Source organism: Convolutriloba macropyga, unplaced genomic scaffold (assembly GCF_964194025.1).
Source record: "Convolutriloba macropyga unplaced genomic scaffold, txConMacr16.3 SCAFFOLD_971, whole genome shotgun sequence".
NCBI lineage: Eukaryota > Metazoa > Xenacoelomorpha > Acoela > Convolutidae > Convolutriloba > Convolutriloba macropyga.
Genome location: NW_027453611.1, coordinates 61 through 72,149, shown reverse-complemented (window position 1 = coordinate 72,149; position 72,089 = coordinate 61). Strand labels below are relative to the sequence as shown.

At 34.9% G+C, this 72,089-nt stretch overlaps 1 protein-coding gene across 1 annotated transcript; it reads right to left on the bottom strand.

Annotated features, from left to right (window-relative positions):
* Nucleotides 1–41,728: 41,728 nt before the first annotated feature.
* LOC142358414 (uncharacterized) lies at nt 41,729–44,959 on the bottom strand (the record flags this gene model as incomplete). Its single annotated transcript, XM_075409815.1, has 2 exons — nt 44,748–44,959; nt 41,729–41,842 (listed from the first exon to the last, which is right to left on the bottom strand). Coding segments are annotated over exons 1-2 (319 nt in total), but the record flags the coding sequence as incomplete, so codon positions are not given.
* Between the last annotated feature and the right edge of the window lie 27,130 nt (nt 44,960–72,089).

Genomic DNA, 72,089 nt, shown 5'->3' with positions numbered 1-72,089 from the left:
TTTCGGTCAGCCACACAATCGGCTTTTCAAACTATTTAATTACCTATTGTTTAAGCCACGCTATCGGCTTCTCAAACAGCCACACAATCAGCTGTTCAAATTTTGTTTATATACTTGTTTAAGCCACACCGGTTTTTCAGTTAGCCACACAATCGGCTGTTCATACTATTGAATTACCTATTGTTTACGCCACGCTATCGTCTTTTCAACCAGCCACACAATCAGCTGTTCAAAATCCACCAGATACACAGAATACTCAAATGAGGAAAAATTCAAAAGTGTAATATAACAACTCAGTCAAAAATTATGTTCAGGGAGAGAGTTTTTAATTATTTTGAATCAGACGAAAATGGTAAAACAAAAGCAAGTGTCAAAAAATTCAAACTATAGCTAAAAACATTAAAATTACGTAACAATAAAGTCACAATACTATTTTCAAGGGCAAAAACAAAAGCACACGCAACAAATTTACAAATTTCAGGCGAACAAACTTGCAATTCAAATTCTCAGCGAGAAGCTTGATCTTCTTTATTAAATACTGGCTCAGAAAATCATAAGAGCTGAGGTGAACCCCATCAGAGAAATCGCGACCAATGGCTTCCGCTAATTCTATATGTTTCGTCTTGTATTTGTTCAGCAGCCTACTGTTCATTTTGCGGATTCCGCCAGGATTATTCAAGCGCGGAATAATATCTGCCGTCAAGACTACTGAATTGTTCTGCTGGCAGAACTGAACAATTCTCGGATTTCCGCAGTCAACTCTTTAAGGGACATATCAGCGGGGGTAAAGATGTCTCTGGGGCAAATATCATTTCCTCCAATCATTATGACTAATACATCGTAAACTCGCAGCTCATTTGTGTAACTCCGCCAATTGCAGGCTCTCTCTCCGCCTTTGCCCAGGGCAACAACATTTTCGGGTAAATGGAGCCTTTGAACGTGGCTGTCCCCAAATATTCCTATCTTTTTCTGTGTAAATGTGCTCATTTTTAGCTGAAACAAATTTGAACTTTTTTTCTGAATTTGTTTAAGCCCAATTTTTACATAATATCAACACCTAAGACAAGACAAGATTGAATATCATGGAGCTGTCGATACAAACAACCTTTCAGGCAACATTAGTTGAAAATTAAAAAGTTTGGGTGACCTGTAAAAATGGTCAATAAATTAGCCCTCTGAAAAAACGTAGCCCACTCGTACCCAGCTTTTATATATACATACACACATAATAACAACACCTAAGACAAGACAAGATTGAATATCATGGAGCTTTCGATACAAGCAACCTTTCAAACAACTTTAGTTGAAAATTAAAAAGTTTGGGTGACCTGTAAAAATGGTCAATAAATTAGCCGTCTTAAAAAACGTAGACCACTCGTACCCAGCTTTTATATATACATACACAAATAATATCAACAACTAAGACAAGACAAGATTGGATATCATGGAGCTTTCGATACAAACAACCTTTCAAACAACAGTTGAAAGTTAAAAAGTTTGGGTGACCTGTAAAAATGGTCAATAAATTAGCCCTCTTAAAAAACGTAGCCCACTCGTACCCAGCTTTTGCATATACATACACACATAATATCAACATCTAAGACAAGACAAGATTGAATATCATGGAGCTTTCGATACAAACAACCTTTCAAACAACATTAGTTGAAAATTAAAAAGTTTGGGTGACCTGTAAAAATGGTCAATAAATTAGCCCTCTTAAAAAACGTAGCCCACTCGTACCCAGCTTTAATATATACATACACACATAATATCAACACCTAAGACAAGACAAGATTGAATATCATGGAGCTTTCGATACAAACAACCTTTCAAACAACATTAGTTGAAAAATAAAAAGTTTGGGTGACCTGTAAAAATTATATTGGGTGACCTATAAAAAACGCATTAAATACTTTTTACTCAGACCAGCTAGATCAACAATTAGCCCTCTAACAGAACCTACTAGGACTGTGACACTCCTAAGTAGACCCTCAATTCAACTGAACAAGTCCTTGACTGCACTGAAATTCACTTTTTATGAAAACGCACAAAAATAAACTTTGAGCTCGAAATCTGACAACGTATTAAGTACTTCTTACACAGACCAGCTAGATCAGCAATTAGACCTCTATCAGAACCTACTAGGACTATGACACTCCTACGTAGACCCTCAATTCAATTCAACAAGTCCTTGACTGTACTGAAATTCACTTTTATGAAAACGCACAAAAAAAAAATTTGAGCTCGAAATCTGACAACGTATTAAGTACTTTTTACTAACACCAGCTAGATCAGCAATTAGCCCTCTATCAGAAACTACTAGGACTATGACACTTCTACGTAGACACTCAATTAAATTGAACAGGTCCTTGACTGCACTGAAATTCTCTTTTTATGAAAACGAACAACAATAATTATTGAGCTCGAAATCTGACAACGTATTAAGTACTTTTTACACAGACCAGCTAGATCAGCAATTAGACCTCTATCAGAACCTACTAGGACTATGCCACTCCTACGTAGACCCTCAATTCAATTCAACAAGTCCTTGACTGTACTGAAATTCACTTTTATGAAAACGCACAAAAAAAAAATTTGAGCTCGAAATCTGACAACGTATTAAGTACTTTTTACTAACACCAGCTAGATCAGCAATTAGCCCCCTATCAGAACCTACTAGTACTGTGACACTCCTAAGTAGACCCTCAATTCAATTGAACAAGTCCTTGACTGCACTGAAATTCACTTTTTATGAAAACGAACAAAAATAATTTTTGAGCTCGAAATCTGACAACCTATTAAGTACTTTTTACTCAGACAAGCCAGATCAACAATTAGCCCTCTATCAGAACCTACTAGAACTATGACACTCCTACTTAGACCCTCAGTTCAATTGAACAAGTCCTTGACTGCACTGAAATTCACTTTTTATGAAAACGTACAAAAATAATTTTTGAGCTCGAAATCTGACAACGTATTAAGTACTTTTTACTCAGACCAGCTAGATCAACAATCAGCCCTCTATCAGAACCTAGAAGGACTATGACACTCTTACGTAGAATCTCAATTCAATTGAACATATCCTTGACTGCACTGAAATTCACTTTATATGAAAACGCACAAAAATAAATTTTGAGCTCGAAATCTGACAACGTATTAAGTACTTTTTACTCAGACCAGCTAGATCAACAATTAGCCCTCTATCAGAACCTACTAGGACTATGACACTCCTACGTAGGCCCTCAATTCAATTGAACAAGTCCTTGACTGCACTGAAATTCTCTTTTTATGAAAACGCACAAAAATACTTTTTGAGCTCGAAATCTGAAAACGTATTCAGTACTTTTTACTCAGACCAGCTAGATCAACAATTAGCCCTCTATCAGAACCTACCAGGACTATGACACTCCTACGTAGACCCTCAATTCAATTGATTAAGTCCTTGACTGCACCGAAATTCACTTTTTATGAAAACGCACAAAAATAATTTTTGAGCTCGAAATCCGACAACGTATTAAGTACTTTTTACTCAGATAAGCTAGATCAACAATTAGCCCTCTAACAGAACCTACTAGGACTGTGACACTCCTAAGTAGACCCTCAATTCAATTGAACAATTCCTTGACTGCACTGAAATTCACTTTTTATGAAAACGCACAAAAATAATTTTTGAGCTCGAAATCTGACAACGTATTAAGTACTTTTTACTCAGACAAGCCAGATCAACAATTAGCCCTCTATCAGAACCTACTAGTACTGTGACACTCCTAAGTAGACCCTCAATTCAATTGAACAAGTCCTTGACTGCACTGAAATTCACTTTTTATGAAAACGAACAAAAATAATTTTTGAGCTCGAAATCTGACAACCTATTAAGTACTTTTTACTCAGACAAGCCAGATCAACAATTAGCCCTCTATCAGAACCTACTAGAACTATGACACTCCTACTTAGACCCTCAGTTCAATTGAACAAGTCCTTGACTGCACTGAAATTCACTTTTTATGAAAACGTACAAAAATAATTTTTGAGCTCGAAATCTGACAACGTATTAAGTACTTTTTACTCAGACCAGCTAGATCAACAATCAGCCCTCTATCAGAACCTAGAAGGACTATGACACTCTTACGTAGAATCTCAATTCAATTGAACATATCCTTGACTGCACTGAAATTCACTTTATATGAAAACGCACAAAAATAAATTTTGAGCTCGAAATCTGACAACGTATTAAGTACTTTTTACTCAGACCAGCTAGATCAACAATTAGCCCTCTATCAGAACCTACTAGGACTATGACACTCCTACGTAGGCCCTCAATTCAATTGAACAAGTCCTTGACTGCACTGAAATTCTCTTTTTATGAAAACGCACAAAAATACTTTTTGAGCTCGAAATCTGAAAACGTATTCAGTACTTTTTACTCAGACCAGCTAGATCAACAATTAGCCCTCTATCAGAACCTACCAGGACTATGACACTCCTACGTAGACCCTCAATTCAATTGATTAAGTCCTTGACTGCACCGAAATTCACTTTTTATGAAAACGCACAAAAATAATTTTTGAGCTCGAAATCCGACAACGTATTAAGTACTTTTTACTCAGATAAGCTAGATCAACAATTAGCCCTCTAACAGAACCTACTAGGACTGTGACACTCCTAAGTAGACCCTCAATTCAATTGAACAATTCCTTGACTGCACTGAAATTCACTTTTTATGAAAACGCACAAAAATAATTTTTGAGCTCGAAATCTGACAACGTATTAAGTACTTTTTACTCAGACAAGCCAGATCAACAATTAGCCCTCTATCAGAACCTACTAGAACAATGACACTCCTACTTAGACCCTCAGTTCAATTGAACAAGTCCTTGACTGCACTGAAATTCACTTTTTATGAAAACGTACAAAAATAATTTTTGAGCTCGAAATCTGACAACGTATTAAGTACTTTTTACTCAGACCAGCTAGATCAACAATCAGCCCTCTATCAGAACCTAGAAGGACTATGACACTCTTACGTAGAACCTCAATTCAATTGAACATATCCTTGACTGCACTGAAATTCACTTTATATGAAAACGCACAAAAATAAATTTTGAGCTCGTAATCTGACAACGTATTAAGTACTTTTTACTCAGACCAGCTAGATCAACAATTAGCCCTCTATCAGAACCTACTAGGACTATGACACTCCTACGTAGGCCCTCAATTCAATTGAACAAGTCCTTGACTGCACTGAAATTCACTTTTTATGAAAACGCACAAAAATACTTTTTGAGCTCGAAATCTGAAAACGTATTAAGTACTTTTTACTCAGACCAGCTAGATCAACAATTAGCCCTGTATCAGAACCTACCAGGACTATGACACTCCTACGTAGACCCTCAATTCAATTGATTAAGTCCTTGACTGCACCGAAATTCAATTTTATGAAAACGCACAAAAATAATTTTTGAGCTCGAAATCCGACAACGTATTAAGTACTTTTTACTCAGATAAGCTAGATCAACAATTAGCCCTCTAACAGAACCTACTAGGACTGTGACACTCCTAAGTAGACCCTCAATTCAATTGAACAATTCCTTGACTGCACTGAAATTCACTTTTTATGAAAACGCACAAAAATAATTTTTGAGCTCGAAATCTGACAACGTATTAAGTACTTTTTACTCAGACCAGCTAGATCAACAATTAGCCCTCTATCAGAACCTAGAAGGACTATGACACTCTTACGTAGAACCTCAATTCAATTGAACAAGTCCTTGACTGCACTGAAATTCACTTTATATGAAAACGCACAAAAATAAATTTTGAGCTCGAAATCTGACAACGTATTAAGTACTTTTTACTCAGACCAGCTAGATCGACAATTAGTCCCCTATCAGAACCTACCAGGACTATGATACTCCTACGTAGACCCTCAATTCAATTGAACATGTCCTTGACTGCACTGAAATTAACTTTTTATGAAAACGCACAAAAAAAATTTTTGAGCTCGAAATCCGACAACGTATTAAGTATTTTTTACTCAGATAAGCTAGATCAACAATTAGCCCTCTAACAGAACCTACTAGGACTGTGACACTCCTAAGTAGACCCTCAATTCAATTGAACAATTCCTTGACTGCACTGAAATTCACTTTTTATGAAAACGCACAAAAATAATTTTTGAGCTCGAAATCTGACAACGTATTAAGTACTTTTTACTCAGACCAGCTAGATCAACAATTAGCCCTCTATCAGAACCTAGAAGGACTATGACACTCTTACGTAGAACCTCAATTCAATTGAACAAGTCCTTGACTGCACTGAAATTCACTTTTTTAAGAAAACGCACAAAAATACTTTTTGAGCTCGAAATCTGACAACGTATTAAGTACTTTTTACTCAGACCAGCTAGATCGACAATTAGTCCTCTATCAGAACCTACCAGGACTATGACACTCCTACGTAGACCCTCAATTCAATTGATTAAGTCCTTGACTGCACCGAAATTCACTTTTTATGAAAACGCACAAAAATAATTTTTGAGCTCGAAATCCGACAACGTATTAAGTACTTTTTACTCAGATAAGCTAGATCAACAATTAGCCCTCTAACAGAACCTACTAGGACTGTGACACTCCTAAGTAGACCCTCAATTCAATTGAACAATTCCTTGACTGCACTGAAATTCACTTTTTATGAAAACGCACAAAAATAATTTTTGAGCTCGAAATCTGACAACGTATTAAGTACTTTTTACTCAGACCAGCTAGATCAACAATTAGCCCTCTATCAGAACCTAGAAGGACTATGACTCTCTTACGTAGAACCTCAATTCAATTGAACAAGTCCTTGACCCGCACTGAAATTAACTTTATATGAAAACGCAGAAAAATAAATTTTGAGCTCGAAATCTGACAACGTATTAAGTACTTTTTACTCAGACCAGCTAGATCAACAATTAGCCCTCTATCAGAACCTACTAGGACTATGACACTCCTACGTAGACCCTCAATTCAATTGAACAAGTCCTTGACTGCACTGAAATTCACTTTTTTAAGAAAACGCACAAAAATACTTTTTGAGCTCGAAATCTGACAACGTATTAAGTACTTTTTACTCAGACCAGCTAGATCGACAATTAGTCCTCTATCAGAACCTACCAGGACTATGATACTCCTACGTAGACCCTCAATTCAATTGAACAAGTCCTTGACTGCACTGAAATTAACTTTTTATGAAAACGCACAAAAATAATTTTTGAGCTCGAAATCCGACAACGTATTAAGTACTTTTTACTCAGATAAGCTAGATCAACAATTAGCCCTCTAACAGAACCTACTAGGACTGTGACACTCCTAAGTAGACCCTCAATTCAATTGAACAATTCCTTGACTGCACTGAAATTCACTTTTTATGAAAACGCACAAAAATAATTTTTGAGCTCGAAATCTGACAACGTATTAAGTACTTTTTACTCAGACCAGCTAGATCAACAATTAGCCCTCTATCAGAACCTAGAAGGACTATGACACTCTTACGTAGAACCTCAATTCAATTGAACAAGTCCTTGACTGCACTGAAATTCACTTTATATGAAAACGCACAAAAATACTTTTTGAGCTCGAAATCTGACAACGTATTAAGTACTTTTTACTCAGACCAGCTTGATCGACAATTAGTCCTCTATCAGAACCTACCAAGACTATGATACTCCTACGTAGACCCTCAATTCAATTGAACAAGTCCTTGACTGCACTGAAATTCACTTTTTATGAAAACGCACAAAAATAATTTTTGAGCTCGAAATCTGACAACGTATTAAGTACTTTTTACTCAGACCAGCTGGATCAACAATTAGCCCTCTAACAGAACCTACTAGGACTATGACACTCCTACGTAGACCCTCAATTCAATGAACAAGTCCTTGACTGCACTGAAATTCACTTTTTTAAGAAAACGCACAAAAATACTTTTTGAGCTCGAAATCTGACAACGTATTAAGTACTTTTTACTCAGACCAGCTAGATCGACAATTAGTCTTCTATCAGAACCTACCAGGACTATGACACTCCTACGTAGACCCTCAATTCAATTGAACATGTCCTTGACTGCACTGAAATTAACTTTTTATGAATACGAACAAAAAAAATTTTTGAGCTCGAAATCTGACAACGTATTAAGTACTTTTTACTCAGACCAGCTAGATCAACAATTAGCCCTCTAACAGAACCTACTAGGACTGTGACACTCCTAAGTAGACCCTCAATTCAATTGAACAAGTCCTTGACTGCACTGAAATTCACTTTTTATGAAAACGCACAAAAATATTTTTTGAGCTCGAAATCTGACAACGTATTAAGTACTTTTTACTCAGATAAGCTAGATCAACAATTAGCCCTCTATCAGAACCTACTAGGACTATGACACTCCTAAGTAGACCCTCAATTCAATTGAACAAGTCCTTGACTGCACTGAAATTCACTTTTTATGAAAACGCACAAAAATAATTTTTGAGCTCGAAATCTGACAACGTATTAAGTACTTTTTACTCAGACCAGCTAGATCAACATTTAGCCCTCTAACAGAACCTACTAGGACTGTGACACTCCTAAGTAGACCCTCAATTCAATTGAACAAGTCCTTGTCTGCACTGAAATTCACTTTTTATGAAAACGCACAAAAATAATTTTTGAGCTCGAAATCTGACAACGTATTGAGTACTTTTTACTCAGACCAGCTAGATCAACAATTAGCCCTCTATCAGAACCTAGAAGGACTATGACACTCTTACGTAGAACCTCAATTCAATTGAACAAGTCCTTGACTGCACTGAAATTCACTATATATGAAAACGCACAAAAATAAATTTTGAGCTCGAAATCTGACAACGTATTAAGTACTTTTTACTCAGACCAGCTAGATCAACAATTAGCCCTCTATCAGAACCTACTAGGACTATGACACTCCTACGTAGACCCTCAATTCAATTGAACAAGTCCTTGACTGCACTGAAATTCACTTTTTTATGAAAACGCACAAAAATACTTTTTGAGCTCGAAATCTGACAACGTATTAAGTACTTTTTACTCAGACCAGCTAGATCGACAATTAGTCCTCTATCAAAACCTACCAGGACTATGACACTCCTACGTAGACCCTCAATTCAATTGAACAAGTCCTTGACTGCACTGAATTTCACTTTTTTATGAAAACGCACAAAAATACTTTTTGAGCTCGAAATCTGACAACGTATTAAGTACTTTTTACTCAGACCAGCTAGATCAACAATTAGCACTCTATCAGAACCTACTAGGACTATGACACTCCTACGTAGACCCTCAATTCAATTGAACAAGTCCTTGACTGCACTGAAATTAACTTTTTATGAATACGAACAAAAAAAAAAATTTTGAGCTCGTTATCTGACATCGTATTGAGTACTTTTTACACAGGCCAGCTAGATCAACAATTAGCCCTCTATCAGAACCTACTAGGACTGTGACACTCCTACGTAGACCCTCAATTCAATTGAACAAGTCCTTGACTGCACTGAAATTCACTTTTTTATGAAAACGCACAAAAATACTTTTTGAGCTCGAAATCTGACAACGTATTAAGTACTTTTTACTCAGACCAGCTAGATCAACAATTAGCCCTCTATCAGAACCTACTAGGACTATGACACTCCTACGTAGACCCTCAATTCAATTGAACAAGTCCTTGACTGCACTGAAATTCACTTTATATGAAAACGCACAAAAATAAATTTTGAGCTCGAAATCTGACAACGTATTAAGTACTTTTTACTCAGACCAGCTAGATCAACAATTAGCCCTCTATCAGAACCTACTAGGACTATGACACTCCTACGTAGACCCTCAATTCAATTGAACAAGTCCTTGACTGCACTGAAATTCACTTTTTTATGAAAACGCACAAAAATACTTTTTGAGCTCGAAATCTGACAACGTATTAAGTACTTTTTACTCAGACCAGCTAGATCGACAATTAGTCCTCTATCAAAACCTACCAGGACTATGACACTCCTACGTAGACCCTCAATTCAATTGAACAAGTCCTTGACTGCAGTGAAATTAACTTTTTATGAATACGAAAAAAAAATTTTTGAGCTCGAAATCTGACAACGTATTGAGTACTTTTTACTCAGACCAGCTAGATCAACAATTAGCCCTCTAACAGAACCTACTAGGACTGTGACACTCCTAAGTAGACCCTCAATTCAATTGAACAAGTCCTTGACTGCACTGAAATTCGTTTTTTTGCAAACGCACAAAAATAATTATTGAGCTCGAAATCTGACAACGTATTAAGTATTTTTTACTCAGACCAGCTAGATCAACAATTAGCCCTCTATCAGAACCTACTAGGACTATGACACTCCTAAGTAGACCCTCAATTCAATTGAACAAGTCCTTGACTGCACTGAAATTAACTTTTTATGAAAACGAACAAAAAAAATTTTTTGAGCTCGAAATCTGACAACGTATTAAGTACTTTTGCTCAGACCAGCTAGATCAACAATTAGCCCTCTAACAGAACCTACTAGGACTGTGACACTCCTAAGTAGACCCTCAATTCAATTGAACAAGTCCTTGACTGCACTGAAATTCACTTTTTATGAAAACATACAAAAATAATTTTTGAGCTCGAAATCTGACAACGTATTAAGTTCTTTTTACTCAGATAAGCTAGATCAACAATTAGCCCTCTATCAGAACCTACCAGGACTATGACACTCCTACGTAGACCCTCAATTCAATTGAACAAGTCCTTGACTGCAGTGAAATTAACTTTTTATGAATACGAAAAAAAAAAATTTTTGAGCTCGAAATCTGACAACGTATTGAGTACTTTTTACTCAGACCAGCTAGATCAACAATTAGCCCTCTAACAGAACCTACTAGGACTGTGACACTCCTAAGTAGACCCTCAATTCAATTGAACAAGTCCTTGACTGCACTGAAATTCGTTTTTTTGCAAACGCACAAAAATAATTATTGAGCTCGAAATCTGACAACGTATTAAGTATTTTTTACTCAGACCAGCTAGATCAACAATTAGCCCTCTATCAGAACCTACTAGGACTATGACACTCCTAAGTAGACCCTCAATTCAATTGAACAAGTCCTTGACTGCACTGAAATTAACTTTTTATGAAAACGAACAAAAAAAAATTTTTGAGCTCGAAATCTGACAACGTATTAAGTACTTTTGCTCAGACCAGCTAGATCAACAATTAGCCCTCTAACAGAACCTACTAGGACTGTGACACTCCTAAGTAGACCCTCAATTCAATTGAACAAGTCCTTGACTGCACTGAAATTCACTTTTTATGAAAACATACAAAAATAATTTTTGAGCTCGAAATCTGACAACGTATTAAGTTCTTTTTACTCAGATAAGCTAGATCAACAATTAGCCCTCTATCAGAACCTACTAGGACTATGACACTCCTAAGTAGACCCTCAATTCAATTGAACAAGTCCTTGACTGCACTGAAATTCGTTTTTATGAAAACGCACAAAAATAATTTTTGAGCTCGAAATCTGACAACGTATTAAGTATTTTTTACTCAGACCAGCTAGATCAACAATTAGCCCTCTATCAGAACCTACTAGGACTATGACACTCCTAAGTAGACCCTCAATTCAATTGAACAAGTCCTTGACTGCACTGAAATTAACTTTTTATGAAAACGAACAAAAAAAAATTTTTGAGCTCGAAATCTGACAACGTATTAAGTACTTTTTACTCAGACCAGCTAGATCAACAATTAGCCCTCTAACAGAACCTACTAGGACTGTGACACTCCTAAGTAGACCCTCATTTCAATTGAACAAGTCCTTGACTGCACTGAAATTCACTTTTTATGAAAACGCACAAAAATAATTTTTGAGCTCGAAATCTGACAACGTATTAAGTACTTTTTACTCAGATAAGCTAGATCAACAATTAGCCCTCTATCAGAACCTAATAGGACTATGACACTCCTAAGTAGACCCTCAATTCAATTGAACAAGTCCTTGACTGCACTGAAATTCACTTTTTATGAAAACGCACAAAAATAATTTTTGAGCTCGAAATCTGACAACGTATTAAGTACTTTTTACTCAGACCAGCTAGATCAACAATTAGCCCTCTATCAGAACCTAGAAGGACTATGACACTCTTACGTAGAACCTCAATTCAATTGAACAAGTCCTTGACTGCACTGAAATTCACTTTATATGAAAACGCACAAAAATAAATTTTGAGCTCGAAATCTGACAACGTATTAAGTACTTTTTACTCAGACCAGCTAGATCAACAATTAGCCCTCTATCAGAACCTACTAGGACTATGACACTCCTACGTAGACCCTCAATTCAATTGAACAAGTCCTTGACTGCACTGAAATTCACTTTTTAATGAAAACGCACAACAATACTTTTTGAGCTCGAAATCTGACAACGTATTAAGTACTTTTTACTCAGACCAGCTAGATTGACAATTAGCCCTCTATCAGAACCTACTAGGACTATGACACTCCTACGTAGACCCTCAATTCAATTGAACAAGTCCTTGACTGCACTGAAATTCACTTTTTTATGAAAACGCACAAAAATACTTTTTGAGCTCGAAATCTGACAACGTATTAAGTACTTTTTACTCAGACCAGCTAGATCGACAATTAGCCCTCTATCAGAACCTACTAGGACTATGACACTCCTAAGTAGACCCTCAATTCAATTGAACAAGTCCTTGACTGCACTGAAATTCACTTTTTATGAAAACGCACAAAAATAATTTTTGAGCTCGAAATCTGACAACGTATTAAGTATTTTTTACTCAGACCAGCTAGATCAACAATTAGCCCTCTATCAGAACCTACTAGGACTATGACACTCCTAAGTAGACCCTCAATTCAATTGAACAAGTCCTTGACTGCACTGAAATTAAATTTTTATGAAAACGAACAAAAAAAAATTTTTGAGCTCGAAATCTGACAACGTATTAAGTACTTTTTACTCAGACCAGCTAGATCAACAATTAGCCCTCTAACAGAACCTACTAGGACTGTGACACTCATAAGTAGACCCTCAATTCAATTGAACAAGTCCTTGACTGCACTGAAATTCACTTTTTATGAAAACGCACAAAAATAATTTTTGAGCTCGAAATCTGACAACGTATTAAGTACTTTTTACTCAGACCAGCTAGATTGACAATTAGCCCTCTATCAGAACCTACTAGGACTATGACACTCCTACGTAGACCCTCAATTCAATTGAACAAGTCCTTGACTGCACTGAAATTCACTTTTTTATGAAAACGCACAAAAATACTTTTTGAGCTCGAAATCTGACAACGTATTAAGTACTTTTTACTCAGACCAGCTAGATCGACAATTAGCCCTCTATCAGAACCTACTAGGACTATGACACTCCTAAGTAGACCCTCAATTCAATTGAACAAGTCCTTGACTGCACTGAAATTCACTTTTTATGAAAACGCACAAAAATAATTTTTGAGCTCGAAATCTGACAACGTATTAAGTATTTTTTACTCAGACCAGCTAGATCAACAATTAGCCCTCTATCAGAACCTACTAGGACTATGACACTCCTAAGTAGACCCTCAATTCAATTGAACAAGTCCTTGACTGCACTGAAATTAAATTTTTATGAAAACGAACAAAAAAAAATTTTTGAGCTCGAAATCTGACAACGTATTAAGTACTTTTTACTCAGACCAGCTAGATCAACAATTAGCCCTCTAACAGAACCTACTAGGACTGTGACACTCATAAGTAGACCCTCAATTCAATTGAACAAGTCCTTGACTGCACTGAAATTCACTTTTTATGAAAACGCACAAAAATAATTTTTGAGCTCGAAATCTGACAACGTATTAAGTACTTTTTACTCAGATAAGCTAGATCAACAATTAGCCCTCTATCAGAACCTACTAGGACTATGACACTCCTAAGTAGACCCTCAATTCAATTGAACAAGTCCTTGACTGCACTGAAATTCACTTTTTATGAAAACGCACAAAAATAATTTTTGAGCTCGAAATCTGACAACGTATTAAGTACTTTTTACTCAGACCAGCTAGATCAACAATTAGCCCTCTAACAGAACCAACTAGGACTGTGACACTCCTAAGTAGATCCTCAATTCAATTGAACAAGTCCTTGACTGCACTGAAATTCACTTTTTATGAAAACGCACAAAAATAATTTTTGAGCTCGAAATCTGACAACGTATTAAGTACTTTTTACTCAGACCAGCTAGATCAACAATAAGCCCTCTATCAGAACCTAGAAGGACTATGACACTCTTACGTAGAACCTCAATTCAATTGAACAAGTCCTTGACTGCACTGAAATTCACTTTATATGAAAACGCACAAAAATAAATTTTGAGCTCGAAATCTGACAACGTATTAAGTACTTTTTACTCAGACCAGCTAGATCAACAATTAGCCCTCTATCAGAACCTACTAGGACTATGACACTCCTACGTAGACCCTCAATTCAATTGAACAAGTCCTTGACTGCACTGAAATTCACTTTTTTATGAAAACGCACAAAAATACTTTTTGAGCTCGAAATCTGACAACGTATTAAGTACTTTTTACTCAGACCAGCTAGATCAACAATTAGCCCTCTAACAGAACCTACTAGGACTGTGACACTCCTAAGTAGACCCTCAATTCAATTGAACAAGTCCTTGACTGCACTGAAATTCGTTTTTTTGCAAACGCACAAAAATAATTATTGAGCTCGAAATCTGACAACGTATTAAGTACTTTTTACTCAGATAAGCTAGATCAACAATTAGCCCTCTATCAGAACCTACTAGGACTATGACACTCCTATGTAGACCCTCAATTCAATTGAACAAGTCCTTGACTGCACTGAAATTCACTTTTTATGAAAACGCACAAAAATAATTTTTGAGCTCGAAATCTGACAACGTATTAAGTATTTTTTACTCAGACCAGCTAGATCAACAATTAGCCCTCTATCAGAACCTAGAAGGACAATGACACTCTTGCGTTTAACCTCAATTCAATTGAACAAGTCCTTGACTGCACTGAAATTCACTTTAAATGAAAACGCACAAAAATAATTTTTGAGCTCGAAATCTGACAACGTATTAAGTACTTTTTACTCAGACCACCTAGATCAGCAATTAGCTCTTTTTCCGAAACTACTAGGACTATAACACTCGTAGGTAGAATGTCAAATTTTTTGAATAAGTCCTTAGCTGTAAAAACCGAAATTGTGCGCTGCACAGCAAACCAGACCAAAAAAAGCGGAAGCAAACAAAAAAAGCGCAAAATTGAAAAACCAAGAAGAGCGCAAAGCTTCGGCGAACCTTCTTGCTTTGCAAGAACACATTCCCACGATGTGGGAACACGGACCAAAAAATCGGTCCGAAAACCGCAGCTCTGCGGTGCAGAGCAAACCAGACCGAAAGAAAGCGACATCTAGCCAAGCTAGCAAGCAAAGAAGCGGGAAGAACTCACCTAAGAAGAGACGACAGCAAACAGCAGAGAAACAAAGCAAAACTCTGAAAAAACACTTTGTTAGTACACAGAAAAGAACATCAAAGACAACACAAGACGCACGGCCATCCCCCACCCAGCGAGCGACCCCCCCCCCCGGCGCCAAAACGCCACCCACCACCCCCCCTCAAAGAACCCCCAAAACACCAACGCCAAATTTTGGAATCAGTTCTAGAACAAGGCCATGGAATACGCTGAGTCTACTCAGCTACCTAAACAACCCGAATAGCAAAATCAGCGGTCAGTAATCGGCTGCAGATGGCCATTCTCCTGTTTCAGATGGTCAAACTTGTGGTATCTTTAATAGTCAAAATTTCAAAACTGGCCGAACAAACCCAAACTAAACTAGGACCAAACAAGTTACTGCTTAAGACACGCTTTATGTCAAAAAATCAACCAAATCGGTTAATTCTACGAGGAGATATTGCATATTTAAGGTACCGTACCAATCTCGTCAGAAACGAGGAGAGGTGACCTACAGAGCTAAAATTGACCATCTGAACTACAGAAAACGCCCTACAAAATATATATGGGGAGACTCCCCACTAACCCAGAAAAGTGAAACACTAAAATTCGCCGTCTAACTCAAGACATAACAAGTTTAATATCGTACTCAAGATAGTGTTTCTCTCCTCAGGATGTCAAACTGGGGTAAAGTTCCCTGGCCAATTTCTCAAAAACGGTTGAACAAAAACAAACGTTCTTTGTACCAATTGTAGCACTGCTTGAGACACGCTTTCTATTAAAAAATGAGCCCAATCGGTGCATTCTTCAAGGAGTTATAGCAAAATAACGCTACCGTACCAAATGAGCTTAGAGGAGAGATACACCACCTTCAGAGCTAAAATTGAACATCTAAACATCACTAAACGCTATATAAAGTATACATATTCTCAATCCACGTTAGACGGGCTGTTCAAAACACTAATTTTTTAAAACACAGTTCAAAGCTGCAAGATTTCAACGGTGACAACGGGGTCACCCGCTGGTGTCAACCGCTTCTGAGGCTAAAATCGAGGTCAAGTTTACTGGCCAATTTCTCTGAAACGGCAAAACGAAAACAAACCCTCTTGGTACAGCTTGCAGCACTGCTTGCGATACGCATCATATTAAAAAATGAGCTCAATCGGTACATTCTTCGAGGAGTTACAGCAATTATAAGGTACGGTACCAAATGACCAAAAAAGCGAGGTGACCTGACTTCAGAGCTAAAATTGACCACCTCAACTACATAAAATATCATAGACAATATATATGGGGATGCTCCCCACTAACTGAGGATTCTAAAACACTAACATTTCTTGGGTAAATCAGCTGTTTTGTTGTAACGAAATTTGGGTCACCCAGAATGGCCCGAAAATTCAACATTTTTCAACTTTGAACATTAATAACTTTTCAATACGGCCGATTTGAGAAACCAACTAAACACTGCAAGCAAGGGGTTTAGGGCCAACAAAACGCGAAAATGACCGTACAATTTGGTACAGTAGTCTTGGAGAAATCGTCAGAGATATGAAGCGTACCAGGATTTTTGGGCTAATGGGAGACCCCAATTTCTGGCGAAATAACGCAAAGCGACTATAAACGGCGCAACGCAGACAAATCTGAAGGCAGTCCAAGTCCACTCAGTAGTTGCTGAACACCCAAGACCACTACTGCGAAGTGGGTTTTGACAAAAATACAACACCAACAAGAAAGTCATGATTTCACAAAAATTGAAAAATTGTTGAATTGCTAAAAGACATTGATTCAAATAGCTTCATGGAACCAACACTAGCGTAAATAACACAATTTGCAAGTAATAACAACCCTCATTACGATAAAAACTACATAAATTCATAATAACGCTTAAAATGATATTTTTTTTCAAGTTTACACTCAAATTGTTATTTGCACAGGCCGATATAAAAAGGACTGCAAAAGGCTAGCAGGAACAGATCAAAAGAAACAAAATGCCACCTCGTTTGTTAAATTTGACTCAGTACTTTAGGAGATATCGATGAAACAGTAAACTGTAACCTGACATTCGGTATCTGAAAAGAAAAAAAATATAAAGAGAAGCAATGCAAAATAGTCCTCAAAAACCTAAGAAAACCAGTTCTATTATTGAAATAGCTTCAAGAACCCACCAGGCCGTGAAGTAACAGAATTTTCAAATAATAACAATGCTGATTACGAGAACGACTACATCATTTCAAAAAAACGTTTTTTAAATTCTTTTTTTTTTTTCAAATTTACACCTTAATAACTTTTCGGTCAGTATGATTTAAAAAGTCAACAATGCGGGCAATAAAGAAGAGTTTATCAACAACAAATTGCTTTCTCTCAAACTAAAAGTGATAAAGTGATTCAGGAGATATCGATGAAAGCGTAAAATAAAATTTCGATTTCAGCCCTCAGGTCAGATATCAATTTCTTGTCTTTGGCCTTGAATAAATTTTTTACCAAAAAGGTTCAGGCTACAGCACAAGAGAAAGAAAAAGAGCAAGTCATTGTCAATCAAAAGCAACTAAAAATGATAATTTGGAAAAGTACTTTAGAAATACTCCTGAAATACTACATCAGTTCACAAAACGCTAAAAAATTTTATTTTTTCAAATTTGCACCTTAATATTTTCTCTGGTCAGGTTGAATGGAAAAATCAAATAGATGTGCAGGCAAGAAGGGTTTAGGATCAACAAAAAAAGCTCTCAAGCTCAGCTTGATATAGTAATTTAGGAGATATCATGAAAAACGTAAACTAAAACCTCGATTTCAGGCTCTGAGAGACAGATATCTATTTTTTCCATCTTTTGTCATTGAATAAGTTTTTTACCAGAACTTAACAGGCAACTGCACAGAAGTGAAAACAAGAGCTAATCAGTATCATGAAAATGTGACCAAACTCGATTCATTTGGTACGGTACTTTGAAAAATATGGTCCTATTGAGATATTCTTGAGATAGTGATTATTATCTCGTTTTTGGGCGCAAGCGCAGCCCATTTTCTCCAAAAATGAGTCAACGTAAATCAGCAGTTCTAGCTTGATTAACTATATATTTCGTCCGGGTTCTACAACGATTATTATATAAAGCAGCTTGTTCCGACATTTGTTTCTAAAAGAAAAATTAGTGACTTGTCGGGAATATGTCACTAAAATTTCAAAGAAGGCGCAACCTACTTAAACTGTCCAAAACTGCTAATTTTGATACCCTTGCCCATTTGTTTATAATAAATTTTTGTTATTATCAAAATGAATGATTCAAACGGGCAGTGAGCTATTCAAACGATCAACCAACTAATTTTCGACGGTAAAGATATCATGAAACTTTTGGATTAGAACCAAGAGAAAAGTCATTATGAAGCGAAGAAGTTTTGGATCCCAATCTTTTGTTTTACAGAAAGTGTAATATTGAATAGGAGGGCAGTTCAGCTATAGAATCAATCGAAATTGGATCGGAGGGTTGAGGAATATTACGGTTTACGATTTTCGGAAGGTACAAATTTCACCAAAGAAAACGTTATGTTATCACAAAACAAAACGTATGATTGACTATTTTGCAGGGACTACGTGCTTTGTCACTTTTAACAGACCTATGACAATTGTGTTTTGTGGTACTTGCTACCTAATAAATGTTCAAAATTAACCGCATAACAGAATATTTCACCGCTTCTCTGTACTAAAGTCTGACTAAAATTTCTAAAATAACGTTATATACCATAACGGTAAAAAAATGTAATGTTAAAATTCTAGCGCCTTTATCTATTCAACGGTTGTTTACAAACCCGAGTCACTTGGTGCTGTTTTATTAAGAGTGTTCCAAAGATGCTTTTTTTAAACAAGTTGTCAACACTAGATTTTTCACTTTCCACTGATCCTAGAGGAGATACAATAGAAGCCTCCATTGGTATAAGTTAATAAATATGGCTCAACAGTCCTTTATCAGCGCTTTACGACGAAAAAAATTTGAAGCAAATTGTTTTGAATATTCTTTCATTTCTCGTAATCAAATGATTAGTGACTTGTAGCTAATAGCTCATTAGAATTTCAATGAAAGCGTAACCTAACTAAACTGTTAAAAACTGCTAGTTTTTTATCTTTGCCCATTTTTCCGTTTTAAACTTTTGATTTCAGCAGAAAGAACTATTCAAACGATCATCGAACTATTCAAACGATCAATGAACTAGTTTACGACGGTAAAGTTTAAATGAAACTTTCCTTTTTGGTCCGAGAGAAAAATCTTTATGAAGAAAAAATGTTTTAGATCCCAAATTTCTTCTGTAAAGAATGTGCAAAGTTTAGTCGGTGTGCCGTCCTGTTATAGGATGAGTTTAAAACGGATTGGAAGGTTGAGAAATGTTACGGTTTCTGGTTTTAGAAAGGTACAAATTTTATCAATAAAGACGTTATGTTATCGTAACACAGAACGTATGATTGACTATTTTGCAGGGACTACGTGCTTTGTCAATTTTAACAGATTATGACAATTGTGTTTTGTGGTACTTGCTACTTAATAAATGTTCAAAATTAATCGCATAACAGAAAATTTCACCGCTTCTATGTACTAAAGTCTGACTAAAATTTCTAAAATAAAGTTTCATACCAAAACGGTAAAAAACTGTAATGTTATTGTTCTAGCGCCTCTATCTATTCAAAGGTTGTTTACAAACCCAAAGCTCCTGGTGCTTTTTGATTGGGAGTGTTCCAAAAATGCTTTTTAAAAAAAGTTGTCAACACTAGATTTTTCACTTTCCACTGATCCTAGAGGAGATACAATAGAAGCCTCCATTGGTATAAGTTAATAAATATGGCTCAACAGTCCTTTATCAGCGCTTTACGACGAAAAAAATTTGAAGCAAATTGTTTTGAATATTCTTTCATTTCTCGTAATCAAATGATTAGTGACTTGTAGCTAATAGCTCATTAGAATTTCAATGAAAGCGTAACCTAACTAAACTGTTAAAAACTGCTAGTTTTTTATCTTTGCCCATTTTTCCGTTTTAAACTTTTGATTTCAGCAGAAAGAACTATTCAAACGATCATCGAACTATTCAAACGATCAATGAACTAGTTTACGACGGTAAAGTTTAAATGAAACTTTCCTTTTTGGTCCGAGAGAAAAATCTTTATGAAGAAAAAATGTTTTAGATCCCAAATTTCTTCTGTAAAGAATGTGCAAAGTTTAGTCGGTGTGCCGTCCTGTTATAGGATGAGTTTAAAACGGATTGGAAGGTTGAGAAATGTTACGGTTTCTGGTTTTAGAAAGGTACAAATTTTATCAATAAAAACGTTATGTTATCGGAACACAAAACGTATGATTGACTATTTTGCAGGGACTACGTGCTTTGTCACTTTTAACAGACCTATGACAATTGTGTTTTGTGGTACTTGCTACTTAATAAATGTTCAAAATTAATCGCATAACAGAAAATTTCACCGCTTCTATGTACTAAAGTCTGACTGAAAAAAATTATAAACGAGCAGAAATTTTTAAACGCGGTAAATACGAGCCAAAAATTTTTAAAACGAGGTAAAAACGAGCAAAGAGTTTTAAAACTAGGTAAAAACGAGCTTAATTTCTAAAATCGAGCTAAAGTCTGTTCATGGCTGACTATGGTCTGGATGGGTCTGATCATGGCAACAATAAAAACGAGTCAAAAACGAGCACGTATGAAAAACGAGCTAAAGTCTGATCATGGCAGATTATCGTCTGGATGGGTCTGATCATGACCAATTTTAGTCTGGATGGGTCTTATCATTAACGCACACCTCGACCTGGGATAAGAACTGCAATTAACCAGAATCTGTTTAACCAAATTAGATGTTTTTTACAATAAAGTAATAACCGCCAATAGGCTGACTAACCGCATCTTCAACCTTCACAACCGCATCTTTAACCGCTCTATAACCGCATCCTCATCTTTCACAACTTACTGAAAAAGTAAAGGAACACACAAATCGATTTACATTTCAAACCATTCTGATCCCTTTTTTAAACATACTTTTTGTTGGTCTCACCGTGATCACAGAACAAAAAGTAAGGACTAGAAAGTGGCGAATTAAATTAAACTGTGAAAAATTCTAAGAAAGACTGGATAGGGATCAAAGAGTCGGGCAGATCAAGAGAATTAATCTCCAATAATTTTTTTGATATGGAAGAAATCAGACGGAGGAATCGACAGGATTTGCCCGCGAAGCTCAAAGCCACTGAAATTGAAGATTTGAGTAATCTTTTGGAGCGTACGTTTCCCAGTTTGAAAAACACCAATTTATTCGAATTACTATGAGAAGCACAAGAAACGTCAAAATTAGGGAAACTTCTTACGTAGTTACCAAAAGTAGCGGAAAGTTTTATATTGATCATCTAGAAGGTGGATTAATAGAGGTACTATCGTAGATAATTTGAGCAGAAAATCCTTCAAACAGCAGAAAACAATTGATTGAGCTGCAAAAATTATGAAATTAAATCAATTATGAATTTTTATGAACATAATTCAAGTGAGTTTCCTTTTCCAAAAATCTCAGTTTTGACACTTTCAGCAATAAAAGAAACCCATACTTCATTTAATAATGTTAGCAAGAAGATTCCGAAAAGACAAAAATTGTATTAAAAAAGGAGGGCTAAAAACTTTGTTGAAGATCGCAAAGAACGTTTTCTGGCTCTCAGCCAAACATGCTATTAACAAAAGCCCAAAAACCATTTAGCAAGTATTTGTTGAACCTCGAAGTACACCACCGGAGTTCTCGAAAGCAACCTGCGAAGTATCGGACTGAATTCTAATGCGAATGGGAATGCGATTGCGGAGCCCAGATACAGTAACAAAAAAAACATATTTCCAATACATGGTCAATGATACAGGGCCATGAGCTTTAAACTATTTCTGTTATCCTTAGAGAGATACGTAAACACCCAAATTGTCCGAGTTTGAACTGAAGACCTGGTAAATTTTAGAAGCCGATTTACTGCTCTTGATAGATTATTTACAAAAATTATCAGACTTTTAGACAATAGTACTTTCTCAAACTTTTGCTAACGTCACCAGTAAAAAATTAGAATCTGTATAAAGTCAAATTCAATCACACGGATGGAAATAGAAATCAGGAGAGCGTTTTTTTTTTACCTGACGTCAACAAAACCCAAAACAGCCAGAATTAGTTATGTGCTTCCCCATCGAATCCTTACGTGTCGGGTAGGATTGGAGAAGATGACTTTGATCCCCAGTGCCATATTCCGGTAGGCATAACTGTCTTTTTCCCTGACAAAAACGGAAGACTTTATCGCACCACAGTTATTGAGCTCAGAGGCTCCTAAACTAAAATTCATTGTTTGGGATGCAACTCAAAAGACGACAAAGTCTTCGATTCCAAGTCAATCTGGACTTATCATAGTTTTGGAGCAAAACTCTGAACACTACTCTCACAAAGTCAACAAATCTAATGAGTGCGGCTCAAGGGGATATTGACAAACTGGTCAGTGATTCCAATCAGCCTTCAAAAGATGACCTGACAAACAACACACTACCAGACCTAGAAATTGTTTCCAGAACATTTGTACCCACAATTAGACACGTTCTTGTTAAAGCTCGACTGCGATGGTCAAAGTTCATAACAGAGATTTGGAGAAAATGTTATACGAACCCCACAGATATCGAAAACTGGAGAAACATTTTTGCCTCTTCCAAATGTATATTGCGCGCAGCTTCACTTGGAGGTCGAAAACACAAGTTCCAAAACGAAAAACTTATCAATGAGCGCATTGCTCGATGGGAAAATGTTGACAGAGGGAATCTGTGGAACAAAGCTACTCTGTCCAAAGCAGCCAAAAACGCAAGAAAAACATCGAGTCAAAATGAAAATAAAATATTGGAAAGAGCACATCTCGAGTAATTACATACCGAAAATCTTTGTGTCAATTAAGCAAAGCGTTTTTTCACAATGCAAAGTTTTAAATTGTTAGAAAACAGATATAACAGCTATGGCTTAACTATTCTTGTTTCTAAAACATCTGTTATCTCAATTCAGCGCCCCAAAAAATTAAAAAATTCAAAACATGTGTGGGTTTTGTCCATCCAAGCTTTAACTTCGTTCCAAATATGACATCTAATTATAAACATACAAAATAATGGATCTAAGTATAGTTGGTCAGATGCCCATCAATTAATTTTTAATTCAATTAAAAGAAAAATCTCGAGACAACGGAAAGTGAGTCTGACTCAAACTTTTCTAAATTGTAATTTGATAGCAAGGGCGTCTGAATGCGTTTCCTGTACATCTATTGGGAAGAGCTCGAAAACTACAGACCCTAAATGCTAAATCAACACACTTCCTAGATACCTGGAACCAAATGATGAATTACATTTAATTTTTGTTTTGATGCATTATAAATGATTACGGACGTAATCGTTATACATTAAAAGCAGTAGATAGGTTTAGCATATATTCATGTTGAGACAATTGCTCTCGGTTCTGAAATAACCATATTAAATCTTTCTAGAAATTTGTTTTCGAAAAAACGACGTATCAATTAAGTAACATGCGCCTAGATAAAGCACAGTTCCAATAAGCCAGCAAGTAAAATGATTTTAAAATGGTCATAACATAAATGTCATTGAAGATTAAAATATAATCAATTTAATATTATTATAAATTGTAAATTATAAATAATAATAATAATATTATTATTATTATTATTATTATTATTATTAATATTTTTATTATTATTATTATTATTATTATTATTATTATTATTATTATTATTATTATTATTATTATTATTATTATTATTATTATTATTATTATTATTATTATTATAAATTATATCCGATCCCGGTTATAAATTATCTCGCCATTCGTTTAAATCGTCTCGCTATCAATTCATTCAAATGCATGAAGCAACTGATCAATGGTCTTCTTGTCTGATTCCAAGGACACAACGTAATAGGAAACAGAATAACGCATTTTGTGAAATCATCACCTGGACTCGGTTACACGATACAAGAAAAACGCGGTTCCCGGAAATCAGTTTGTCTCAATATCGAAAAAAAAACCCGAACGTCACTATGGTTGCATTGTCATAGCCAAAGTAGATCCCAAGAAACTCTCGAAGAATCACATAGACAGTCTCCTCGAATTTCCTGCTACCAGTATCAAGATCGACTCAATTGTGATCCCGGGTGGAGAAACAATTGCAAAAATTAGTTTTTTTTACCGCAAATTTTGTACATAATTTTGCGGTGAAAGGCGTTGAATGCGGTGAAATTATGTAAGTTCACCGCTAGAGTAAGCGCTGATCTTACAAAAATTTACCACAATTCACCGCTAAAATATGTAATTTCACCGCCATTACAAAGGTTCGAACCTCTCGCCTCCTGCATGTCCTCCACTTCTTCTGCCACTGCGCCATCTCTCACGAACAATAGTACTTTCTCAAACTTTTGTTAAAGTCACCAGTAAAATATTAGAATCTGTACAAAGTCAAATTCAATCACACGGATGGAAATAGAAATCAGGAGAACGTTTTTTTTACCTGACGTCAACAAAACCCAAAACAGCCAGAATTAGATATGTGCTTCTCCATCGAATCCTTACGTGTCAGGTAGGATGGGAGAAGATGACTTTGACCCCCCAGTGCCGTATTCCGGTAGGCATAACTGTCTTTTTCCCTGACAAAAACGGAAGACTTTATCGCACCACAGTTATTGAACTCAGAGGCTCCAAAACTAAAATTCATTATTTGGGATGCAACTCAAAAGACGACGGAGTCTTCGATTCTAAGTCAATCTGGACTTTTCATAGTTTTGGAGCAAAACTCTGAACACTACTCTCACAAAGTCTACAAATCTAATAAGTGCGGCTCAAGGGGAAATTGTCAAACTGGTCAGTGATTCCAATCAGCCTTCAAAAGATGACCTGACAAACAACACACTACAAGACCTAGAAATTGTTTCCAGAACATTTGTACCCACAATTAGACACGTTCCTGTTAAAGCTCGACTGCAATGGTCAAAGTTCATAACAGAGATTTGGAGAAAATGTTATACGAACCCCACAGATATCGAAAACTGGAGAAACATTTTTGCCTCTTCCAAATGTATATTGCGCGCAGCTTCACTTGGAGGTCGAAAACACAAGTTCCAAAACGAAAAACTTATCAATGAGCGCATTGCTCGATGGGAAAATGTTGACTGAGGGAATCTGTGGAACAAAGCTATTCTGTCCAAAGCAGCCAAAAAAGCAAGAAAAACATCGAGTCAAAATGGAAATAAAATATTGGAAAGAGCATATCTCGAGTAACTACATACCGAAAATCTTCGTGTCAATTAAGCAAAGCGTTTTTTCACAATGCAAAGTTTTAAATTGTTAGAAAACAGATATAACAGCTATGGCTTAACTACTCTTGTTTCTAAAACATCTGTTATCTCAATTCAGCGCCCCAAAAAATTAATTTTTAATTCAATTAAAAGAAAAATCTCGAGACAACGGAAAGTGAGTGTGACTCAAACTTTTCCAAATTGTAATTTGATAGCAAGGGCGTCGGAATGCATTTCCTGTACATCTATTGGCAAGAGCTCAAAAACTACAGACCTTAAATGCTAAACCAACACACTTCCTAGATACCTGGAATCAAATATTGAATTACATTTAATTTTTGTTGAGATGCATTATAAATGATTACGGACATAATCGTTATACATTAAAAGCAGTAGATAGGTTTAGCATATATTCATGTTGAGACAATTGCTCTCGGTTCTGAAATAACCATATTAAATCTTTCTAGAAATTTGTTTTCGAAAAAAACGACGTATCAATTAAGCAACATGCGCCTAGATAAAGCACAGTTCCAATAAGCCAGCAAGTAAAATGATTTTAAAATGTTCATAACATAAATGTCATTGAAGATTAAAATATAATCAATTTAATATTATTATAAATTGTAATTTATAAATAATAATAATAATAATAATAATAATAATATTATTATTATTATTATTATTATTATTATTATAAATTATATCCAGTCCCGGTTATAAATTATCTCGCTATTCGTTTAAATCGTCTCGCTATCAATTCATTCAAAAGCATGAAGCAACTGATCAATGTTCTTCTTGACTGATTCCAAGGACACAACGTAAAAGGAAACAGAATAACTCATTTTGTGAAATCATCACCTGGACTCGGTTACACGATACAAGAAAAACTCAGTTCCCGGAAAACAGTTTGTCTCAATATCGAAAAAAACAACCCGAACGTCACTATGGTTGCATTGTTATAGCCAAAGTAGATCCCACAAAACTCTCGAAGAATCATATAGACAGTCTCCTCGAATTTCCTGCTACCAGTATCAAGATCGACTCAACTGTGATCCCGGGTGGAGAAACAATTGCAAAAATTAGTTTTTTTTACCGCAAATTTTGTACATAATTTTGCGGTGAAAGGCGTTGAATGCGGTGAAATTATGTAAGTTCACCGCTAGAGTAAGCGCTGATCTTACAAAAATTCACCACAATTACCGCTAAAATATGTAAATTCACCGCCATTACAAAGGTTCGAACCTCTCGCCTCCTGCATGTCCCTCACTTCTTCTGCCACTGCGCCATCTCTCACGAACAATAGCACTTTCTCAAACTTTTGCTAAAGTCACCTGTAAAAAGTTAGAATCTGTACAAAGTCAAATTCAATCACACGGATGGAAACAGAAATCAGGAGAACGTTTTTTTTACCTGACGTCAACAAAACCCAAAACAGCCAGAATTAGTTATGTGCTTCTCCATCGAATCCTTACGTGTCAGGTAGGATTGGAGAAGATGACTTTGATCCCCAGTGCCATATTCCGGTAGGCATAACTGTCTTTTTCCCTGACAAAAACGGAAGACTTTATCGGACCACAGTTATTGAACTCAGAGGCTCCAAAACTAAAATTCATTATTTGGGATGCAACTCAAAAGACGCCGAAGCCTTCGGTTCTCAGTCAATCTGGACTTATCATAGTTTTGGAGCAAAACTCTGAACACTACTCTCACAAATTCAACAAATCTAATGAGTGCGGCTCAAGGGGAAATTGACAAACTGGTCAGTGATTCCAATCAGCCTTCAAAAGATTACCTGACAAACAACACACTACCAGACCTAGAAATTGTTTCCAGAACATTTGTACCCACAATTAAACACGTTCTTGTTAAAGCTCGACTGCGATGGTCAAAGTTCATAACAGAGATTTGGAGAAAATGTTATACGAACCCCACAGATATCGAAAACTGGAGAAACATTTTTGCCTCTTCCAAATGTATATTGCGCGCAGCTTCACTTGGAGGTCGAAAACACAAGTTCCAAAACGAAAACTTATCAATGAGCGCATTGCTCGATGGGAAAATGTTGACAGAGGGAATCTGTGGAACAAAGCTATTCTGTCCAAAGCAGCCAAAAAGCAAGAAAAACATCGAGTCAAAATGGAAATAAAATATTGGAAAGAGCATATCTCGAGTAACTACATACCGAAAATCTTCGTGTCAATTAAGCAAAGCGTTTTTTCACAATGCAAAGTTTTAAATTGTTAGAAAACAGATATAACAGCCATTGCTTAACTACTCTTGTTTCTAAAACATCTGTTATCTCAATTCAGCGCCGCAAAAAATTAAATTTTAATTCAATTAAAAGAAAAATCTCGAGAGAACGGAAAGTGAGTCTGACTGAAACTTTTCTAAATCGTAATTTGATAGCAAGGGCGTCTGAATGCATTTCCTGTACATCTATTGGCAAGAGCTCAAAAACTACAGACCCTAAATGCTAAACCAACACACTTCCTAGATACCTGGAATCAAATGTTGAATTACATTTAATTTTTGTTGAGATGCATTATAAATGATTACGGACATAATCGTTATACAATAAAAGCAGTAGATAGGTTTAGCATATATTCATGTTGAGACAATTGCTCTCGGTTCTGAAATAACCATATTAAATCTTTCTAGAAATTTGTTTTAGAAAAAAACGACGTATCAATTAAGCAACATGCGCCTAGATAAAGCACAGTTCCAATAAGCCAGCAAGTAAAATGATTTTAAAATGGTCATAACATAAATGTCATTGAATATCAAAATATAATCAATTTAATATTATTATAAATTGTAAATTATAAATAATAATAATAATAATATTATTATTATTATTATTATTATTATTATTACTATTATTATTATTATTATTATTATTATTATTATTATTATTATTATTATTATTATTATTATTATTATTATTATTATTATTATTATTATTATTATTATTATTATTATAAATTATATCCAGTCCCGGTTATAAATTATCTCGCTATTCGTTTAAATCGTCTCGCTATCAATTCATTCAAATGCATGAAGCAACTGATCAATGTTCTTCTTGACTGATTCCAAGGACACAACGTAATAGGAAACAGAATAACTCATTTTGTGAAATCATCACCTGGACTCGGTTACACGATACAAGAAAAACGCGGTTCCCGGAAAACAATTTGTCTCAGTATCGAAAAAAACAACCCGAACGTCACTATGGTTGCATTGTTATAGCCAAAGTAGATCCCAAGAAACTCTAGAAGAATCACATAGACAGTCTCTTCGAATTTCTTGCTACCAGTATCAAGATCGACTCAACTGTGATCCCGGGTGGAGAAACAATTGCAAAAACTAGTTTTTTTACCGCAAATTTTGTACATAATTTTGCGGTGAAATGCGTTGAATGCGGTGAATTTATGTAAGTTCACCGCTAGAGTAAGCGCTGATCTTACAAAAAATCACCACAATTCACCGCTAAAATATGTAAATTCACCGCCATTACAAAGGTCCGAACGTCTCGCCTCCTGCATGTCCTTCACTTCTTCTGCCACTGCACCATCTCTCACGAACAATAGTACTTTCTCAAACTTTTGCTAACGTCACCAGTAAGAAATTAGAACCTGTACAAAGTCAAATTCAATCACACGGATGGAAATAGAAATCAGGAGAACGTTTTTTTACCTGACGTCAACAAAACCCAAAACAGCCAGAATTAGTTATGTGCTTCTCCGTCGAATCCTTACGTGTCGGGTAGGATTGGAGAAGATAACTTTGACACCCAGTACCATATTCCGGTATGCATAACTGTCTTTTTCCCTGACAAAAACGGAAGACTTTATCGCACCACAGTTATTGAACTCAGAGGCTCCAAAACTAAAATTCATTATTTGAGATGCAACTCAAAAGACGCCGAAGTCTTCGGTTCTCAGTCAATCTGGACTTATCATAGTTTTGGAGCAAAACTCTGAACACTACTCTCACAAAGTCAACAAATCTAATGAGTGCGGCTCAAGGGGAAATTGACAAACTGGTCAGTGATTCCAATCAGCCTTCAAATGATGACCTGACAAACAACACACTACCAGACCTAGAAATTGTTTCCAGAACATTTGTACCCACAATTAGACACGTTCTTGTTAAAGCTCGACTGCGATGGTCAAAGTTCATAAAAGAGATTTGGAGAAAATGTTATACGTTCCCCACAGATATCGAAAACTGGAGAAACATTTTTGCCTCTTCCCACCGTATATTGCGCGCAGCTTCACTTGGAGGTCGAAAACACAAGTTCCAAAACGAAAAACTTATCAATGAGCGCATTGCTCGATGGGAAAATGTTGACAGAGGGAATCTGTGGAACAAAGCTACTCTGTCCAAAGCAGCCAAAAAAGCAAGAAAAACATCGAGTCAAAATGAAAATAAAATATTGGAAAGAGCATATCTCGAGTAACTACATACCGAAAATCTTCGTGTCAATTAAGCAAAGCGTTTTTTCACAATGCAAAGTTTTAAATTGTTAGAAAACAGATATAACAGCTATGGCTTAACTACTCTTGTTTCTAAAACATCTGTTATCTCAATTCAGCGCCCCAAAAAATTAAAAAATTCAAAACATGTGTGGGTTTTGTCCATCCAAGCTTTAAATTCGTTCCAAATATGACATCTAATTATAAACATACAAAATAATGGATCTAAGTATAGTTGGTCAGATGCCCATCAATTAATTTTTAATTCAATTAAAAGAAAAATCTCGAGACAACGGAAAGTGAGTCTGACTCAAACTTTTCTAAATTGTAATTTGATAGCAAGGGCGTCTGAATGCGTTTCCTGTACATCTATTGGCAAGAGCTCGAAAACTACAGACCCTAAATGCTAAATCAACACACTTCCTAGCTACCTACCTGGAACCAAATGATGAATTACATTTAATTTTTGTTGAGATGCATTATAAATGATTACGGACATAATCGTTATACATTAAAAGCAGTAGATAGGTTTCGCATATATTCATGTTGTGACAATTGCTCTCGTTTCTGAAATAACCATATTAAATCTTTCTAGAAATTTGTTTTCGAAAAAAACGATGTATCAAATAAGCAACATGCGCCTAGATAAAGCTCAGTTCCAATAAGCCAGCAAGTAAAATGATTTTAAAATGGTCATAACATAAATGTCATTGAATATTAAAGTATAATCAATTTAATATTATTATAAATTGTAAATTCTAAATAATAATAATAATAATAATAATAATAATAATAATAATAATAATAATATCATTATTATTATTATTATTATTATAAATTATATCCAATCCCGGCTATAAATTATCTCGCTATTCGTTTAAATCGTCTCGCTATCAATTCATTCAAATGCATGAAGCAACTGATCAATGGTCTTCTTGTCTGATTCCAAGGACACAACGTAATAGGAAACAGAATAACGCATTTTGTGAAATCATCACCTGGACTCCGTTACACGATACAAAAAAAACGCGGTTCCCGGAAATCAATTTGTCTCAATATCGAAAAAAACAACCCGAACGTCACTATGGTTGCATTGTTATAGCCAAAGTAGATCCCAAGAAACTCTCGAAGAATCACATAGACAGTCTCCTTGAATTTCCTGCTACCAGTATCAAGATCGACTCAACTGTGATCCCGGGTGGAGAAAAAATTGCAAAAATTAGTTTTTTTACCGCAAATTTTGTACATAATATTGCGGTGAAATGCGGTGAATGCGGTGAAATTATGTATGTTCACCGCTAGAGTAAGCGCTGATCTTACAAAAATTCACCACAATTCACCGCTAAAATATGTAAATTCACCGCTATTACAACGGTTCGAACCTCTCGCCTCCTGCATGTCCTTCACTTCTTCTGCCACTGCGCCATCTCTCACGAACAATAGTACTTTCTCAAACTTTTGCTAACGTCACCAGTAAAAAATTAGAATCTGTACAAAGTCAAATTCAATCACACAAATGAAAATAGAAATCAGGAGAACGTTTTTTTTTACCTGACGTCAACAAAACCCAAAACAGCCAGAATTAGTTATGTGCTTCCCTATTGAATCTTTACGTTTCGGGTAGGATTGGAGAAGATGACTTTGACCCCCAGTGCCATATTTCGGTAGGCATAATTGTCTTTTTCCCCGACAAAAAAGGAAGACTTTATCGCACCACAGTTATTGAATTCAGAGGCTCCAAAACTAAAATTCATTTTTTGGGATGCAACTCAAAAGACGACGAAGTCTTCGATTCCAAGTCAATCTGGACTTATCATAGTTTTGGAGCAAAACTATGAACACTAATCTCACTAAGTCAACAAATCTAATGAGTGCGGCTCAAGGGGAAATTGACAAACTGGTCAGTGATTCCAATCAGCCTTCAATTGATGACCTGACAAACAACACACTACCAGACCTAGAAATTGTTTCCAGAACATTTGTACCCACAATTAGACACGTTTTTGTTAAAGCTCGACTGCGATGGTCAAAGTTCATAACAGAGATTTGGAGAAAATGTTATACGAACCCCACAGATATCGAAAACTGGAGAAACATTTTTGCCTCTTCCAAATGTATATTGCGCGCAGCTTCACTTGGAGGTCGAAAACACAAGTTCCAAAACGAAAAACTTATCAATGAGCGCATTGCTCGATGGGAAAATGTTGACAGAGGGAATCTGTGGAACAAAGCTATTCTGTCCAAAGCAGCCAAAAAGCAAGAAAAACATCGAGTCAAAATGGAAATAAAATATTGGAAAGAGCATATCTCGAGTAACTACATACTGAAAATCTTCGTGTCAATTAAGCAAAGCGTTTTTTCACAATGCAAAGTTTTAAATTGTTAGAAAACAGATATAACAGCTATGGCTTAACTACTCTTGTTTCTAAAACATCTGTTATCTCAATTCAGCACCACAAAAAATTAATTTTTAATTCAATTAAAAGAAAAATCTCGAGACAACGGAAAGTGAGTCTGACTCAAACTTTTCTAAATTGTAATTTGATAGCAAGGGCGTCTGAACGCGTTTCCTGTACATCTATTGGCAAGAGCTCGAAAACCCTAAATGCTAAATCAACACACTTCCTGGATACCTGGAACCAAATAATGAATTACATTTAATTTTGGTTGAGATGCATTATAAATGATTACGGACATAATCGTTATACATTAAAAGCAGTAGATAGGTTTCGCATATATTCATGTTGTGACAATTGCTCTCGTTTCTGAAATAACCATAATAAATCTTTCTAGAAATTTGTTTTCGAAAAAAAACGACGTATCAATTAAGCAACATGCGCCTAGATAAAGCACAGTTCCAATAAGCCAGCAAATAAAATGATTTTAAAATGGTCATAACATAAATGTCATTGAATATTAAAATATAATCAATTTAATATTATTATAAATTGTAAATTATAAATAATAATAATAATAATATTTTTATTATTATTATTATTAATATCATTATTATTATTATTATTGTAAATTATATCCAATCCCGGTTATAAATTATCTCGCTATTTGTTTAAATCGTCTCGCTATCAATTCATTCAAATGCATGAAGCAACTGATCAATGGTCTTATTGTCTGATTCCAAGGACACAACGTAATAGGAAACAGAATAACGCATTTTGTGAAATCATCACCTGGACTCGGTTACACGATACAAGAAAAACGCTGTTCCCGGAAATCAATTTTTCTCAATATCGAAAAAAAACAACTCGAACGTCACTATGGTTGCATTGTTATAGCCAAAGTAGATCCCAAGAAACTCTCGAAGAATCACATAGACAGTCTCCTCGAATTTCCTGCTACCAGTATCAAGATCGACTCAACTGTGATCCCGGGTGGAGAAACAATTGCAAAAATTAGTTTTTTTACCGCAAATTTTGTACATAATTTTGAGGTGAAAGGCGTTGAATGCGGTGAAATTTTGCAAGTTCACCGCTAGAGTAAGCGCTGATCTTACAAAAAATCACCACAATTCACCGTTAAAATATGTAAAGTCACCGCCATTACAAAGGTTCGAACCTCTCGCCTCCTGCATGTCCTTCACTTCTTGTGCCACTGCGCCATCTCTCAGGAACAATAGTACTTTCTCAAACTTTTGCTAACGTCACCAGTAAAAAATTAGAATCTGTACAAATTCAAATTCAATCACACGGATGGAAATAGAAATCAGAAGAACGTTTTTTTTTTACCTGACGTCAACAAAACCCAAAACAGCCAGAATTAGTTATGTGCTTCTCCATCGAATCCTTACGTGTCAGGAGGATTGGAGAAGACGACTTTGACCCCCAGTGCCATGTTCCGGTAGGCATAACTGTCTTTTTCCCTGACAAAAACGGAAGACTTTATCGGACCACAGTTATTGAACTCAGAGGCTCCAAAACTAAAATTCATTATTTGAGATGCAACTCAAAAGACGCCGAAGTCTTCGGTTCTCAGTCAATCTGGACTTATCATAGTTTTGGAGCAAAACTCTGAACACTACTCTCACAAAGTCAACAAATCTAATGAGTGCGGCTCAAGGGGAAATCGACAAACTGGTCAGTGATTCCAATCAGCCTTCAAATGATGACCTGACAAACAACACACTACCAGACCTAGAAATTGTTTCCAGAACATTTGTACCCGCAATTAGACACGTTCTTGTTAAAGCTTGACTGCGATGGTCAAAGTTCATAACAGAGATTTGGAGAAAATGTTATACGAACCCCAAAGATATCGAAAACTGGAGAAACATTTTTGCCTCTTCCAAATGTATATTGCGCGCAGCTTCACTTGGAGGTCGAAAACACAAGTTCCAAAACGAAAAACTTATCAATGAGCGCATTGCTCGATGGGAAAATGTTGACAGAGGGAATCTGTGGAACAAAGCTATTCTGTCCAAAGCAGCCAAAAAAGCAAGAAAAACATCGAGTCAAAATGAAAATAAAATATTGGAAACAGCATATATCGAGTAACTACATACCGAAAATCTTCGTGTCAATTAAGCAAAGCGTTTTTCCACAATGCAAAGTTTTTAATTGTTAGAAAACAGATATAACAGCTATGGCTTAACTACTCTTGTTCCTAAAACATCTGTTATCTCAATTCAGCGTCCCAAAAAATTAAAAAATTCAAAACATGTGAGGGTTTTGTCCATCCAAGCTTTAAATTCGTTCCAAATATGACATTTAATTATAAACATACAAAATATTGGATCTAAGTATAGTTGGTCAGATGCCCATCAATTAATTTTTACTTCAATTAAAAGAAAAATCTCGAGACAACGGAAAGTGAGTCTGACTCAAACTTTTCTAAATTGTAATTTGACAGCAAGGGCGTCTGAATGCATTTCCTGTACATCTATTGGCAAGAGCTCAAAATCTACAGATCCTAAATGCTAAAACAACACACTTCCTAGATACCTCGAATCAAATGTTGAATTACATTTAATTTTTTTTGAGATGCATTATAAATGATTACGGACATAATCGTTATACATTAAAAGCAGAAGATAGGTTTAGCATATATTCATGTTGAGACAATTGCTCTCGGTTCTGAAATAACCATATTAAATCTTTCTAGAAATTTGTTTTCGAAAAAAACGACGTATCAATTAAGCAACATGCGCCTAGATAAAGCACAGTTCCAATAAGCCAGCAAGTAAAATGATTTTAAAATGGTCATAACATAAATGTCATTGAATATTAAAATATAATCAATTTAATATTATTATAAATTGTAAATTATAAATAATAATAATAATATTATTATTATTATTATTATTATTATTATTATTATTATTATTATTATTATTATTATTATTATTATTATTATTATTATTATTATTATTAATATTATTATTATTATTATTATTATTATTATTATTATTATTATTATTATTATTATTATTATTATTATTATTATTATTATTATAAATTATATCCAATCCCGGTTATAAATTATCTCGCTATTTGTTTAAATCGTCTCGCTATCATTTCATTCAAATGCATGAAGCAACTGATCAATGGTCTTCTTGTCTGATTCCAAGGACACAACGTAACAGGAAACAGAATAACGCATTTTGTGAAATCATCACCTGGACTCGGTTACACGAAACAAGATAAACACGGTTCCCGGAAATCAATTTGTCTCAATATCGAAAGAACACAACCCGAACGTCACTATGGTTGCATTGTTATAGCCAAAGTAGATCCCAAGAAACTCTCGAAGAATCACATAGACAGTCTCCTCGAATTTCCTGCTGCCAGTATCAAGATCGACTCAACTGTGATCCCTGGTGGAAAAAAAATTGCAAAAATTAGTTTTTTTGCCGCAAATTTTGTACATAATTTTGCGGTGAAAGGCGTTGAATGCGGTGAAATTATGTAAGTTCACAGCTAGAGTAAGCGCTGATCTTACAAAAATTCACCACAATTCACCGCTAAAATATGTAAATTCACCGCCATTACAAAGGTTCAAACCTCTCGCCTCCTGCATGTCCTTCACTTCTTCTGCCACTGCGCCATCTCTCATGAACAATAGTATTTTCTCAAACTTTTGCTAAAGTCACCAGTAAAAAATTAGAATCTGTACAAAGTCAAATTCAATCACACGGATGGAAATAAAAATCAGGAGAACGTTTTTTTACCTGACGTCAACAAAACCCAAAACAGCCAGAATTAGTTATGTGCTTCTCCATCGAATCCTTACGTGTCAGGTAGGATTGGAGAAGATGACTTTGACCCCCCAGTGCCATATTCCGGTAGGCATAACTGTCTTTTTCCCTGACAAAAACGGAAGACTTTATCGCACCACAGTTATTGAACTCAGAGGCTCCAAAACTAAAATTCATTATTTGGGATGCAACTCAAAAGACGACGGAGTCTTCGATTCTAAGTCAATCTGGACTTTTCATAGTTTTTGAGCAAAACTCTGAACACTACTCTCACAAAGTCTACAAATCTAATAAGTGCGGCTCAAGGGGAAATTGACAAACCGGTCAGTGATTCCAATCAGCCTTCAAAAGATTACCTGACAAACAACACACTACCAGACCTAGAAATTGTTTCCAGAACATTTGTACCCACAATTAGACACGTTCTTGTTAAAGCTCGACTGCGATGGTCAAAGTTCATAACAGAGATTTGGAGAAAATGTTATACGAACCCCACAGATATCGAAAACTGGAGAAACATTTTTGCCTCTTCCAAATGTATATTGCGCGCAGCTTCATTTGGAGGTCGAAAACACAAGTTCCAAAACGAAAAACTTATCAATGAGCGCATTGCTCGATGGGAAAATGTTGACAGAGGGAATCTGTGGAACAAAGCTTTTCTGTCCAAAGCAGCCAAAAAAGCAAGAAAAACATCGAGTCAAAATGAAAATTAATTATTGGAAAGAGCATATCTCGAGTAACTACATACCGAAAATCTTCGTGTCAATTAAGCAAAGCGTTTTTTCACAATGCAAAGTTTTAAATTGTTAGAAAACAGATATAACAGCTATGGCTTAACTACTCTTGTTTCTAAAACATCTGTTATCTCAATTCAGCGCCCCAAAAAATTAAAAAATTCAAAACATATGTGGGTTTTGTCCATCCAAGTTTTAAATTCGTTCCAAATATGACATCTAATGATAAAAATACAAAATAATAGATCTAAGTATAGTTGGTCAGATGCCGATCAATTAATTTTTAATTCAATTAAAAGAAAAATCTCGATACAACGGAAAGTGAGCCTGACTCAAACTTTTCTAAATCGTAATTTGATAGCAAGGGCGTCTGAATGCATTTCCTGTACATCTATTGGCAAGAGCTCAAAAACTACAGACCCTAAATGCTAAATCAACACACTTCCTAGATACCTGGAACCAAATGATGAATTACATTTAATTTTTGTTTTGATGCATTATAAATGATTACGGACATAATCGTTATACATTAAAAGCAGTAGATAGGTTTAGCATATATTCATGTTGAGACAATTGCTCTCGGTTCTGAAAAAAACATATTAAATCTTTCTAGAAATTTGTTTTCGAAAAAAATGACGTATCAATTAAGCAACATGCGCCTAGATAAAGCACAGTTCCAATAAGCCAGCAAGTAAAATGATTTTAAAATGGTCATAACATTAATGTCATTGAATATTAAAATATAATCAATTTAATATTATTATAAATTGTAAATTATTAATAATAATAATATTATTATTATTATTATTATTATTATTATTATTATAATAAATTATATCCAATCCCGGTTATAAATTATCTCTCTATTCGTTTAAATCGTCTCGCTATCAATTCATTCAAATGCATGAAGCAACTGATCAATGGTCTTCTTGTCTGATTCCAAGGACACAACGTAATAGGAAACAGAATAACGCATTTTGTGAAATAATCACCTGGACTCGGTTACACGATACAAGAAAAACGCGGTTCCCGGAAATCAATTTGTCTCAATATCGAAAAAACAACCGGAATGTCACTATGGTTGCATTGTTATAGCCAAAGTAGATCCCACGAAACTCTCGAAGAATCAAATAGACAGTGTCCTCAAATTTCCTGCTACCAGTATCAAGATCGACTCAACTGTGATCCCGGGTGGAGAAAAAATTGCAAAAATTAGTTTTTTTACCGCAAATTTTGTACATAATTTTGCGGTGAAATGCGGTGAATGCGGTGAAATTATGTAAGTTCACCGCCAGAGTAAGCGCTGATCTTACAAAAATTCACCACAATTCACCGCTAAAATATGTAAATTCACCGCTATTACAAAGGTTCGAACCACTCGCCTCCTGCATGTCCTTCACTTCTTCTGCCACTGCGCCATCTCTCACGAACAATAGTATTTTCTCAAACTTTTGCTAACGTCACCAGTAAAAAATTAGAATCTGTACAAAGTCAAATTCAATCACACGGATGGAAATAAAAATCAGGAGAACGTTTTTTTACCTGACGTCAACAAAACCCAAAACAGCCAGAATTAGTTATGTGCTTCTCCATCGAATCCTTACGTGTCAGGTAGGATTGGAGAAGATGACTTTGACCCCCCAGTGCCATATTCCGGTAGGCATAACTGTCTTTTTCCAATCCCGGTTATAAATTATCTCGCTATTCGTTTAAATCGTCTCGCTATCAATTCATCCAAATGCATGAAGCAACTGATCAATGGTCTTCTTGTCTGATTCCAAGGACACAACGTAATAGGAAACAGAATAACGCATTTTGTGAAATCATCACCTGGACTCGGTTACACGATACAAGAAAAACGCGGTTCCCGGAAATCAATTTGTCTCAATATCGAAAAAAACAACCCGAACGTCACTATGGTTGCATTGTTATAGCCAAAGTAGATCCCAAGAAACTCTCGAAGAATCACATGGACAGTGTCCTCGAATTTCCTGCTACCAGTATCAAGATCGACTCAACTGTGATCCGGGGTCGAGAAAAAATTGCAAAAATATGTAAGATAAGAGGTGAAAAATTAGTTTTTTCACCGCAAATTTTGTACATAATTTTGCAGTGAAATGCGGTGAAATAATGTAAGTTCACCGCCGCTAGAGTAAGCGCTGATCTTACAAAATTTTACCACAATTCACCGCTAGAATTTGTAAATTCATCGCTATTACAAAGGCTCGAACCTCGCCTCCTGCATGTCATTCACTTCTTCTGCCACTGCGCCATCTCTCACTAACAACTAGTAATTCTGTCTTGAAAATAAATCACATTCACTCTACCATCTGTAAAATATGCGCTGTGAATTTTTGTAAGATTTGCAATTTTTAGCGGTGAAAATATATATTTTAGCGGTGAAATGTTGTGATTTTTGTAAGTTCACCGCTTACTCTAGTGGTAAAATTACATGAATTCACCGCTTAGAAAAAGAATGTCAAAATGATGTAAGATTAAGGGGTAGTTTTAGTGGGAGGGTAAATGTTACAATTCCTCCCTTACTCCCCATTAATTTCACCGCATTCTTTGTTGATCTCACACAATTTTAACATTTTTTTCTAAGCTTTGAATTTATGTCAGTTCACTAAGTAAAGCGGTGAATTTATGTAATTTCACCGCATTCACCGCCTGATTTATGTAATTTCACCGCATTCACCGCTTATCTTACAAAAATTTCCGCATTCACCGCTCATTTTTCATAATTTTGCGTTGAATGGCGGTGACACCTCGACCCGGGATTTATTTAAAATCAATAAAACCGACTTTCCAGAAGTGATCCTAAGCAATAACGGTTTCTCTCAGTTTGTAATGTGGGAAGAGCAGCCCACTCTCTTTTTTGTCAATTGTCAAAAGGAGACTCAGGAGACATGCTGGTCAAACTAGCACGTCTGCAGAAAGAACTTTTCTACAGCACGCCAAGAATCTTCTAGAGAAAAGTTATTGCAAAATATTTTTGCACAGCTCCAAACAGCCACCCATCGACCCATTTCACCCTGTTTCAACGGAAACCAAGATATCCAAAGTACAGAGAGCCTTACAAATGCTAGTGACTATTTTTTGTCGTGTTGGAGAAACCAGCCAGACGCTGAACGTGAGGGTCACGCTCTAGCTATGTTAATACATGCCCCGAACAGCAATTTTGTGTACATCTCAAATACCAAACAAAGAAGTAACTCAGTGGAAAAGTTACGCAAACAAATCCCTGTTCAGGTTGACACATTTTTGGTGATCCCAAGGACCAGTGGACAAAAAAACTGTGCAAACTTATTTTTTAACGGTTTCAACAATCGTTCTCTAATTTTGGGATACATGCGTAAATCATTTGACAAACGCGAGGAAGATAATGACACAGGAAAATTCTTAAGAGGATCCGCCGTTCATCACTCGTAATCTAGAGTACGCTACATTCAGCCACCATTGAGAATCTCCAAAACTCAAAAAAATTGCAGTCACTGCAGCCCGGGTCACTCAAACGCATCAAAGAACCTTGCTGAATGTTTCTAGTGCCTCAGAGTCGAGAGGCTTAGTATGTGATGTCAATTATAACCTTATTTTGTATGTTTTTTTTCTGCTCGTTACAGGTATTTCTCCCTATCTCCTTCAAACTCATTGACATTAGCAGAGAACTTTTTACTTTTCGTACCTCACCACTATTACTCAAATGTAAATTTTTTCTTTCGTCTAAATTTAGCTCTCACTCTATGCTCGCTAATTATTCATCAGTCGTTGTGGAGTTTTGGTGAGTAGGTTGCACTCGAACCGGGGATCACAATAGCATTTATTCGTTATTATATCATTCTCGTTGTGCCATTTATCCAAAATTTTGACCTTGTCTGCCCAACTGTGCTAAACGTACTTTAAATGCTCTTCATACTTTTTGTATCTATTTTGTGATTCAGACGGTAATTTAACTGTCTTCTTTTCCTATCAGAGCCATTCTGTTGGAAGTTATCCGATATTCTCGTACCCGTACAAATGTAGCAACGTACGACAGACCCCTTTTTGCAAAAGGGAGATTGTTGACAAGATCCAAAGATTTTTGAAATCCTGGTTGTTATTCTTATACCTGTCCCAATACTAGAACGTTAAATTTTTTCCCACACTCAGCCATTTTTCAACACTTCTCAATCTTTTTAGCTGAAGTTGAGCACATTAACCTATTTTCTTCAGAGCTTTTTTTACCTCTGTTCCTGCAGAAATTGAAGTTAAATCATCCACTATTACATTGCAAAAAGCGCATTTGCTGATATATACTCGGCACGTCGCTGTGTGACGCGAGCCAGACTGAAAATATAAGACCCTAACTTCCAGAACGTAACCATTATAAACATTCAATTCCAATTTAACTCAAAGTATTTAACTAGCTGTTCTAATTATACGTTTTCGATTAAGAATCAAGTATTACTAACTTTGTTTCTTAAGCTGAGTGATGACGGGGGATAATCGAGGAAACTCGGTTGAACCCACCGTCAGATCTATCAGAATCTCAGCTGAGTTCCCATCTCCAGTAATGTTGTCCAAATCTATAAGAGTTCAAAATGTGCTCATAAAATATACAATTCATAAACATAAATTCATAAGTTTTAACTCTAATTTTAACCCACGGAAAGTACCTATGACCAAACTTTCGTGCGTTAAAAAATACCTACGTCCAGATTTTTGTGCGTTAATTTTCGAGACCGTATAATTTAGAACACATGACGCTCCCTTGGTGGTCTTTCTCGTTTTGGTCTGGACATACGTACTTTCAGCCTGTGACCTCAGCCTGGGAAGTCTTATTACAAGTTTTGCTTCATTACTGATTCAAAACTATGATCATGTCACTTTTTAAACTTGGCAGTCTAAATCTAACTCTTGGCCAAGACTTGGCAAGTCTAAAAAACGCTCAAAAAAGGTCCGGAAAACGCGCGAAATAAGGCTGCAGCCAGAGGATCGGGGGCCCACTGATTTGCCGGATATCTTTTTGCGTTTTCCGGACCTAATGGGGCGTTTTATCATGATAAAACGCCCCCATTAGGTCCGGAAAACGCAAAAAGATATCCGGCAAATCGTCCAAAATTGGTCACTAATTCGTCACAAATTAATTAGTTTCTATATGGCTAGGGTTTTACTTAACGATATAAACCAGCAACATTCTCATTTCCGTTATATAGTAATAATTACTCAACGGTGGTAATAATGAAAGTGTAAGTGAATTCCCCTCTGACAAATGTCAACTCGCTTGCTAACTATAAAAACGGCTGCAACTTTCGTAGAGAACTTAGTGTGAGTCAAGAGTGTAACATTTTAAATCAACTCCGCTACGAACAACAACCAAAACTTGTTCAATTTGCTTTTTAATTTTCTGAATAAATTCCAATTTCCTCTCGGCGGATATTTTTTGTTGCTTTTTTACTAAAATAATCTACAATATTATTTGAATATGGAACTCTTAGTTTGAAATTTTAACACCAGCTGATTTCAACTTTTTTTAAAAAAACTAATTTGCTTAAATTACAGTGGCGCTTTTATCACCTTTAGTTATCCTATCTTATCTTCGCCCGCAATCTAAATTAATTTTACTGAAAAGAATTTTTTCAGATTTAGTTTAGTCTGATGACATTTTGTATCCAAAAGCTGCTATAATTTCTATTGGCGATGGAAGAATTTGTAAAGTCGATGCAAAGAAAATTGAATTTTGTCAGATGAGATTACCCATTGCACTTCATGAGTCAGCTGTTATTTTGGTGGATAACAATTGGCAAAAAACCTAGCTTTGGAAATTGAAATAAATTTATTACATAAATAAAAATCTTTTAATCGCAATTTATTCGGTTTACAATTATAGTGAAATTAGCAACAGAGAAGACCAGAAGCATTATTCATGCGAGTTCCAGATTGAATTAATTGCGATACGTGTTGAACTTTCATTGAAATTTTGCATTCACTTTGGGAGCAAATTTTTTACCTACTAATTATTCTACGACTGAAAAATGCAGACAGGGAACTAAAAATATTCATCTTTTCTTACTACCCGGGCTTACCACCCACAGTATTTCAGTATTGAACCTGAGTATCTCCATATTATCTTGTAAAACTAGTACAGAAACAGCTTATTTACATTATTTACATAAAAAAATATGGTCATTATGCCCAGAAAAAAAACAGAACCGCTATTCAGACTGCTCAGAATAATTTCAGTGTAAAATTAGTAGTGTAAAAAATTCGAAAATTTTGAAACATGCTGAGAATGTCAGAAAAGCATGCAAAATGCATGCATTTTGCTGTAACCACACGTTACCAGTTAAAACAGCAAAACAGCTACATACATACTACATACTGTGCGCATACTGCTACTTTCACTGATACAGGATAATTCGGGATCCTTCTGGGGCGCGTTCGGGGTTCGTTCGGGGTGCGTTCGGGTTGAGTTCGGGGAGCGTTCGGGGTGTTTTTGCATAACTGTATAATCATAGCAGGAAAGTTCTCGACCTTCCGGGTCAATTAACAGGTGTACTCACGATGTCCCGGGTCACTTTACAGGTGTATTTACAATTTCCCGGGTCCCTTTACAGGTGTATTTGAAGTTTGGCAATGTCTATTTGACATTGCTGTAATTTACTTCTTTTACATTGCTGTAATTTACTTCTATTCGCCCACTGCAAGGTATTGTAGTTTGCAAATGAAGTTGCCATTTTGCAATTTTGCAATGTATTTACTTCTATTTGCCCATATTGTAATTTGCAAATGTTTTATTTGTCATTGTGTTTAACCTTTTTTAAGTATATTTACTTCTTTGACATCGTCTTTTCAATTGGCAAATGTTGTCAGCCTAAAATACATTGTTTTTAACTTTTCGCAGTGCGCGCGTGTGTGTGTGCGTGTGTGTGCCTCTTTGTGTGTGCATGTTTGCATGTGCTTGTGCATGTGTGTGTGTGGTGGGATATGCCTGTGGTTTGATGCAGTATGGTTGGAATATGCCTGTGGTGTGATGCAGAATGGTGGGAATATGCTTGTGGTGTGATGCAGAATGGTGTGAATATGCCTGTGGTATGATGCAGAATGTTGGGAATATGCCTGTGGTGTGATGCAGAATTGTGTGAATATGCTTGTGGTGTGATGCAGAATGGTGTGAATATGCCTGTGGTGTGATGCAGAATGGTGTGAATATGCCTGTGGTGTGACCGACAATCAGCGCTGAAACAGGTTTAGAACAGAATAGTTCTAGGCTGACAAGAGATATACAATAATGTTTATTTAGCTGATAATTGTATGAAATTAGTAATGGACAGATCAAAATCAGGTAAAAAAAACAGAATACCAATTTTACTCTGAAAAATATACTGATTTATTATTTTTAATCTAATTTGGAATTGTGTTTTTTTTGGGCAATTTGAGTTTGAATTCGAATTCGAATTTATTTGGGTAGTGAGGTCTGTCTGAGCTTACTAAAAATGGTGAAATTGGCATGAACAGATTTGGAGGACAGGAAATGCATCTGAAGTGCAGTTCTGTTTCCATTCTTGACCAAGTCACATCCCATGACAGGGGATCTGTTGTCACGTGACTCACAATAGCACAGCTGTCTGAAGAAAAGCACCCCCATGTAGGACAGTCCCTCCCCACATTTGGGGTACTTTGACAACACCATCATTGGCAGTACAACTGTGGGTTGACCAAGTGCGCGCCTTCCCTCATATTTTTTTCAATTGATAATATATAATTCTTTTTGTAGACATGTGCTAAGAAAAAATGGTTCCCATATTGCCCCCCCCCCCCCTGCGTCACCTGGTCTTATGACAAAGTTATCCACCGGCCTCATGTCATTTAATTTCTAGTCGATACCGACCCAGGTCGAGGTGTGCGCTCGAAATTGTCCTGGTCCAGACCATTTCGAGCGCACGCCTGTCCATTGTGCGCTCGAAATTACGAGCATTTAAGACAAGACCATAATCAATTAAGTGATACAATTAAGAGAGAGACCATAAGAGGAAACACATTTTCTTAGTTTCTTTTCTGGATACAGTTTTTTTCGTACGCTATTTTTGTCAAATATGGTGTCTCCATGAGTCCTGATAAATTCTTCTTGAAGTTGAATTTAGCTCAGAATATGACATAATATTATGTGAAGGTTGTAAATCACTAAATTTCTTTAAGTTTTGTAAATTTTTGCTCAAATTTGTGGCAAATCTGTTTGCGTACTATTGGGCTCAAATATCTAAAAGGTTTGCTGAGCGTGGGAGAGAAAATGATCAAAAATATTTTTCCTTAATTTAAGCTGCTCTCCGTTAAATTTAGCGATTCTCCATTTTTCCAATTCTTCTCCTTATATTTCTAGCTTTAATTTTTGTTCACAGTTTTGTTTCAATTAATGCTCAAATAAAAAAAACATTGTAATTTACATTTAGAATTCACAAAAACAGTAATATTATTAATGATGTTGAAATACTGATTATAGGATGTGTCATAAAGTCCCATGTTGTTTTTGCTTTAACCTGCAAAAATATCATTATGAAACTCTTAAGAACTAAAAGCCGGGATGTAAAGGCGAAAGATTGTTTTCATAGACCATTATCTGCCTCGTTCAACGCTTTGGTTGATTATACAAGTTGCAAAAAGGTACACACTAAAAAAAGTTCAGGTAAATTTACCTTAACGCAGTTAAGGTAAACTTTTGTTAAGGTAAAATTAAGGTAACAACTACCTTAACTTTACCTTAACTTGAGTTAAAGGTAAACAATTACCTGAACTGTGTTAAGGTAAAATTACCTTAACTTACCTTAAATTTTTTTAACTTTCTGCAGTACATAATTGTATATTTTTAATAAAATTATCAAACGAAATGTTGAAGTTTATTACAAGAGCTTTACAATGATATTTATATGAAGCAATTTGAGCTAATATTTGTTGACCTACACTACATCAAACACCAAAAATACTTTCAGTGAGTGCTCAAAAAATATATACTTTTGGCAGCTTGTAGTTTGTGTTGTGAAGGAAAACCAGCTCTTTCCTAGTGAAATGAGAACAACTCCTCTCCGGTAACGATAGGCCATTCCACTGTCCTCTGCTTTCTTTTTTCGTAACTTGTTTAAATTAAACGGTACAAAATTTTTCTTTCAACCTTGACTCACAAACAGATCTAAGAATGGATGATATGTCACGTGATTTAATTGTAAGTGATTCTAAAGATTCAATTTTAGAGATTGCAAAGATGTCTTTTAAAAATGGCGGTAGAATTTTACAGATAGCTGTAAAACCCAGTCAAATGAAAACTGAGAGTGGTTTGCACCTAAAATTGACGTTTCCTTTCATGGGGACCAGGTCCGCAGATGGAAGAAAAATCGCGTTTCTCGTCAGAGGAAAAACTATTTGAGTATCAGGTTTTCAGGCATTTAATTTAATGATCCCTAAATTTGATTTTCCCTTTAGAGTATTACTTTTGGATCTATTTTGTTTTGAATTCGCCACGTTTTGTTTATGAACCTCTTACAAATTGTGCTTTTTTAAAACAGCACCGGAGCCTGGACCCGCAAAATTTCTACGGCTATTAGGCTGATTTTGATCCTTTTTGTTGTAGAATTGTAGAAAACCTATAATTGTAAACCAGAAACAATTAAGTTAGAAGGGCAGAAAACGAAAAAATCGCAAACTTTTTTAGTTGAGGTACATAGTATGGCTGCTGTCAGATATCCCCCAAAATTTCGCAAAAAACGTTTTAAGAGTGGGAAAGTGTTTGCTAAAGTGGTTTGATAAGTGGTTCGAAAGTGGCAATGAGAAAAATTGGAATTCATGATCATCAAAATTACCCCCACTCTAAAATCTTGAAGCATTTCTCAGTAAACTGAGATGTAATTGTGATCCACAATATTTTGCTCCAAAATCGATCTTAAATGGATATAGAAACACACATTTTCATTTTTTATTGGGCAAAAAATGGGCGTCAAGGAACTGACAGAGTACTCATAATCCACATGCTTCAATAATTATGAGATTAAATTATTTTTTGTCTCCTGCTGATTCAATTAGGAAAACAGAACTTTTTGTAACAATAAATCATCAGAATTAATACAACCGATTCTGCGATCCTCCAAAATGGCAGTAGATCTGTTGTATTTGATATTTAAACCTCCAATTTCGTATTTTTGTTTTCAATCTTTTGACAAGCAGACCAATATAGCCAAATGAGGCTAAGACGGGCCACCGAAGGGTTTATAGGCCTCATAGAGTATTTTATTTGGAACATTTTATTAATAGGAAATAACTGTAATTTAATTTTAAAGAGCACTTTCGAAGGGCGCTCGAAAGAAGGGCAAAAAATGTCTCTAAAAATACGAAGGAATCAAAAATTCAAAAATTTCTTTTCCTCTTTTAACAATGGCTTGAGATTTTTTTGTTGCAGGAACTTAACAATATTCATCATTTTTTGCACAGCAAAAGCGTATAGACTTGGATTGAGAACAAAAATATGCAAAAAATCAACATGTATAAACTTTTAATTTTTGTATGTTTATTCACATACGAGATGAGGAAAATCACCTTTCGAAGAGAAGACATAGAGAAACTTTTAAAAATGCAGACTTAAGTAAATTACAACCTGGAAAAAAAAGAAATTTTTAAACGCATTCTGAGAAAATAACATCATTTTTTTAAATAAAAAACCTAATTCTAAAAATTTTTGAAGGTAAATATGAGGTTATAAAAGTTTTCAAGTTTCATTTTACATTTGCTTCAGCTCACTATGATAGGCCTGAGAAGTAATTGGAGGCAACTTCAAGCAAAATATCAGTCGATGCGAAGATGAATTTTAATGCTTGTAACATTTTTAACCAATGCTGGTCTTTGGTACTTTGGCGGGAAAAACAAATAGTGGATAACGGTGAGGGAATTTCACACTTCTAATAGCCATCTGTTGATTATCTGCCATCCACCAATGACGTAAAGTCGAGAAGGGATAATGATAAACTACAAGCTCCATTAATAATGAGACAATTTTTTTGGTTTCTGCTGATTGAACGGAGAAAAAAGAACTTTCCTCGCAATACTTTATCAAAAATATTTAAAAGTATTCCTGTGATCCTTCAAAAAGGAAGTTGTGACAATATATAGGCACTGTATTTCTTCTGTACTTGACAATAGAACCTCTTTGATTTCCCATTTTTGTTTCATTTTTTCTGACAGGCAGACCAATATAACTAAATGAAGATAGGAGGGGCCACTGAAAGGTTTATGTGCCTCATATTTTTTTATTTGGAACATCTCAACCATAAAAGACCACTGGAATTTAAATTTATAGGACACGTTTGACAAGCACTCGAAAGAAAAGCAGAAAATTGTTCTTATAAGGAAAAGTCAATGACTTGAAGCAAAAGAAACATTATATATGTTTTTCTCACTTTATGTATGGCAAGCGATATTTTTTCTGAGGCAAAAAACAACATCCATCAATTTGTACACACTGAAAGCATAGAATTGGTTTGAGAACAAAAAAAACAATAAAATTTCAACTATTATGAAATTATGTTTTTTCTAATTTTATCTAGGTCGGAGATGACGAAAGTCACATATCGAAGAGAAGAATTGAAGACGTGAGAAGAATTGAGTCTATAAAATTGAAGACGTGGAGAAACTTTTAATAATGCAGACTTAAGTAAAGTACAGCATGAAAAAAAGCAACGCTTAAAATACATTCTGAGAAAATAGCATCATTTTTTTTTTAAAAAAAAAACCGTGATTCTAAAGATTTTTTGAAAGTAAATATGTGTTTACAAAAGATTTCAATTTCATTTTACATTTGCTTCAGCTCACTTTGATAGGCTTGAGAAGTAATTTGAGGAAATTTCAAGACACATATCAGTCATTGCTGTGAAGAATTTTAAATCTTGTATTTTTTGAAACCAATACTGTGGCTCTAAAATTTGCTGGTCTAAAAGAAGTGTACCTCAACCAAAATATATTTGTGACTTTTATAGAAAAAAATGATTTTTAGTACTTTGACGAGAAAAATAAAAAATGGATAAAGGTGAGGGAGTTTCACACCTCTATTAGTCATCTGTTAATTATCTGCCATCCACTAATGACGTAAAGTCGAGAAATAATGGTAAACTAAAAACTCCATTAATAATGGGACAATTTTTTGTTTCCTGCTGATTCAACAGAGAAAACAGAGCTTTTTTCTCGCAATACTTGCTCAAAAATATTTAAAAGCTCTCCTGTGATGCTTCAAAAAGGAAGTTGTGACAATATAAAGGCACTATAGTTCTTCTGTACATAACGTTAGATCCTCTTTGATTTCCCATTTTTGCTTCTTTTCGACAGGCAGACCAATATAACTAAATGAAGATAGGAATGGACCACTGAAGGTTTTTTGTGCCTCATAGATTGTTTTATTTGGAACATCTCAACCGTTAAAGATCACTGGAAATTAAACTTGTAAGGCACGTTTGACAGGCTCTCGAATAATTTTCTTATTTTATATATGGCAAGAGCTGTTTTTATCGAGGCACATATTAAAAACAATCGATTTGTACATAATTAAAGCGTAGACTTGGTTTGAGAACAAAAAACGATAAAATTTCAACAAGTATGAAGTTATAATTTTTGTAGTTTTTTCTAGTTCGGATATGACGAAAGTAACGCTTCGAAGAGAAGACATAGAACAGTTTATTATAAAGCAGAGCTAGTTAAAAAATAGCGTAAGAAAGAGCTCTGTTTAAATTAGTTTCTGAGAAAAAAAACAACATTTTTTATGAATTTTTTGAGGACGTTTGTTGTAGTTAACGTAATGGCTCCGTTTTTACATGCTGAATTGCTTCCATATGATGGGGGATCAAGCCAATTTCTCTATCATTGCAATTTGTTTTGATTCCTGTTTATTGAATAGGCAGGTTATCCATAATCTACAAGCTTTGATTTTAATAGGAGAAATTTTCTTTGTTTTGCACTTGAATCAATAATGAGAAAGAACGCTATACTGGAAATTTTCCTCATTGAAAAAATAGTAATTTCTGAAATACCTTGTGATGCACCGTGATAGAAATTGTAGCAACATTGAGGATCTGTAGTGCTCTTTTCATTTGACTTTCCAAACACTTTGTTTTGCATTGAAAAAAAGTTTTTGGGCAGAGAGCTGTATCTCCATTAAAAAAAAACGGGTCGCTAATTTTTGTATTGGCCTCATAGAATAGAATGTCTGAAACATATTGGCCATAAATTTTATTCGAGATTTTCTTTGATGTTTTGCAAGCTAGCACTATCTTTGATAGCCAATCGGAAAAAAAGCAGACATTTTTTTCTTTAAAATTAGATTAAATAAAAACAAATTTAGAAAAAGGTCTGTTCTAAGTATTTACAATGCGCTGGTAAGTTTTTGAGCCGGGAGCCTATCAGGAGCTAAAAATTTGTTTGCCAAAAACTGCACGAATTATATATATTTGATTTGGGAACGAAAGGGAACCGAATAGAAAACCAAAAATTAAAGAATTAATTTTTTTTGTGTTCTTACTTATAATAGAGAAAATTGAAGTCTGTTTTTGATTAGAAGACATAGAATTGTTTATAGTAATACAAACTCAATTAAATTATGGCTCAGAAAACATCTCAGTTTTTTCTTTTCCGAGAAAAATTACATTTTCTCATTAAAAACATAATCTCAAGGCTTTTTCAAAGTAAAAAAGAGTTAGAAAATGTTTTCAGTTTCTCAGGGTAAACCAGCTTTAAGTCGCTCTGATGGGCTTGAGAAGTAATTAGTTGAAATTTTTTTATAAAAAATTGGTAGGTGCGAAAATAACTATTTTGAGTTGTAACTCCTTACCCTATACAACAACTCTAATTTTCACTGGTCTAGGAAAAAGTTACTGAAGCTATATGGCAATTTGTCTAGAAAAAAAGATTCTAAGGATTTTGGTAAGTAAAATATTTTTTGACGAAATTGCGAGACCTTCGCAGTTCAAATATGCAATCTATTATCATCTGTCATCCAATGACTTATCATCGGGAAAATGATGATAAAGCTTACGAATGTCTTTGAATCATCAAGCTTTGGTATTTTCTAGAAACTTTTGAGGATTCCTTCTGTGGTTGTTTGTTGTATCTATCGTAATTGCTCTATTCAAATCTGAAAACTTCGCATCTGTTGGCTAATCAGGTCAAATTCTCAAAATGTATTTTCTTCGGTCTCCAGTTTAATCACAAATGAACAAAAAAAGGTTTCTTAATATATATTTTCACAAATAATAGTTATAACTTAACAGTTTGACCTAGCAGAATGGCAATTGTATCAAAATGAGAGCTCTGTAGTGCTCTTTTATATTTAAACTTCCAGATTTTAATCTTGCTTTTTTGGCCGTAACTGTTATTTTGAGTGTTTTTTTTTAAGTTATGCAAGCCACTCGAAAAAAGACAGACTTTTTAAAATTTGAACAATCGAAAATTTTTTAGGAAGAAAAAACTTAGTTTTACTATCCGATGTGATATTTGTTTGCCCCGAGCTTAACAGCACCCACATGTTTGTTCACAAAAAACTGTAGAAACTTTGGAATTGGTATGGGAAACAAAACGAAAAACTTTGAAAACATCAGTTGCAAAAATATTTTTGTTTTTATTGACTTTAGAAACCATCAAGATCAATATTTTAATAGATGCCGTAGAAGTTGTTAAGATAATGGAGTCTCACTCAAATTTTAGCTCACGAAACTGCTCAGTTTAAATTCTGTTCGCAGAAAAAAAAGAATAATTTACTTTAAAAATAGAATTCTTAAGATCTTTTTGCAACTAACTTTGAGATTTAAAAAAATTTCGTTGATCGAAGGGTACACTAGCTTCGGGTGGTTTTGATGAGCTTGAGAAATAAAAAGCAAATATTTTATTTAAGATATCAATAGCCCCACGGATAAACTTTCCGACTTGTATTTTATTATATCCCTCTAGAAAGACTCTATATTTCGCTGGTCCAGGAAGAAAATCCATCAACCTGTATGTTTTGCGATTCGCCTGTAAAATAAAAATTTTAGGGCTTTTGGCGGATTCCATTTTGGATGAAACTGATGGACCTTGCTTAAAAATACTTTTGATTATCCAGCTGTTGTTTTTTCTCCTAGTGCTTGAGGCACCTTTTCCTGGTCCTTTGTTGTTTCCAACGTAACTGCTCTGTTCATATCTGATTTTCTTTAAAATTGTCAGCTAACTTTTATAGCTGCATTAAGCCAAAACATGCTGCTCGTTTGCAACGGGCTTCGTACATCATACTGTTTGAATCTTATTGGCCGTTAAAGTCAATTTAAGACGTATTAGAAAACCAAAAATGTAAATTGGATATAATTAAGACAGGGGCAGAAACACAAGGTCCGTAAATTCTTTGGTAGAGATACATAGAATAGCTCCTGTCAGATACCACCAAAATTTCCCGAGAAACGTTTTGAGAGCTAAGGTGTTGGCCTATTTGGTTTGTGGGGACTCAAAAATATTTCAGATCAGGCCTTACGTGGAGAAACAAAAAGCAATGTGAAAAATTGATTATCTAACAACAAAAAACTCGCACCCTCTCAGCAACTCTCTAAATTTCGCTGGTCTAGCGAAAAGTCCCTCAAGCTATATGTTTTGCGACGTTCCTTGAAAAAATTAATTTTGAAATTTTGGTGGGGAAAATACATTTTGGATGAAATTTAGGCACCTTCTGAGTTTGAATATCCGACCACTTATCTGTCATCTAATAACTTAACATCGGAAAACTGATAATAGAGCTTAGGAATGTTTTTGAATCATCAAGTTATGGTAGTTTTTAGAAGTTTTTGAGGATTCTTTTTGTGGTAGTTTGGTGTATCTAACGTAATTGCTCCGTTCATATCTGAAAATCTTCCTCCTGTCGGTCAATCAGATCAATTTCTCAAAATGTATTTTCATAGGTCTCCAGTTGAATCAAGAATGAACCAAAAAGATTTCCTAAAATATAAAATTAGAAATATTTATTAAAAGAAAACAGTTTGATCTACCATCATGGCTGTTCTGACAATATGAAAGCTCATTAGAGCTCTTTTACACTAAATTTCCAAATATTTATTTTCACGTTTTCAAATTTTTCATTCAACCGACCATTTTAGCCGCAAGAAGACAAAACGGACCGCTTTTTTGTTATTTAGTATGAAAACATTTTGGCCGTAACTGTTTTTTTGGTGTTTTTTTTAAGTTATGCAAACCACTCGAAAAAAGGCAGACCTTTTTTCTTTTAAATGAGAACAATCGAAAAACATTTAGAAAAAGAATATTTACAGTTTTACTATGCAATGTAAAGTTTTTTGGCTCCGAGCTTAGCAGCACCCACATGTTTGTTAACAAGAAAACTGTAGAAACTTTGGAAATGTTATGGGAAACAAAAAGGAAACCGTAAAAAACAACAATTTGCAAAAATAAATTTTCTATTTTTTTTATTTTACAGATAAAAAAATCTATAATTTAATATATGCCGTAGAAGCTGTTACATTGATACAGACTCACTCAAATCTTAGCGCAGGAAACTGCTCAGTTTAATTTCTGTTCTCAGAAAGAACAATAATTTACTTTAAAAAATTAATTCCTATTTTTTTGCAACTAAATATGAGTTCTAAAAAATTTTTCAATAATCAAGGTACACTAGCTTCAGGTCGCTTTGATGGGCTTGAGAAGTAAGTAGTGAACATTTTAAGCAAGATATCAGTAGCCCCCAGGATTTTTTTTGACTTGTATCTTTTTATCCATCTAGAGTGACTGTATTTTTCGACGGTCTTGGAAAATATCCCTCAGCTTGATTTTTTGCAATTTTCCATAAAAGAATATTTTTAAGGCTCTTGGTGAGGAAATTCCATTGTGGCTGAAATTGACGGTTCTTGCTTAAAATTACTTTTGAGTCATCCAGCTGTTGTATTTTCTCCTAGTGCTTGAGAAACCTTTTCGTGGTCGTTTGTTGTATCCAACGTCACTGCTCTTTACATATCCGAATTCTTTTAATTTTTTGGCTGACAAATATAGCTGAATTAAGGCAAAACGGGCTGCTTGTTTGGTAATGGGCCTCGTAGATCATCCTGTTAGAATCATGTTCGCCTTGAAAACTCATTTAAAATGTATCAGAAAACCGAAAATTGTAAACCGGATATAATTAAGCGGGGGGCAGAAAAGCTAAAGGTCAGTAAGTTTTTGGTAGAAAAATATAGAAAAGTTGCTGTAAAATATCCCCCAAAACTTCCCGAGAAACGTTTTGAGAGATAAGGCGTTGGCTAATTTGGTTTGCAGGGACTTACAATTTTGTCAGATCAGGCCATACGTGGAGAAACAGAAAGCAATGGGAAAAGTTTTATTGCCTGACAACAAAAATTATCCACACCCTTGAAGCAACTCATAGTAATGTGGGATGCAGTTGTGCTGGAATTGGATCTAAAAATTTGTTATGGGGCAATATCAAAAGTTAATCTACTTGAGGGGGTATTATTTGATGAGGGGGTATTATATTATCAATAGGAAGTTGAGAACAACATCTTTTCCCCAATATTTTGCTCCAAAACTATACCTATACTTGGAGTATACCTATAATCTACGTGCTTCAATACTTCAGGGATCAGGGAAAAATTTATTTTATTTTCTCCTGCTGGTTTAATGAGGAAATTAAAAATTTTCGAGCAATACAATATCAAAAAAAATCAAAACCATTTCAGTGATTCTCCAAAAAGACAGTTGTGACAACGTAAAGATACTGTATCTCTCTGTATTCGATGGTAAAACCTGCTTTTTTCGTATTTTTGTTTCAATTTTTTTTCAACAGGCGGACCAATACAGCTAACAAAAGCCTAGACTGGCCAGGGAACGGTCTATTTGCCTCATGATATCTTTTGTTTGCAAAATTTTAGCCATAAAAGATCACTGAAGTTTATTTTTAGTAAGCATCTTTGACAAGCACCTGAAAGAGGAGCAGAAATTTTTTGAAAACTTGAAAGTGAAGAATCAATAACATAAGAAAACACTTTTTTTGAAAATGGCGTGATATGTTTTATTTTTAAGGAACTTAACAATATCTATCATTTTGTTCACAACAGAAGCGTTAACTTGGTTTGATTTTGATTACAAAAGTCAATAAGGAATCAACTAGTATAAATTTGTAATTTTTGTGATTTTTGTTAATTTGGAGACAAAAAAAATCACATTTTGAAAACAATGCAAAAAGAAACTTATAAAAATGCAGACTTAGTTAAATTACAGCAAAGAAAACAGATCAGTTAAAGTACTTTCTGAGAAAAACACAACATTTTGAAAAAAAACTAATTCCAATAACTTTTTGAAACCAGATGTGAATTTAGGGAAAATTTTCTATTTTTTTAACTTCTCTTTAGCTAGTTCGGATAGGCTTGAGCAGCAATTGCCGGGAATTTCAGGCAAAAAAATCAGTTCCTGTATGATAAAGTTAAGATTTGTAAATGCTATCTCTAGACAGTGACTCTAAATTTCGCTAGATTAAAAAAGGATCTTCTAAAAAGATGATTATTAGTATTTTGGTGAAGAAGAGTATTCTGGTGAAGAAGAAAAATCAGAATTATAAAAATACATAATGGATGAAAATGAATCAATAATGAAAAAAAACAAATTTCTAAAAACATAGTTTCAGAAATAATTACAACAAAACAACTCCAATCAGTTTGACGCACAATGATGGCAGTTGTGACAATATGAAAGCTCTGTAGCGCTGTTTTACATTTGAGTTTTTAAGTAACTCATTGCGCAATTTATTATGTATTTTTTAAAGGCCGAAGAAAAAGTTGCATTAAGCCATAACGGGCTGCTAATTTTTTTTTACTCAGAAAGTATACTGTTTAAAACATATTAAACGTAAATTTTCTCTGAGATTCTTCTGATGTTGTGCTATTAACTCGAAAAATTAGAACTTCCATTCCCATTAGAACAATTGAAAACTTTCTAGGAATTTTTTTTTACATTTTTACAAAGCGATGTGCTTTTTTATCCCCACACAAATGCTCAGATGAAAATTGTTGAAACTGCTTCTTTTTTTGGAAACAAAAAGAAACCATTAAAAATAACAGTTACAAAATTAAATTTTGTGTTTTTATTTATATAAGAGACAATGAAATTCAATTTTTGAGAAGAGGACACAAAAATACTGCTCGCTTCATTTTTTCAGAAATAAAACGGGAACATTCTTTAAGAAAAAACCTTGAATTTTTTTTTTTTGTAACTAATTATAAATTTATAAAAATGTTAAACTTTTCGGTGTAGAATTGCATTACAACTTGATTTAGTTCTTCTTCAATTTAATACATTGGCAGGTTACCATAATTTACAAGCTTCGCTATTTATTAGATGGTTCAGCAGATCATCAGCAAAATCCAAAATTTTTAAAAAGCAACATTCTAATAATATATTATTTTGGAAATCATTAAAACAAAACATTTTGACGCATAGTGTTGCCAGTTGTAACAATATGAAAACTCTTTCAAATTTAATTTTAGAACAATTAGAACAATTGAAAGTTTTCAGGATATTTCTTTACTTTTTCACCATGCGATGTGATATTGTTGGGCCCCTGGCTTAACAGCACAAACATTTGCCTTTGGGAATCAAAATGAAACAATTAAAACAACAACAGTTGAAGATTTAAAAACTGTGTTTTCATTTATGTTAGATACATTTGAAATCAATTATCAAATAGAGGACCTAGAATCTTTTATAATAAAGACTTACTTTTATCTTAGCTCAGACAACTGCCCAGCTCAAAATATTTTCTCAGAAAAGAACATTAAATTACTCTATAAACTAATTTTTAAGATTTTTTGAATTTAAACTGAATTTATAAATACTTTCAATATTTTGGTGTACGTTTGCTTTAGCTCGCTTTGATACGCATGAAAAGTAAGTGGCATAAATTTTTTAAAAAAGTATCAGTTGCTGCGTTGATAAAAATAAATTGTTGTCGAAAATACATTTTGGATGAAAGTGATGGTTTGTTACAATCTTTATTTTCAGGTTCAATAGTATGGATCGAATCATCAAATTATGGTGTTCTTAGTAGTGCTTGATGAACTTTTTGTTGCGTTTGTATATCTATTTATCTAACTTAGTTGATCACTTCACAACTGAATTCGATGCATATGATGGCCAATCAGCTTTAATTTCCAAAGCGAAATCTATTAATACATTGTGAACGGGTTGTTTTCCATTTTCTCCAACAGGCAGGGTACCCATAAACTGAAAGCTTTGATAAAAGTGAGATGAAATTTTTGGTCTCCAGCTGAACCAATAAAAAGGGTGTTTTGAAAAAAATAATTTCAGAAATAATTAAAAGAGAACATTTTGACGCACCTTGATGGCAGTTGCTACAACTTGAACGCTCTGTAGTGATCTTTTACAAATGACTTTCCAAATTTGCATATTTCCAATTTAATTTTTAATAGGCTTCTAAATTGAGCTGCACTAAGCCAGAATGGACTGCTAATTTGAAAATTGGCCTCACAGAACATACTGTTTGAAATATATTGGCCGTAAAGGTGCTTTTCAATTTTTTTTTGATGTTGCGCAGGCTATCAGTATTTTTGATAGCAACTCAAACAAAAAGCAGTTATTTTTTCTCTTCGTAAACTGTAGACACGCTAGACTTAATTTTGAAACAAAATTAAACGCCACAAAAAGCAACAATTACAAAACTATAGTTTTTTAATATTATAGTCAAAGAAAATCAATTTTTGATAAGAGCACATAGATTCTTTTACAATGCAGACTCACTTAAATCTTAGCTCAGACAACTTCTCTGTTTTATTTGTTTCTCAGAATTCAGTTTAAAACTAATTCCTAAGATTTTTTGAAAATAACTGTGAGTTTATAAATTTTTAAATTTTTGTTTTATATTTGCCTCAGCTCACTCTAACAGAATTGAGAGTTATTTGGCGGAAGTTTTAAGCACAATGTCAATTGTTGGGATGATAAAATTTGTTGCTTGTAATTTTTATCCCTATACAGTGGCCCTAAATTTTGCTGTTCGCAAAAAATATTCTATTAAAATAACGATTTTAAGGTTTTTGGTAGTAAAAATACATAATGAATGAAGGTGACTGTCTATCACACCTCTAAAATACTTTATCAACCATCCAATGACTTGACCGTGAATATTTTTGAAAAAATTTACGAATATGACTTAATCATCAACTAACGATTTTTTAGTAGAGCCTGATGACAATTGTTGTAGTCGTTTCAAATGCGGCCAGTTATTTGACCTAAGTTTATTAATCGATACCTTAAGTCTTCTACCTAATTATGCCTGCAGTTTTGTTCACAATGTTATTAGAATATGGGTTTGGATTCTGCCGACAAATTCAAAGGACACCAGAATTTAATTCATGTGGCAGCAGACTGGTAACGCCAGCTAGTATACGATGAAGCACATGTGGATGCCTCCAAGTGCACTGTGGCAGCCTGAAACGTGCAATTGACAGCCCTCCAGGATTTCGTTGTCCACGATGTTAACCTCAACTGTGTCATCATTCAATTGACACTCAAGTGGAAAACATTCCCATACACTAAACTTCAGGTGAGGTTTCCGGTGAACTTCACAGGTGAAACTAGCAAAGTTTCAGAAGAGGTTTCACTCCAATACGCAAAAATATCAGGCGCACTGCAAAATCTGAGTTGAAGAACGTATTGAAGACCAACACAGTAACCGACAAAGTCTCCCAAAATGTCAGATGAACCCGGGCCGAGGTGTTCACCCCTAATACACCGTTATTAATCGAGATTAGGGTGTAAAGCGTTTTCCACTCTTAAATAGCAGGGAAAAGAGTGTAAGAGTGTAATTTTAAGAAAATTACACTCTTTTTACACTCTTTACACTCTTTAATCCACTCTTTTTACACTCTTAAAATTACACTCTTTCGTCCAATTTTTAGTGGGGAAAAGAGTGAAAAGTGTAATTTTGAAGCGATTACACTCTTAGAAATACACTGCAATTTTCAAGAAATTACACTATTTGAAATACACTACAATTACACTATTTTGTCCACTCATTACCTTCTTTTCAACGAGTGTAAATCTTATCCAGGCTCCGCAGAAGAAAAAAATTACAGCTGGACGAGTATATATCGGTCGGCGAAAATTGTGTGAACAAAAATCCCATTTGGGTATATAGTTCCTCCCCCCTCAAGAGGGGTCGGAACAATTACCTTTAAAAATTTCAATTAAAAATTTATATCTTTGATTCTCGTATTTACTCGTTTCATTTCCACAATTCTCAGTCATTTGTTCATAAAGCGGTACTCCAAAAACTTTGTACTGCCGTTAGTGTGCAAGCTTATCCCGGCAGAACGAGCCATTCAGTGAAAAACGCAGTGTCAATGTTTTGCAAAACAATTGTGTAAAAAGGTTATGTATGATGTTGATTTTGACATCCAGTTTTCATTTTTTTTTGCTATTTTTAATGTACATATATATATATATATATATATATATATATATATATATATATATATATATGTATACAAAAACATATGTAAATAAAAAAATAAATTATATGTATTTGTATATATATATATATATATATATATATATATATGTATATATGTATATTTACATATGTATATATATATATATATATATATATATATATATATATATATTTACATATATAAATATATATGTATATATATATATACTCATACATATATATGTTTATATATATATATATATATATATATATATATATATATATATATATATATATATATATATATATATATATCAAAATGATTGATTTAAAATTTGGGTTTCCCAATGGTTTTCTTAAATCTGAAGAAAAATGTGAAATCTATTAGTATCACAGCCAGAAAACCATAACTTAAGGCTTAAAACCGCAAAAAAGATTAGATGTTAAATCAGTAGAAAGAAAAATGATTTTTTTTTGCTGAAACTCAGCTTCAAACCGACCAAATTAGGAACAAAAAGCAAAAGTCAATAAGACATTTTTTATTTAAAAATCAAAAAATTTAAAAAGTGAAAACGACAGTAAATTTTCAAGTAAGTCAATTGAACCTACACTACTGAGCTTTCATCTGAAATGTTCTGTTCTTTAGTTAATATGAAAAAAATTGATTCTTTAAAAGAATGACTGCTTACAATGAAAATGCTTTTTGGATTATAACAGTCCATGGTTAGTCCAAAAACATCCCTGCTAATGCTATTCGTCAATTAGGAACATTTATTTTTTCGATTGTAATAGATAGATATCTTGTTAGTTAAAAATCAAAAATAAATAAAGCGTTTCTGATAATCAACGAGTAAAGTTAGAAAGAACCGGCAAAGTTTTAACTACATAGCACTTTCAACGAAATTTATTAGCAAATTACACTCTTTGAAATACACTACAATTACACTTGTTTTGTCCAGTCATTTTCTTCTTTTCAACGAGTGTAAACCTTATCCAGGCTCCGCAGAAGAAAAAACTTACAGAAATTTGTGCTGTAATAATAAAAATTTGATCTACATCTTCAACGCAGAATGGATAGCATCTGGAGAAACACTGCACGAAATTGCAAACTTATATATGTTTTATCGGAAAAATCCTGAGTGCATGATCAATTTTATTTGAAATCAGAATCCTGAAATTTGAGTCTTGTCAAAACTTGAACAACCCAAGGTCCAGATCATAACACACTTCCTTCCGGACGGGTCTTTTCAGAACCCGTACCGAATGCTAAGTGAGAGACGGTACTGGTTCAGACAGTACTGGTGCAGACAGTAGTGGTTGCCACATGATCCGATTTCAATTGATTCGTTTCATTCAAAAAAACGTATGTTTCAGGTGCTTATAGTTAGAGTTTTCAATTCAAACTATACATCGTGATCAAACTCTTCACTAGTTTCCAATAAATCAGTTTCGTTGACCAATAAATTAGCCACACCCATCTTAGTTGGCATATGCATATGACAAATTTTAGAGATTAATAGAGTTAAATTGAAGATCCAAAGATCCAATCAATTTACACTTGTTACGGAAACATGAATTCAGAGCCTATCCTCATATTCAGGGATTAAAATACCAATAGCAAGTTAGAAAACACATATGTCAATTTTCAGCATCACAACTTGATGGAAAACTTCGGACAAAAAATTTTGGAAAATTTTAGTTAAAATATTCAATTCGGGATCATATTTCGAACACATGAAAAACTTTCCTCCAGTATCTGATTATTCATTACACCGCAGAGGTAGAGGTATACCCCAAAGTTTCCGCCTCAGTAAAATTTGTTCGAAACTTAGATACAGAAAAAGAACGAAAATAGGAGACATCCTTTGTATTTTATGTTTCGGAAAAGGGGTTGCGCCAATTTTGCGAATTATAAATACTTTAAAATCGTAAAATAGGTGACAAATAGGCCACAATTTGTGCTGCAGTAATAAAAAACTGATCTACATCTTCAACCCAAAATGGATAGGAGGGAGATACAGATGACAATGAAGCCTTTTTTTCGTTTAGTTTTTTGGTTTGGCCTGTCTTTGTTCTTCTTTCTGCAGTAGAAGAGACTTTTGCAGGTTAAGGGCATGTCTGATGCATTGCATAACGAGTTTCACGAAATGCACCTTTTTGACGCCGCCGGTTGCAAACTTTTCGTTTTATTGTCCTTGATACCACTGAGTTATACAAAAAGAAAAAGAAATAAGCTTACGGGTTAATGAAAAACGTCTGTTAATAACTTTTTGAAGAAGACGAGTTAGAAAGTCTATGTTAGACCGTTTTGTTGCCGTGATAACGTACTTTATGAGTAAGTGTAGAAGTAAATGCCAATATTTTGATTGTCTCACAAAATTTTATTGAAAAGTCGAATTAGGTGAAGAAAATATCGAAATTCACGAAAAACGTCTGTTATTAACTTTTTGAAGAAAACGAGTTAGAAAGTCTATGATAGCCCATTTTGTTGCCGTGACAATGTGACTTTTGTATTTGTGTAGAAATTAATGCCAATGTTTTGGTTTGTTCACAAAATTTTAATGAATCGTCAAAATAGGTGAAGAAAATGTCGAACTTCATGAAAAACGTCTGTTAATAACTTTTTCAAGAAGACGAGTTAGAAAGTCTATGTTAGACCATTTTGTTGCCATGATAACGTACTTTATGAGTTTGTGTAGAAGTAAATTCCATTATTTTGATTTTCTCACAAAATTTTAATGAACCTTCGAATTAGGTGAAGAAATTCTCGAACTTTATGAAAAACGTCTGTTAATAACTTTTTGAAGAAAATGAGTTGGAAAGTCTATGGTGCCCCATTTTGTTGCTGTGATAATGTACTTTATGAGTTTGTGTAGAAATACCTGCCAATATTTTGATTTGTTCACAAAATTTTAATGAACCGTCGAACTAGGTGAAGAAATTGTCGAACATCATGAAAAACGTCTGTTAATAACTTTTTGAAAAAAACGAGTTGAAAAGTCTGTGATAGCCCATTTTGTTGCCGTGATAATGTACTTTTAGAATATATATAGATCTTTTTTCGATTTTGTTTATTTAAAATGAAAATTTTCAAAAATTAGCGATTTGGGGGCCAAAAATTGGGCATTTTTGTGGTACTTTGACTAAATTTCCCACTTTTTTAAAAGAAAACATAGAAGTTTTTGGTATTTTAGTAAACTGGAACTTACGCTTCCAACGGCCATATAATCTTATTTTTATGGCGTTTCCAAACAAGAGAATGCGAGAGCAATGTAGAGACCGAAATCAGGGTCGATTTTCGCAAAATTTTCAAATTTTCAAAGTTGTTTAGTTTAATAACTTTTTTGTTACGAATCGTTTTGGGAAGTATACTTGATCATTTTCTTGCTCATTTAATGCTCTTTACGGATATATAAGGGTTGAAAAGTTTCGGTCTAATTTCATTGCCTAATTTTGCTTTTCGATTTTACAAACTTTGCTGAAAATAGGCTAATTTCAGCCAAAATTTCAAAAATCGATATTTGATTCCTTAACTTTTTTAAGTTATTTAACGCCAGGTTGAAGCCCCAGTTCATGCTGATTCCAAAACACATTCATTTTTTAAATTTGGTTCAGTAGTTGTCGAGATATAAGCCTTTTTCTGATACATACCATAGGCCCAGTCCCAACCAGCGCCCGCCAACCCCTCCCCCCCAACCTCCCCCCCCCCAACACCCCCTCAGTTGCAAACTTTTTTTATTTATCTCTATACACTGTCCTGCTAGTGAGCTTCTCGAATATATTACTTTTACCACTTTTTAATTTACTTCAATTTTATAGCGGCTAACTGACATGAGGTAGTGAAATTTTCGTTCACAACGTGCTTCCGGTCACGTGACATGCTTATGCGTGCTCTGTCAGGTCAAGTGACAGCAAGGACGCTGCGACTGCAGGCGTCCATACCTCTACGAGGTAATCATGTATAAAGATAAAAGTTGAATGAAAAAGAAAGTTTCAAAAGGTCACACAGAGAATGTTTCTCGAATAGCGTTCCGATCGTTTCTCCGATAGCGACCCACCAGAACAGTCACGTTGCAGCCAGAGCACGTCACCGACCTCCCCCCGCCCCAGAGCACGTCACCAACAACCCCCCCCCCCCCCCCCCTCCGAGCACGTTGCGGCCCTTTGTCACCCATACAAGACTTATATCGTTGGAAAACTCTCGTCAAGGCGAGTTTGATAGGCTATATGGCAGTACCCAATACGCGCTTAATACTATATCTTTACTATTATACTATTGGTGGATCCTGCTTCTGTGTTATTGAGCTTTGTAAATATTTGTTTCGCTTTCAGTTGAAATGGATCGCAGTCGACTGGGTAACCTTCATGGGAACAATAAATCATGCCCGCCTAAGAAAAGGCTAAAACCGCTGTTTGCTGATCATCAACAGCACGGCAGGATTGTGAAGAACAACATCGACGGGACCACAGCCGAATTTATTTACAATAATTTTGTCGATGAAGAAGCGGTCCATACCGCGATTGTCGGCGATTCCATCTTCGACAGCATATGTGTAAAGAACTGTGTTGCATATTCCTTATCTGGGGGGAAAGTTAATCAATTTTATGTGTTGCTGGACACCTTGACCGTCTACAGAAATGTCATACTGGCTATAGGCGGTAACAACCTGGCTGCGCGCATTGGACCGGGCGAAGAACCGGCTGATGTATTGGACAAAATACGGGCCTTATACAGTGCCATCAGATATTTAGCGAACCGTCCGAGAGTAATCGTGTGTACTGTACTGAAGCGAAATTGCACACACTTTAACATGCAACGGTTCAACGCGCAACTAACCCAGTCAGATTTGCCTTTTTGTAAGCTACACAAGGAAGTGCACAAAGCCAGGTCTTTTCTACATGACGGCGTTCATCTGAACGAGAAGGGTAGGAAAGAGCTGGCTTGCGCAATCAACAAAGCCTTGCGAGAAAATCATTTGAATTAGCTTAAATTTGATTGCTTTTTTTGAATACTTGTACTTTTTTTTACTTTTGATTACTTTGATTTATTTGTACTATTGCAGTTTGACTGCTTTCTTTGATTATTTGTACTTGCACTATTGCAATTTGATTCAATTTAATTACATTTGACCGATTTTGACAAAAAAAATTGATTACATTGTTAGTAGTAAGTGCTCGGTGTATTTGGTGACATACAAGTTAGAAGACACGCCAATTAGCTGGCAGCTTTCATCAAGACGACGTGAAAACGACCGAAATCGGAACTGTATAATTAAAGTTGTGTTATTAGAAGCGTCGACTTAATTACTTTCGGCCGTAATAATTTGTTCGGTTGTGATAGAATCATATCAAGTCCCACGGGCCACGGAGGCATGGCTATGTTAGCTAGCAGTAATAGCCGATTAATGTTTGTTTCAGAACTAAAGAATGCTAAACTTACCGCTTAATGCGCGGTTAATTATCGTGAATTGCGGTGTTCGAGTAGTTATATTTGCTCAAGTGTCGGCAAAAGTGTGTCGTCTAATTTGTATGTCGGCCAATTGACCGGCCAAGGAAATAGTAATAGTAGTAGTAGAAAATTAAAATTGACGAACGTTAGCGGGTGTTTCTGCCCGCTTCCAATGTCCACTAAGCAGATCTTTTCCGCTTCGACAGTTATTGTAAAATTTCAATAAAATTAAAAGTGACGAACGTTAGCGGGTGTTTCTGCCCGCTTCGAATATCCACTAAGCGGATCTTTTCCGGTTCGACCGTTATTGTAAAATTTCAATAAAATTAAAATTGACGAACGTTAGCGGGTGTTTCTGTCCGCTTCGAATTTCCACTAAGCGGATCTTTTCCGCTTAAACCGTTATTGTAAAATTTCAATAAAACTAAAATTCACGAACGTTAGCGGGTGTTTCTGCCCGCTTCGAATTTTCACTAAGCGGATCTTTTCCGCTTAAACCGTTATTGTAAAATTTCAATAAAACTAAAATTCACGAACGTTAGCGGGTGTTTCTGCCCGCTTCGAATTTCCACTAAGCGGATCTTTTCCGCTTCGACCGTTATTGTAAAATTTCAATAAAATTAAAATTGACGAACGTTAGCGGGTGTTTTTGCCCGCTTCGAATTTCCGCTAAGCGGATTTTTTCCGCTTCGACCGTTATTGTAAAATTTCAATAAAATTAAAATTGAAGAACGTTAGCGGGTTTTTCTGCCCGCTTCGAATTTCCGCTAAGCGGATCTTTTCGGCTTCGACCGTTATTGTAAATTTTCAGTAAAATTAAAATTGACGAACGTTAGCCGGTGTTTCTGCCCGCTTTGAATTTCCACTACGCGTATCTTTTCCGCTTCGACCGTTATTGTAAAATTTCAAAAAAATTAAAATTGACGAACGTTAGCGGGTGTTTCTGCCCGCTTCGAATTTCCACTAAGCGGATCTTTTCCGCTTCGACCGTTATTGTAAAATTTCAATAAAATTAAACTTGACGAACGTTAGCGGATGTTTCTGCCCGCTTCGAATTTCCGCTAAGCGGATCTTGTCCGCTTCGACCATTATTGTAAAATTTTAATAAAATTAAAATTGACGAACGTTAGCGGGTGTTTCTGCCCGCTTCGAATTTCCACTACGCGAATTTTTTCCGCTTCGAACGTTATTGTAAAATTTCAATAAAATTAAAATTGACGAATGTAAGCGGATGTTTCTGTCCGCTTCTATAATTTAAGATGAAATAGAAATTAGCAGTTATAATTAGTTGAAATTAGAATTACCATAACGTCATGAAGACTGGTGGCGATGGTGGAACTAGGCGTGAATGTACTGCGGTAGGACACGACGAAAAAGTTTTTTTGAGCTGTCATCTTTTATTACATGTTGTGCTTTTTATGAAACCTTTTAGAAATTTTTTTAATTTTTTTTCTTTTTGATATACCCTTTTTGGGAAATCAAAAATGCTTTCAGTTGAACGGCTGATATGCAGCAACAAACAAAAATTATGTTCAGACAGAATTCTTGGGTTTGGAAAGTGGTACTGCGATTGAAACCAGGTTTCTTGAAAGTCCTTTGTCTGAAATTGAGCGACTGTGGCAAGAAATAAAACAGCTACGTGAAAAAATAGATGGCTTAGAGCAACGAGTAGAAGACCTAGAAATTGAATATATTGAGTTCTCGGAAAGCAATGAGAAGTCCAGCTTCACGACAACTGCTTCCATATCAAGTGTTGAAAATATGGAGAAGATTTTAATTAAAAATAAAATGAAAAGATTTTAATTTTTGTTTCCTCAAATGTGCAGTGTGGAACTTTCCTAGTGTTACTTTGTTTGACTTTGTTTTTCTTATTCTCAGAGCTTGATCTTTTTGATAATGATAGTCGCAAAGCAATTTTGTGTCACAAAGCAATTCTTTTGATTGTAGAGTTTGATTGAAATTGTTAGTAATTGTGCTTGAAGTTGATGTTTTTTTGTCTTTTCGCTTTCTTCGTTGGATTGCAATTGACTCTCAATTAAACGAATGTTGACTCGAAAGTTTTTGACGATTTTCTCCCTTATTTTTTTAAATTTCTGGATTGATCTGTTTTTACTGACCTAACGATTTCAGAAATGCCAATGAAAATCGAGTTTGTTTTCCTGACAGCAGGTTGTCAGGTGTTAAAAATTGGGTTATTTGATGGGCGTTGGCTCAAGAGCTTTCAAATAAATGATCGAATGAAATCAGAGATTGATGAAAAAACTAATCTGTTGATCGATCGTTCTAATATTGAATGCGTGTTGTTAAAACACGGGCCTCCTGCGGCAAGTTGAAATCGAGCGATACCAAGAAATTTATGGTGCTTTCGCACAACAGTTTGAAAACCCAGTAAGTGGTACCCCACCTACAGGTGCAAAGTGGACCCTCAGCCACGGTGGGACACCGAGTACAAGGCTAGCAACTGCAAGTCCAAGGGTTTTGGTTAGAGCTCCTCTTTCTTCTCTCTGTGAAAGAGTTATCGCAATAAATATAATACATTTGCTGTCTAAGAAGTCAATGAAAGATAAACATTGTAATTTTTTGCAAGAAATTTAAGCAGATAAAATATCATAGCGAGTGACTACTGCAATCGTTAAGCTACTATCCGAAAATTTGGTTGATTCGTTATCAGTTCTTTGGTTTTGTCAGTTAAAAACATTCTTGTTTAGAAATGCGCTAATCATGAAAGATTGCTGGAAGATCTTAATGAGGACAAAAAACTCATTGCAAATTTTATACAAGCATATGAGAAAAATTGAAAACCATTGTAAGATCTTGCCTCAGTGATACAAAAGTTTTGACCTTTTTTTTTGGTAGAAGTGGTTTCTAGCAAGTTTTTATAAAGTTTGCTCAATTTTTGCGCTCAGACTTTTCTTTCAAGTTATATTGCCAAGTTTTGGATAGATTCCAAACTATCTGTATTTAGAAAGATCTCAAGAAAGTTGCTGCAGTCAATGACACAGAACAGCCAGGTATAGCTATACCAAGTTTTTATGAGGAAGTTGATTTGGAAAATTTCCCAACAACTTCAAATCCGGGAGAACTGGGAAGAAATCTGCGAACAGCATTATGGGGCCAGAACGGTCTACAGAGGGAAATCATATCCCCAACCCGAGAAAGCGAAGTGCGGAAGCCTGCATCTCCCAAGAGAACAACAATCTTTAAAGGTATAATGATCAAAAACTAAGTTGTCAAAAACTAGGTTTCAAGAATAAGTTGTCGGAATTTCAAACTGATTTCCTCAAATAATTTTTTCTGTTTTCGTTTTTGAAGTTTTTTGTAACCAGTTTTTATTATGATTGATTTTTCAATAAAAGCTTAGCTTAGTTGTGTTTTCCTCTGCTTAAGGTCTTGTACAGAGACAGTTTCCACCTCGTCTTTGGCCAGATGCGTACAATGAAGCTCGTTTGGCTTCCAACAGAGCTGGCATGGATTCACTTTGATACAAGAAACGAAAATCTGACCCTTTTTGGGTGAATCAAATGAGGGAAAGGGTAGAGGCCAAGAAAAAACGAGAGGGAAAGAAACTCCCCGAGACTTCTCAAATTTGTGTAAATTTGAGCGAATCTGAGACCGAAAGCAATGAGTTTCCATCCAATAATCAGGAGTAGCAATTGTTGCGAGTGATTTTAGAATTTTGAAAAATTGTAATTGAATCAGATGTTAAACACGGTAAATTTGAGTTCCTATATGTAAGTGTTGTCTTTTGCGGAAGCACGCCAAAGTGTTACAGATGAGAATTTGTGCTACTTTAGTTTTAATTTGTCTTCTTAAAGGTGCTATTTTTTGAATTGGAAATTTTGGATGAAATCAACTCATTTAGGTTGTTGAAAATCAAATCACTTTTTTTTCAAATGATTTAACACAAGAACAATTTTATGCAAGAAATACTAAATGCAGATTCGCAGAAAACATAGAAGTGTTTTGGCTCTAGCTAGTCTGAAAGTTTTAAGATAGTTAAAAATGAAGAAAAATGAATTGTAATCAAGATTAGGAACAGTTCTTAGTGATTTTAGAATCGGCTGGTTTTTTTAGTTCTGTTTTGAAATAAATTGTAATTGAGTCAGACGTTTAACACGAGGTTGATTTGGGTTCCTATACCCTATAAGTGTTGTCTTATGCCGAAGTACGCCTAAGTGTTACAGATGAGAGTTTATGCTAGTTAGTTTAGTTTGTCTTCTTAATGGTGCTATTTTTTGTATTGGAAATTTTGGATGAAATCAACTCATTTAGGTTGTCGAAAATCAAGTCACTTTTTTTTCAAATAATTTAACACAAGAACAATTTTATGCAAGAAATTCTAATTGTAGATTCGCACACAACATAGAAATAGTTTCGCTCTATTTTGTCTGCAATTTTTTAGATAGTTCAAAATGAAACGAGTCAACTTGAGATCTGAACCAGCGAAAAACCATAACCTATTTGACTCTGAGGCTGAAAGAGAGGATAGTATAAAAGATAGCATTTTGAGGGACAACTTAGCATGGCTTTTTGTGAAAGACAATTTGATTCTCATAACTTACAGCAGCACCAAATGGCCTAAGAAATTAAAGCCCTCAGAAATGTTGAGTTTAATTGAAGGAGAGAGTTACAACCTGCAATTCAAAGACCAAACTGTTTCTTGTCGTTTGTTGTCTAAAGGCAATTATAAAAAAGTAGAGGAAGCGATGAAGATTTTTTGAGCAGAACTAGACGGTGGCAAAAGACCTTCAGAATTGCGCAAAAAAGTTCTGGCTGCGCCGAAGGCTCCTGTAGTTGATGATGTCAACTTTTTGAGTCGTTCCCGCGCTCCAGTTATGAGCAGCAGAGAAGTTTGCCTAGGGCAATCAACTGAGCTGAAGAAATCAAAAAAGTCTAAAGTCAAAAAATTAACGCAGCCAGCCGTTCTCCAGGGCAGCCAGAACAAGAACATGGTAAAAATTAAAGGTTTTAAATAATTTTAATCAGAAACCAGATCATATGGTTCCAGTTGTTTCTAAATCAAAATCAGTCGCCAAATTAAATAAACATTTAAACATACATACATACATCCATACATACATACATACATACATACATACATACATACATACATACATACATACATACAAACATACATATATAAAAGTTTTAATCATCGCAGACGTCAGTGGGTGTTTCTGTTCGCTTCGAGTTTCGAAATTTGGTGTGATTGGAAAATTTGCTCTTTGCATTTTTAGCAGCCCTCTGATAATCTGAGTTTCTCACAACCGTGCTCCAGTTCTTTACCTGAGATGAGTGCTAACATGGTTTCAAACAGTGGAACCAACAAAGACGATTGCGGCCCTAATTGCTCTTTTTTAAAAGAGTATCTTGATAATCACGTTTTGGAGATGAACAAGTTGATGAAAAGCTTCGAAGAGAAACAAAAGATCGACGACAAGAAGCGCGCAAACCTACGTGCAAGAATTGACGATAAAGTTAGATTATTGTTAGCTTAACAATTTGGTATCACTCAGCCTTAATTGCTAGACCTTTTTGGCCTTACCCATGACAACTGGTGGTGACAAGTGGTAGTAGACAAAAGAGTTTCTGCAAGAAATAGACACAGTTGGTCACAAGAAAACTTGTTTCAGACTGCTGAGTTGAAAGAAATTCGCTTTGTTGACCATCACGGCTACCAGAGCATAGACGATCATCCTTTCCGCGGCACATCTACAGTTGCAGTTATACACAACGATGAAGATCTGATGACAATTCATGCCGGATCTAAAGTCGGGAAATTTGCGCGGGCCCTCTTTAGAAATTGTTTACAGAAAACGAGCGTGAAGGTGTTATCCTTGAGCCCAGAAGACGTGAAACTGACGGCCGCAAAGAAGCGCCAAGTGAAATTCTCGAAAAGTTCAGGAGTAGGTTTTTTTAATAAAATTTATACGTCAGCTTCACCGTAGGAGTCATCATTGCATAACAGCCTTAAATAGCATGAATTAAGAGATCGATCTTTCCTTGACCTGAAAACCCAAAAACCTAAGTTAATTGATGGGCAAAAAATGACCAGGTTTTTCTGCCTGCTTTAGAAGTTGTAGAGCAAAAGTACGCAGATACACCAAAACTGGCTTTCGAGACTGCAAGAAAAGCTGCCAACCAATACGGCAAGGATTGTCGGAAACGACATTCTAGTTTAGAAGCAAATGAGTAAATGAAGACCATTGTTTGTAATGTGAAGGCCATCTCCTTGATCTTGTTTATTGTACTGATACGTTGCTTCCTATTTGTAGAATTACAGTTCCCTAGAAAATGCTCGCCTTTCTGCCTTTACTTTTACTGGAGTGTTTAACATAATTCCCTGTTTAAATCATTTGATATTATATCGTTTAGTTGGTGAGTCAGGAATATTGCCGTTTTCTGAAGCTCGGTATTCGTTTTGTGATCATAAATTCAAAGTTTACTTAATAGTTAATCATACATACAAATATAATTTCGTACTTACATAAATACATACATACATTCATAAATACATACATACATACATACATACATACATACATACAAACATACATACATACATACATATACATACATACATACATACTTACATACATACATACATACATACATACACACACATATATTTAAATGTTTATATATATATATATACACATAAATATGTATATATATATATATATATACATATATATATATATATATATGTACCTACACATTTACATACATATATATACATTTGAATATATATATATATATATATATATATATATATATCCATATATGTATATATATATATATATATAATATATATATATATATATATATATATTTGCATATACACATATATATATTTTTTTATTTATGTATATTTATATATATATAATATATATATATA